General features: G+C 38.6%; 1 protein-coding gene across 1 annotated transcript; it reads left to right on the forward strand.

The window, feature by feature from the left end:
• Positions 1-4,353: 4,353 nt before the first annotated feature.
• LOC308495726 (uncharacterized protein) lies at positions 4,354-44,448 on the forward strand (the record flags this gene model as incomplete). Its single annotated transcript, XM_081080711.1, has 7 exons — positions 4,354-4,527; positions 9,634-9,740; positions 11,053-11,190; positions 13,534-13,604; positions 21,981-22,014; positions 24,513-24,585; positions 43,818-44,448. Coding segments are annotated over 7 exons (765 nt in total), but the record flags the coding sequence as incomplete, so codon positions are not given.
• Positions 44,449-72,089: the final 27,641 nt, after the last annotated feature.

Genomic DNA, 72,089 nt, shown 5'->3' on the forward strand with positions numbered 1-72,089 from the left:
TCTGCTTTCTTAATTCAGGAAATGAAATTTCGTATTTCATTTTGCTCAGAGGACCCAGCAGAAGCCTGGGCCAGCGCCCACCGAGGTCCGAATGGAACTCAGCGCTGCCCACAGGCCACCTCTGAAGCTTGAGGCGCCTGGGCCTTGCACGTGGGCTCCGGGTGCCCTTGACCTTGGCCACGGGGCTCTGTGCGCACGCGCAGCCCTCGGCCTCTGCCCCGTGCACCGTTGCTTGGTGACGGCCGTTCTGGGCGGAGAGATTCCAAACCGCCTTGCTGTCCTGCGGGGATACTGTGGCGACTGGAGTTGGCTGCTCTAGAGGCTACTGTTGGCTGGGCGCGGAGAAAACAGGCGTGAGAAGTGCGGAGGAGGTTCTGAAGCCCGTGGCTTGGCCATGAGGAGGTTCATTGGCTTAGGGATTCTGAAGGTCAGGTCCGGCTTGGGTTTCCGAAGGAGACCCCAGAGCGATGGTGGTGGCTGGCAGCCTGAGACCGGAGGTGGGGTCACCTCGGAGTCCGGGTACTGCATCCGAGACAAAGATCTCCAAAAAATCCACAGAGCTGCCTCCAGGGGCGACGTGGCCGGAGTGCAGAGGCTGCTCTCGCTCCATCCAGAGAGACTGAACGACAGAGACCGGCAGAAGAGGTGAGCGGGCCTGGGGGGCCGCTGGGCACGGGCCGGAGGCGGCGGGGGCCTGGGAGAGGGGCCCACCTGCCGGCTCCCCCGGGAGGAGCGCAGCCTGGGCGGGGCCCTTACCTGGGGGCCAGGGCCCAGGCCCAGGTGGTGAGCACCAGGACAAACTCTCAAGGTCCCGTCACTCATAATTCCCCTTATAAAGCACTTTACTGACAATGTTAAACCAATTTAACTAAATATCAGTAATAGAAATGAAAAGAAGTATATGCAGCATTTTACTTTTGATGTGCACAGTTTTAGACCACATTGTTAAACACTATAGAAAAGTCCGTAATGAGAAAACTAATTCCCATAATAGAGCGACTTGTGGGCTAAAAGTTCTTCAGCTAAAACCCAGTATCCGTTTTACATCAGTGTCCACCCATGTATGTATGGTGTTTATTGAGGGGCCTTAGAAGGGAAGCTTCCAGTGGAAGATGGCTGTGGTCTTGGCTAGGAAGACTCGTTTTCTCACCGTGTGTGCTCTTCCTCTAGTTATCAGTTTTCCATAAGCCAACTAAACTCTCAGGGTTTTAAAAGTTTTGGGTTGCACATGCTCTTTGATTGTAGTGATAAAATTAAGAATCATTCTGTATAGTAGACGAAGATTTGCCCTTCTAGGTGTCAACGGGTGCTGTATTGCCACAATTTCTTTACTAAGAGCTGAAAAGAGAGATAAATGATTGGAATATAGCAGAAAATGCCCAAACACCCTAATATATGCAGGATGTTAGAGCTTCATAGTGATGACATTTAGGGTTAGTAGAAAATATGAATTACTCATGAATGATGGAAAAATACCTGTTAAGTATTTGGAGAAAATTCGTTAGATTTTCATATCACAAAAATAAGATCCAGATGTACTGTAGATTAAAAACTATAAATATACGAAATGAGGAAAGTACCAGAAGAAAACAGAAATTCCTATTTATACATTTTTTTATGTTGGCGAAGACTTCAAAAAAACCAAGAGTTCAGAAGGTTGGTTGAGCAATATAAGAAATCAATAGTCTCTGTATATCAGATAATAATACTAACAAAGCAAAAGAAAAGGTACTTGTAAATTATGTACAGCATACACATATCAGGGAAAAGTGTATCTTTGTTTTATAGAGAAGTGTCTGAAATCAACAGAAAAAAAGCAGTCGAATTTTGAATTTGACCAAGTTCTTTCTGTGTATCTATAAGTGACCAATACTTAGTGTCCTAGGTAAAAAAAAAAAAGGAATTAAAGTTGCAAAAGAAATGAAAACTTCTTTTCCATCCTCAAAGGTTGAGAAGATGAGGAACCATGGTACTTGTACAGCTGCTTCAAATTTAAATTGCTTCTGACTTTTCAAAGAGGCAGTTTGGTGATAAGTACCACATTTAAAAATGTATATTCCCTTTACCCATCAATTTCAAGCACTAAAATATCTTTATGAAATAATTAGATAAATCACATACAATTTGCTTTTCTCAGCACTGCTTACAATATCAATGTCTTGTGAAAAATTCACATCAACGGATTTCGTAAATAAATTGCAGTGCGTCTGTAGGGTGGAATTACCTGAGACCATTGAAGGTGGTATGGATAATACATACATGTTTACATGCAAAGATGTACTTTGGTAGATTGGAAAAGGAGAAAGCATTCCTTTGATTATATAGACACACACAGACTATGATGTTATTTTAGCCAAAAATATGTGCAAACTTGATATCTGAGTGTTTGTACTGTGACATTTTCTTTTTTAAAAAATCTGATCTCTACACTGAACATATACAGGAATTCTAGTAACAGCTTGTTATTAATAAAGTAATCCCAGGTAATATTTCATTATTCCCAGGAATATGCATCTTGTACAGATTAAAACAATTTCTCACTTCTATGTCCAAATTTTTTTTTTAAAGATTGGTATTTTCTGGCAACTTTTAGCCTCTTCAAAAGTAAAGGCAGTCTTTTTATCTGTGCTGGTAGAAGTTCATGTATCTATATTTCTGTACACACTTATTTTTTTATTATATAGAGCTTCACTACCTATAATATTAAATGATTTTTGATTCATCATTTTGGTTCTGTCTTTATGGAAATCAAAAATAGCACATATAAGTGATTATTACTATTGCAGAAGTACTGCATTACTATAAACATTTTGTTTAAAAACATTGAACTCTCCAGCTGTAGTTATCCCTTCTTTCAATGCATTTATTCATCAGATATACACTGAATACCTGTTATGGAGCAGACACAGTCTACTCGGGACTCTCAGAATCTATCTCTCAGGCCCTCTTCATCCTTAAAAACTTTATGTTGCCCAGTAGGAGCGAAATGAAAAATTGTAAATGGAAGTATTAGTACCTAATATCCATTGAAGCTTTTCCTCCCTCGTTTCAAACAAAAGGATTTCTCCAGTTAGGACATTGTGAACAGTGACCAAACTTGCTGTTTAGCTAGTGTACAATAGTATTAAATACGAGTATCGATCACTGGAAATCATCCGATTTTCATGTAATCTATGAATCAAAACAGTCAATGAAAGGAGCCATCCCTAGTCACTTGAATGCTGAGTCTCTTTTGGCTTCAGGTTTCTTGAAAATCAAAACAAGAATTTCTTGGTGATGTTAGTCCTCTTTCCCCATGATGCTCTTAAGAATGAACATTTATTTAGATGCCAACTTATGATGAGAACTGCGGAAGGTCTGGTGTGTTTCCATTATTTCACTTCACGTTAGGGTGGTAGGATGCCCGTTCTTGTAAATACCAGTAAGAAATTATTTAAATGCTCCAACTATACTTTCAAGGCATTCTGAATTATACATTGCCTTCCAGAGTCAGAGGTGTTAAAATATGAGAAAAGAAGCATCTTAGAATCACTGAAATACAGTGTTCTTTCTTAATCCTTAAAACACAGCTGCAAAGTAGGTGGAATGATATCATTTTACTTAATTGAAATGTTGTCTTTTAAAGTAGTAGTGATGGTAATGATTCTGATAATATTACCAAACAGTTATTGAGCTGTGTGTTTTGTGCTAGGAACCTAAGTAAACACTTTGCATAGATTCCCATGTAAGCCCACAACAGTGTCCTGTGATGTTAACTACAGTTTTTATCCCCATTTTGTTGATGAGGAAATGGAGGCACACAAAGGCTAAGGGACAGCTAATAAGTGGTCGAGTTAAATTAGGATCAGACCCGAGTTGAGCTGATTCCCCCAGGGCATGCTCTCTGTAGTCACATAGGCTGCTCTGTCCTTAGTGTGGCGAGTAACAAGAGCTCGTGAATATTGTACTTTGTGCAGAAGAAAACTCCATGTTGGTTCTGAAGGCATTGGAGTGGCGCGTCATGTTTACAATTGCGTGCAGAACTGCATGTTTGAGACAGTGCCCTGTAATGTCCTAAATGTCCTCTCACCCTCATAGGACTGCTCTCCATTTGGCCTGCGCCTTTGGCCATGAGGAAGTGGTGACTCTTCTAGCAGAGAAAAAATGCCAGATGAATTTCGGTGACAACAGAAACAAGACAGCTCTAATAAAGGTATGTGGTAGCCAGCTCTGTCAACAGGAGATGGATTTTATTTAACTATTTAGAATAAAAATGAAATAGTTTCAATCAACTATAACTAATTGTGGAAACTTGTGGAATGCTTACTTTGAATTCCCATAATTTACCGTTTATTTAATGACGTATCCTGACAGGCCGTGGAGTGCCAGGAAGAGGAGTGTGCAACAATCCTACTACAGCATGGAGCGGATCCACATGTGAAGGACTTCCGTGACAACACGGCTCTCCACTACGCGGCCATGGGGCACAACACCGCGATAGCTGAACTGCTGCTGCAACACCAGGCAGACATGGAAGCAACCAATGAGGTATAGATCCACAGACTGTATTTACACAATATTTGTAATACATGTGTTTCAGCCACAAGCATTTTATTTCTAGTCGATATATACAGCATGCTGTACACCTGGCCCTGTCGCCATAGAAACAAGTCCAAAGCCAAGTCAGGAAGGGGAAATGGGGTGGCCACAGAAAGGGCCCAGCTCTGTCCTGTAAGAGTCCTGTTACTGCTTAGGAGTCGGTGCCAGGTTCACTCACACCAAGGACTGAAGACCCCGGGGGAGGGAAGTATGTGGGGGTGGATGCTGCAGGGCAGGGCCTAAGAGATGGGTGTTCCTGGGGGTGGGTGGGAGGAGGAGTGGAGCCTGGGTCCCGCCAGGGAGCTGGGGGTGTGCAGGTAGGGAGGGGAAGCAGCAGGACACTGGCCCTGAGCACCCCAGGCCTCGGGGATTCTGAAGATTAGGGCAGGAAGGCCAGTCACGTTTGGACATCCAGCAAGGGCATCCACCTGCGTTCCTAGCCACTCTGCCAGCCACGGCCCCCCTTGAGGTCTCCACCTCGGAGTGGAGCTCCTGCTCAGCCTTGTGGAGGTGCTGGGCAGGTTTTAGGTGTACAGAGGGAGCAGGTGATGGGGACGCGTTCACCCCTTTTTGTTCCTGGACGTACATCACTGCTCGCCACTGCAACCCCAGCAGGAATGCCCTTGGTTGACAGAGGAAGGGTCAATTTTACATTTTTGGAAGCTCAAGCGTTCCCTGAATGCAAACAGTTGGAACTTAATTTTCTAAAATTTTACTTTACGTGATGATACCTCTAAAGTAGCAGTAGAGGGCACAGCTCTCTTTTATGCACTTACGACAAATTACGTGTGAAAACAAAACTTGTTACAGGCAACACTTCCTTTTTTAAGTGTTTTTTCACATCCGAGTTGTTTTCCAATTAATGCAAAACAATGTAGGAAGGCAAAATTTGCCTTTGAAATCGGCTTTACCTTAAAACTCAAACAAACAAAAAAGCATTTTACAATATCATAGAAATCTTCCCGCTGTTGACAAATTTTTTTTTTATAAACAAACGATTTATATAAAGCTATTTAGTACTCATTGGCTAAAGCCTAAGAGGGAAAAAGGAAAGGGAAAGGAAATAACCATCAGAAATATGCAGGGCAATTTGGAAATTTGGCTATTGAAGGGAAATAACAAGAAGAGGTTTTTCAAAACCTCATGGACACAGACAGCAGTTCAATATTTGCCAGAGGGTAAAGGGGGGAGGGGAGATAGATGAGGAAAAAGGGGTCAAACATATGGTGGTGGAAGGAGAACTGACTCTGGTGGTGAGCACACAATGCGACATACAGATGCTGTATCATAGAAATGACACTTGTAACCAACGTAATTTTACTAACCAGTGTCACCCCAATAAGTTTAATTAATAAAAAGAGGCTTTTTATTTTGGTTTTTCTTCAGTTTATGTGCTTAGTCAAGGTCCTCTTCAGTTTTGGGGGATAATAATCCTTAGTTTTGAGAGAGAGTTAGTGAGTTTTAAACTTCCCTGAGACCACATCTGGGAAGGCTCCGAATCCACCAGATTGCAGTGAACAGGTGGCAATTAAGTGGGAAAGGAGGGAAGGACAGACAATTAAGTGACATGTCATCTGTTCTGGCAGAAAGAGCCACCTAGGGAAGAGTCTAAACTCTGCTGTGAAATGTAGACTGTCCCATGAGAAGTAAGGGGTTTAGCAATAATGAAATCAAGTTGCATTTTAATTGTTAATCCCGTTTCCACTCCTACCCAGGAAATTAAGTGTGGTTTTCATAAGTGACATGTCTCTTCCACTTTTATTTGGCCTAATCGTCAATGTCAGAGGAAATTGGTGACTTAGGCTAGAGAAGAGACCGAAGGGATCGTCTCCCGGACTAGTTCTCGGCTAGAATTCTGCTGGCGAATCACAGTCACCCTAGGAACTTGGAAACCATTTACAAGCTAGGCTCTTCCTGAAGGTTTTGACTATGGAAAGCTAATAAGGCCTGGACATGTGTTGTTTAGAAATATCTCCCTGAGATTCTGATACAACTCTTGGTTAAGAACTACTAGTGCAATGTATCAATTCGCAGATCTCAAATACTTAAGAAATCTCTAGAAGAGGTGGAGTGTGAGAGGTGATTCTCCTTCAGCTCTCTCCTTCCCAACACTCTTCGCCTGACTTTTGAACTGTCTGTACCTCTGGGCTCGAGAAGTGGAAGGAAATATCATTGGCGGTACCTGCTGGCTTAAAGAAGAAAACCTTTTTCCTTTCAGCCATCAGTCATTCACTGGCGCTCAGAGAATCTTTAGAAATTTGCTGATGGGTGGTCTCCTAATGCATAGAATCGGGCCCTTTAAGAATTTTGCATGTTTGTTTGTGCTCAGGTTGTTAGATCAACAAATGCTTACTGCAAGTGGGGTTTTCCTGCAGTAATAGGAAATTGTGAACCTACTTTTTTTGCCTGTTGTTCTGTAAATCTCCAGTTTTCTTTTCTTTGTTTTTAATTAAATTTATTGGGATGACAATGGTTATTGTATTTAAATGGGTTTCAAGTGTACATTTCTATAATGCGTCATCTGTATGTCATAGTATGTGCTCACCATCCAGAGTCAGTTCTCCTGCCTTCACTGTATGTTTGACCCCCCTTACCCTTCTCTACTATCCACCGGGACGTCCCCCCCTTACGTTCTGGTCACCACTGAACTGTTGTCTGTGTCTATCAGTTTTTGTTTCCTTGTCTTGTTCGTCTGTTGCTTTCAGTTTAATATCCCTCATATGAGTGAAGTCGGATGGTCCTCGACTTTTTCTGTCCGATTTGTGTTGCATAGCATAATAATGTCATGGTCCATCCGTGTTGTCCCAAAGGGCAGCATTTTATTTTTTCTATGGCAGAGTAGTATGCCATTGTGTATGCATACCACATCTTTTTTATCCAGTCATCTGTTGAAGGACAGTTTGGTTGTCTCCACTCCTTGGCCACCGTAAATGATGCTGCAATGATCGAAAGTGTGTGATAAATTCTCTCAGTATGTCTGTGAAATTCATAGAGCCGTGGCATAATCACGAGGGTAGGTTTAAACATGAAATCCCATGAAGTTAGTAGCAATACAGATGGGAAGTGTCAATAATTTAGTGTCAGCAGTCCTATAATGTAATTGTCCATTGGATTAACAATCTGAAAAATGAATACAAATAGATTATGGTTTGAATAAGAATGGGAAAAATTCTTGAAGTGGGTGTAATGAGTCTAAATGACAGTTTTATTGCATGTTGGGGCCCAGTTTTTTAATGAAGCATATGATACTAAAAAACAGAAAGATTTTACATACAAATATTCACATTATACACAAATGTTTGGAAACAGCAGATAAAACATCCCAAGTGGGCCACGGACTAATTATGGCTCCTTGATATGTTTAGTTTACCTCCATATGTTGAGTGAACATCGAAAGTTTTGGAGACTCATGAAGAAATAAGGATGTCAAGCTTCTCTTAAAGAATCAAGCCTGGTCCCCTTGAGCCCTGACTACAGTTGGGTGTCCTGTGGCGAGGCTGTGCCTCTTATATGAGACATGTGTTCCCTAGTGTGCTACTGTCCCCACCTGGGTTCTTCACTTACTTGGGTCACCTTCTTTGCCTCCGTAAGCACTGGAGTGTGCGATTCCTGTTTTATAGAATATTTTGATAAACGCTTCAAGATTTTCAAGACAGTCTATATTGATTTATTATACGTATTCTGTATTAATCACCTTAGAATGAGACTGAGTTTTTCAAGCTAGAATTCCTAAGTTGTTTTTCTTTAAAAAAAAACAAAAAACAAAACACTTCCTTTATCATTATACGTCCTATAAATAATCATACCCATTGAAATGTCTTTAAGTCTTATGAGGTCAATGATGGTTATAGTTGTAGATGTTATGCATAGTCCAGGCAGTATTCTATCATCCTCCTCAACGTGGTTCCTTAAAAATGCAAGTGATTTAGTCACTTTCATGATGCTAAAAATCATCCATATAGATCAGTATTAAAACGTTAACTGATAAGCCATGATGTTTTATTTCGGAGTTATATTTTGCCTGAGCTATAAAATAATTTTAAGTAGCAATTAAAATAGAAACAGAATAAAAAACAGATTTTTTCAAAAAGTAGATAGGCATTGGGGTCCCAAGATTATCCTTGTAACTGAGAATAAAATTTCACATTGAGCTTACCAACAGCCAAGATAAAATCCCATCGTCTTATAATGGGAGAAAACCCATGGACCATTTAGTGATAAGCAATCAAAGGTCATTTGAAGCCTAACTCTTTTTAATTTAGAGTCCATTTCCTTAGTGACCCTTTTGGAGCAGGAGAGCCTGAAGTTGACATCTGGGATCCTGAGAACATGGATAGAAGAGAAGCAAGCAAGTTTGTATAAACTGCAGAAAACCTTCACTTCTGTTGGAAAGCTCTCCAAACTGTATCCCTGAAATTCTATGATACTTCAGATGTTAATGTTTGCCACAGAAAAGTATTGTCAAATCGGGATTAAGCGACCTGAAACACTTCTTTAGTAATAGCCATATAAAGCACAGTTTTATATTTCTCAAATACCGGTGATCTTTCTGGAATATTCCTACTGGGGCACAGTAATTAATTTCTGCTAAAGTACATATTCTTTGGAATATAATGTAACAAACTCTACCCCAGAAATAATTATTTAGGTTATCAATTCAATAAAACGACTTAAAGCATTTACGTCTATGTTTTCGAGCTTGGAGATACAGGGATGAAGAATAGCCCCTGCCCTCAGAAAGCTCTGGGTTCAGGTGGGGAACGATAAAATAACTGCAGTATAGTGCGATAGAGATTGTGATGGGAGCAAAGTTCTTGGCACCAGGACCGTCAGTGTTTGAAGGGAGTTCTGGAGAATGAGGTGGAAGTCCATCTGTTAGAGAGGAAGGAGGAGGATATTTTAAAGGGAAGGAGCAGCAGATGACAACACAGAGGGCTACTTTTTATTTACTTTCTCTAGTGTATGTTCAAGTTTAGAGGATCTTTTATGAGTTTTCAAATTCAATTTAGAACTATCTAGCTTTTTAAGCTATAAACTGTTTTCTCTGTTTTACAGTTTGATTTTACACCACTTTTATTTGCTGTGTATAAGGACCGCTGGAAAATGGTGGAATTTTTACTCGAGAGACATGCAAACATACATGCAGTTGATAAGTGGAAAAGGTACATTTGTTTGTTCTTTTTTTTTAACTTAGAACTGTTTTAGAGCGGTAACAGTTACTCAAGTCAGAAAGATTAAATTAAGAAGAAGAGGATTAACCTATAATTACAAAGTGAAAAATATCAGCACATCGTCAGTTAGGTAGAAAAGCAATTATTCTGCCTGGTGAACAGGAAGAACCGTAGCCTATAGGATTCATATTCATTTATGATATCGACTGATGTCATTTGTCATTGCAGTTTTTGGTCACATGGTATTATATTAGCTAAAGGGTTTTCACAGTAACTTTACTAGTTTTGTATAGTATGGACTCTAACTTAGTTTATGATACAATATTGGATTTAGTCTCTCTGACAGTTTTTTTTAACCTCTACTGTGTATTCAGGTTTCCTTAAAAGATGCACGTTAAACGTAAATAGGAGTTGATTTTGTTGTTTGGATGACTGCTTTAAATTGTTTTCTTCAAGGAATACTGATGTTATAGGGTTTGCCCTAAGTGACTGAATTACTACTACCAGATATTCCTCAGTTTTTATCCTTTTTCGTTTCTAGTCTATTTTGATGGTTTTTTTTTATCATTTTTAATTGGTATGGTAGAAGGGAGAAAGACAGCATTAACTGAATAAACTTCTTCTTTAATGAAACAAGTCATGGATGGGTGATTAAAAAAGAGATGGGCTTTCAGTTCACTCAAGACTGGCTTCAATGCTCAGCTTTCCTATGTGTCACGTGTGTGACCATGGGAACATTACTGTCATCACCAAACATGTTTCCCGATGTGGAAACGAGGGAAATAATATCTCCTTCAAGTATGGTCGTGTGTCTTGACCTGGCATGTGATTCAGTGCCCAGCACATGCTTATGAGCACCGTTAACTCAATGATGACAATGTTTACTAGAATTAGTACTAATATTATTGTTTTGAGCCTGCCAAGTAGCTTTAACTTGCCTGACTTCTAGCTGACTTTGGATGTACCATATATAAGACTAAGGAAGAAATGGGAAATTCTTCATTGAAATCTTCACCTACTTCAGATAAGTGACCTCAGCAGAGTTACTTGTCTATTAGAGAACTTTAAATTAGCACCTTCTAGGTAATACCCAAGTGGAGCAAGAGGCTTTTTTTTTGTTGTTGTTTTTATGTCCCTTCATTTTAGACACAATTTGGACATAATTTACAAAGATGAACACTTAAGCATGTAAATGGTCAATTCTATACAGATAAGCAATATATTGAACTTGGTAAAGTCTCTCAATGTTGCTGTTTACGTAATTTAAGTTCCTAAGGGTGAAGTTGTCTCTCCGTTATTTCAGAACAGCCCTCATGCTTGCTGCAAAGAATAAGTCCTCAAATACAGTCCGGCTTCTGCTTCAGGCAGGTGCAGATGTCTTTGCTCAAGATGACATTGGAAGGACTGCTGAAGAATATGCTTTATCTAAGGGTTTGACGGAGTAAGTGTGTACATTGAAATGGTAGTTATCAACAAACTGGGCTTCCAGACACTTTCACTGTTACTTCTTAGGGAACAGGTGAGACGTCCTAACTGGGGTCAGGCAGGGGGGGGATGGCAGTGAGTTAGTAGACATCCTCAGCCAGAAAACAAACAGTCAGACGTGTGAGACGTAGCGAAGGGACAGATTCCTTATCCCAGAACTTTGAAGACCTTTATCTTTAGGGATCCCCACGTTCTCCATTTCATTCCAAGCATAACCCCTGTGTTTCAGGTACCAATAATGTCTCTTCTCTGACTTTTCCAACTAGTTATTTGGGGGTGTAAATTGTACAGTTTAGCAGGAAATTCTCTATTTTCTGGAGGCTATTGGCTATGCTCCCCTCTTGAATTTTTCAAGAAGCCAGAGTGTTCCCTAAGTCCAAGGGGGACCATCCTCTTTCACAAGTTAGATGGAGAGGGAAGGAAGGTCATTCTGGTCATTCATTGGTTTCCATCGATTGTGTTGCTGCACGGTTGCTATAGAAACGGTCCTGTCGTCATGACTCCCTATGCTCCAAGGTTCCCTTGCTGATCCCGAGTCCTCTGTGTCCATGGTTTTCCACACTTGGACTTCAAAGTGGCGATATTTTTAACTTGACATGCAGATGCTCGCTTACATCCTTAGCTCCTATTCCAGAGCACCAGCTCCCTGTCCCGGGAGTCTGGACTTCTAGCTTTAGCCACACACAGCCTTCCCCAACACTGAAAAACTATGCGGGGCCCACATCTTAGCCCAAACCTCATAATGACTTACCCTTTTGAGTGTCTTGTTGTGTCTTCTGCCGGCACATGTTAGTTGGAACTTTCTGAGCTGTCAGAGAGGTGCCAGTAATGCTGCAGGAAAAGATCAGACTTTCCTTTCTCCTGTTACCAGATCTGTACCCCAAGGCCACTTGCTATCCCATGGAGTATCTTTCCTTAGGTCCTGGAGGGTCCCATACGCCTTTCCCAGAGTAGTAGACACTAACTTGCCTGTGATTCCTTAGTTAAGATGAGGCTCAGTGATCTGTTTTCCAAAATAATGAAAATCTGGCCAGTGACTTGACTCTCCCTCAGGTTTCAGAGTATTTAAAGTTTTGCCTGACACGGAAGCCAGTAAACAGAAAGCTCTGGATCTAAAGGAGGTTACTTGGTGTTAGAATAGCTGCACCCCTTCCACGCCTCATGAGTGTGCATGTGTTCTATCTTCCAAGTCAACTGGGGATGCCTAGGAAGGTTAGAAAGATCTGAGAGGTCAGAGTTTCAGGAGGTAGACATGAGACGGAAGTAGTCCAAGCCAGGTCTTGACTTCTGTGACTTTTCTGCCACTGGTGTGATTAGCTACGATAATAGGGGCAGTTATGTTATCTACCTTATTGAGGTAACATATTTCTAAACGCATTTAATTACAAATTACATAATAGCTGAGATGTACTGAATTACAAACCACAAAGAGAGTAGCTGATAACCAAAATTAAAAACATTTTCTGTAAACTGCAACATTTGAATGTTAAATAGAACCTATGAAAAGCACACATTAGGTTTATTTGGAATTCCAAAATAATTTCAAAAACTAAAGCTCAAAAATACTTATTCCATTGCCTTACCATTTTGCTGTATTACCTATTTGATCCTCTGACAACCTATAAAATAAGGCAGTGAGATGCTTGGTTTGTAGAGGAAAGCTCTGAGCCTAACAGCGGTGACTTCCCCGAAAACGGATCTTGTGGGCTATAGAACTAGGATTTCTGAGTTCTCAACTCTCGCCCCTGCTAATTCTAATTAACTGACTGAACTATGCTGCCCTCAGCATGACTGGTTCACCTTGCTCTTTTGTCTTCTTTAATCACATGCTTAAGAAACATTTTGTGCAACTTACTATGGGTTTTTTTAACTTAAATTTACAGGGGTGACATAGGGGTTTAACTTAAATTTATAGGGGTGACATAGGGGTGACAATAGGGGTAAAATTACATAGGTTTCAAATGTACAATTCTTTAATATATTGTCTATATATCACATTGTGTGTTGACCACCCAGAGTCAGTTCTCCTTCTGTCACCATATGTTTGACCCCCTTTACCCTTTTCTACTATCCCCTCTTCCACTTACTCTCTGACAACCACTGAACTGTTGTCTGTGTCTATGAGTTTTTGTTTCTTTATTTGTTTGTCTTTAGAACTTACAAAATTGAAGCGTATGGGATAATTCAAGTTTTTATATTAGCTCAGACATTACCTGAAATACTCTAAGAATTCCATGTTTTGATAAATGTTTTCCTGTCAGTATTAAAACAGTAATATTCTCACCTCTTTTATACATAGCAACGCCCAACTAATTTCTGATTATAAAAAGGAAAGGAGATGTAAAACGTCTTCTGACAGTAACAGTCGAGGTAAGACTCTTAATGGTGAAGTATTCTTTGTGGTCCTACCAGACATACAGTAAGACTAAGAAAGTTTTGCTATTGAAAGAGCTGTTAAAAAAAATGTGTATATTGCATGTATATTTTTTCTTTGTTAGTTAATGTCTTTCTTCATAGTCTAGTATTCAGAATTATTATAAAAGTTAATTGTAGGTAATTTAAAATCTGAGAGAAAAGAAACTCATTTATCTAGTCATGACCCCTACAATCCCATATGATATTTATGTAAATAAGAAAAATGATTTTTAAATTAGTATGTTGTATGTTGCTTCTATAATCACCTTATAAGTTGGTCAATAAGTTGGACTTGTAAAAATAAATATTTGTTTAAATTTTACAGCAAATGGATTACATGTAGTGATTGAATTCTTGTTATTACATTGTGGTTTGTCTCACCATAATGTAACTAAAACTAGGAACTCAACAATACCTTCCTAGTCCCACAAACAAATGGCAAACAATAAGAGCTGCAAAACTTAGCCAGTGTGAAGGAATCGCAGTGAGACTGTTTTTAAAACGTATCTACTGATACAAGTCAGTAAAGCTGTGCCTTGTTGAGAAGCATGGGTTATTTTCCATGTGGATATGCCAACAAGGTCTCACTATTATCACCTTTTTTCCTCATAAGTCAAAACAGAGTGAGACATGTTGACCTCATTAGAAGATGTTTTCTTCTGTTAGTTGGATAGTTGTCATGACAGTGTAATTTCTCTAGAACAATATGCTCTGTAGCCACTAGTCAAAAGATAATCATAATAAATGTTCCCATAGCCTAACTTAGGACTCAAAAGATTATAATAAAAGTACAGAAAAGTTTCACAATGACAAAAACGCTATTCTACTCACTGAATGTGGCACCTTGTGCACTGTGCAATCTGAAATGCCCGAGGACCCCTTTAACTTAGTAGACCTCTATCAAAGCACTTGTGTCGGTGGTTTTGCAAGTTATAGGAAACACAGAGATGAAACGGAATTTGATCTTTAATGTGCCCCTAAGACTTTAGAGCTGTCCCTGGTTTATTTCTATGGTTTCTTAAAACAGAATTTTCAAGGGCGATCTTTTCATTTATTTATTTATTTGCCTCTGCAGCCATTTGCTGTGTAACCATCAGGTGTCTTTTAGGCACTAAGTGTTATTTTGATGTTGTAGAAGACAAGCATTTTAAAACCACAGTCCCTACCTCCAAGGGCGTGTTCTTGTTATTGTCATTTTTATTATTTATTATACTTTACACAGTGCTTACTAGGTGCCAGAGCCCACTGAGAGCTTATAATTATCATTATTGTTTGTTATTCGGTGTGTAGTATCAGATCTGACAATTAAGTTTGAGAACTTGCCACCGTGCGCTTACATTGGCAGCACTGTACAAACAGCTCAGTAAGGTTTCATAACCTTGGTATATCAGTGTCTCAGAGTTGTGTTTGTGTTGATGTGTGGCTGTGTCTTGCTGAGTGGCAGTGTCTTGCTCGTTGTTGTTGCATGTTTTTGTGTGCCATTGCGAGGCTGTCTGAGCTTGAATCAGAGCTATGATCAAACATTAAATTTCTTGTTAAACTTGGCAAGAGTGGAAGTGAAATCAGGAACATGTTAGTCCAGGTTCATGGGGATAATGTCATGCAGAAAACGGCCATGAACAAATGGATTAAACATTTTTCTGAGGGGAAAGATTGTGTCACTGATGAAGAGACGTCATGGTGGCCAGAATTGACCAGAACTGAGGAAAACATTGCAAAAATTCATTGAATTGTGAGTCAAAATCATTGGCTGACTGTGAGAAGCGTAGCAGACCAAGTAAACATCGATACAGAAACAGTTAGGAAAATTTTAACTGAAAATCTTGGCATGAGAAAGGTGTGTGCAAAAATAGATCCAAAGGGGCTCACCGATGAACAAAAGCAAAGGAGAGTCAAAGGTTGCCAAGACCTTTTGGAGAGGCAAGACAATGTTTTGAGCCGTGTTTTCACTGGTGATGAAACCTGGGTATACCAATACGATTCTAAAATAAAGCATCAAAGTGCACAATGGACGTCAGCCAATTCTCCATGACCAAAAAAGTTCTTCCAGTCCAAATCAAGAATCAAAACAATTTTGCTAACCTGTTTTGATATCAGAGAGATTATTCATTATAAATTTGTACCAACTGGACAAACAGTTAAGCATGTTTAGTTTTTGGAAGTTCTGAAAAGACTGCATGAAAATGTTAGAAGAAAACAACCTCAACCTTTGGCCCACTATTCATGGCTGTTGCATCACGACAATGCACCAGCTCACACGGCGCTGTCTGTGAGGGAGTGTTTAGCCAGTAAACAAATAACTGTATTGATATACTCACCCTACTCACCTGATCTGGTCCCCAATGACTTCTTTCTTTACCCGAAGATAAAGGAAATACTGAAAGAAAGACATTTTGATGACATTCGGGACATCAAGAGTAATACAACAACAGCTCTGATGGCCATTCCAGAAAAAGAGTTCCAAAATTGCTTTGAAGGGTGGACTAGGCACTAGCATCGGTGCACAGCTTCCCAAGGGCAGTACTTAGAATGTGACCATAGTGATATTCAGCAATGAGGTATGCAGCACTTTTTCTAGGATGACTTCGTGAACCTAATTGTCAGATCTCGTGGGCCAGACACTTTATGTCCATGATGATGATTTCGGTTGTAAAAACCTGGGTAGGATTTAAGGGAAGTATGCAGTGTGAGTGGGAGTTGGCCAGATAAAGAGGCAGGACCGTGTTGGGCAGGGGAAACAATAATCAAGATTACAGGTTTGGCAGAAGGAACTGCAGACATAGGCTAAGATACACAGTGAACTTCGCAGGATTTACAAGCAGTTCAGTTTTGATGGTATAAAAAGCGTGCTGTGGGAATGGTTGAGAAGGTGGTGAACACCTAGGTAAGGCGAGCTTAAGAAAGTCTTTAGTTCTAGAGAAAGGAGTTGCTCTTATCCTGTAGGCCTTGGGAAATATATCAGTTAGAATAGTTTAGCTGCAGGTAATAGGTGACCTAATTAACAGTGGTTACAACAGGAGGCACCAGGATGGTTTTGGTGGTTCTGTGATGCCATGAGTTGCCTGTTGTTGTCCCTGTTTCAGTTGTGAGGTTGTCAGTGTTTTGTTTAAGTCTCATTTGCTGGCTGGTTAATTAGCAACGGCTCCAAGCATCATATTCTCACAGGACAATATCCAAAGGCTGAAGGACTGCGTTTCTGTGGTATATAGTTGGCATACCACATTATATCAGTTCAGGTGTACAACATAGTGATTTGACACTGATATACCTTGCGAGGTTATCACCACAATATGTCTAGTAAGCATCTATCACCCTTCAAAGTGACTGTAATATTATTGATATTTTCCCTGTGCTGTTAACTACATCCCTGTGGCTTAGATATTTCATCACTGGAAGTTTGTACTTCTCATTCACTTTCTTTTTCGTTCATCTCTTCAACTCCCTTTCATCTGGGAACAATCAAGTTGCTTTTTTGTAGCTATGGGTCTGTTTCTGTTTTGTTTGTTTTGCTTTTCTAGGTTCCACATATAAATGAGATCATAAGGTATTTGTCTTTTTCTGTCTTCTTTCACTTAACATAATACCTCTAGGAACTTCCACATTGTTACAAAGGGCAAGATTTCATCTTTTATGGATGAGTTATTATTATATCAGTTATATTAAGGATGAGTTAATTATTCTAATATCAGTTATAGTATTACTGTATACACACACACACACACACACACACCTCACACACATATCAAATCCTCTTTATGCATTCATCTATCGAAGGACGCCTATGTTGCTTCCATATCCTGGCTATTATATATACTGCTGCAGTGAACATAGAGGTGCAGATGTCTTTTCAAATTACTGTTTTGGTTTTTGTTGGACAAATACCCAGAAGTAGAATTGCAAGATCTCATGGCAGTTCTGTTTCTGATATTTTGAGGAATCTCCATACTGTTTCCCCCAGTGAATATAACAATTTACAAATCCAAAAACAGTGCAGGCTCTGTTTTTCCTTTCCTCCACTTCCTTGCCGACATTTGTTATATGGTGCCATTTTGATGGTAGCCATCTGAGAGTAATGAGGTGGTATTGCTCTGTGGTTTTGATATCTGTTTCCCTGATAAACGGTGATGTTCAGCTATGTGATTCTTTTAAATAGGAAGAAGACTGAGAGGCTGCCAGTATATCCCTTAACATTTCCAGGCTAGGGTACAGCACATGCTGGTTCCCACAGCAGTTAGGGGTAAAGCAATCACTGTGATTAGCTTAGTATAATCATTTTTCTTTGTGGAGCTGGAGAGAGGCCATGTTCTTTGTGTATTGGGACAGTAAATATCCACACAGCATTGTGGTTCTCCAGTGAGAATGAAGATGAAGAAATGGCAAGTGGGCAGGGACTCAGCAATGGTTACTGCAGGGATCATGGGAGAGTTTTGAGCAGACTAGGAACAAGATGAGACAGCATTCGGACACTCTGGTTGTGGTATAAAGCAGGGACCAGCAAGCTTATTCTGTAAAGGGCCTGATTTTAGGCCATGTGGTCTCTGTCATACCTACTCAAATCTGCCATCATGGTGTGAAAGCAGTCGTGGGCCAACTGAATAGGCAAGACTGTGCTACAGTAAAGCTTTATTTACAAAAATTGATGGCAGGTTGGAGTTTGCTGGCCCCTCACATAGAGGATAGATTGAAGAAAAGCACATGAAAATAAGTGGCAGACAAAGGAAGCTTTTACTTCCTTGGACTAGTATCAGTCCATTGTGATATTTTTCACCCATCCATTTTGAAAGAAAAAAAAGTCAGGAAGGTTAATTTATTCAATTTAACATGTTGGTCTTTGCTGGCTAATGTCTTTCTCATTTGTTTTGCTGAAAATAAATCCTATTCATTTAGGAAGCAACAATAAGAGTCGGTGGTGTTTCATTTCTTCCCCCTGTGAAAGCCATCTGCTAAGAGCCCCTGTTTGACTAGGGCAGTGGCTGTGGAAAAATAAAGCAGAGCCTGGAGAGTGTTATGGTTAATACAATTTAGTGATGATTGAATGTAAAAAGTTAGTGGGGAGTGAGAAAACTAAGATGATTCCTAGGTTTCCAGAATGTGCACTAGCATTTCAATGGGACATGAGAAGAGTGACTAGGACATTATCAGATGGAGAGAGAAGAACAGCAGGTCAATAGGGAAGACACGTTTTTTTCCTCTGAATGTTGAGTTTCTTGGTATATCCATGGGTAACTCATCCTACATGGATATAATTTTTTGTTTCCTTTTCACATATTCTGTTAACCACTGCTTTTTCATACTAGAGCTATGTTTTTAGTTTTATAAGCAATAAAGAAGTTTAGAAAGCAAAGGAACTCTATAATCAGTGTACATTATTATACTACAAGTGATAGTTATATGTTTTTCTGTAATTATCCCAGTTACTTGATTGATTCATAACTCTTATAAAAAGGACATAAACCCTACCTAGTTGTAGAAAATTGACAGTGTGATCTCTTCATTTGCTATATAGGAACTGATAGAACATGTTGTCATTAGGATGTTTTATTTTTTATTCTGATTAAAATAGGATGGTTGCTTGTTTTACAGTATTTTCTGACATCATTTCATTTATCCTCTTTATGCCTTTATTCAAATATATCTAGCTCTACAGGAATCTGCAAAAGAAGAATAAAAAAAAAAAACAAATTTAATGATAGGTAATCTGCAAAATCACCTTCTGACCTTAATCATGTAGAAAGCATCAACCCAAAGAATGAAAATTTCATATAATGCCATTTATTAGAGATTCTTAACACCACCCCTAGGTTTGGTTATTCACTAGAGCACTTTACAAGACTCAGCCTATAGCTGTACTAATGCCTGTGATTTATTACAGTGAGAGCAAAATCAGCAAAGAGAAAAGGTGTATGTGACAGTGTCTGACAGGAGGGAACCAGGCGCAAGTTTCTAAGACGCATGTCCTGCGGAGTTAGCAGGATGTGCTTAATTCCCCACTGTTAAATTCTGGCACCACATGTGAAATGCTGTCTAGTGGTACCGGAGTCTCATTAGACTCAGTGCCTTCATGGAGTGCTTTCATGGCACGCCAGTCACATAGGCAGCGTCCCCCTAGCAGGTGCTAACATTCCTGATTCCCAGAAGGAAAGCGAGTGTCCAGCATGAACCACCTTGTTTGCACAAGCATTTCAGGCACGGTGAGCCACACTTAGTTAGGGAATGGTGGGAACCCTCCCCATATGCAGGTTTCCAGATACCAGCCAAGGGCCAGCCATTCAAGCAGGACTTTCAAAGGATAGCAGTCAGGCCTGCTGTATGAAATCTTTTCTGCACAGCAGTTATAGGCATGACTTAATTTTTGGTGTAGCTTAAAATTTTATTTTAATAGCAAGTAATATGGTGACGTGCCTTGGTACTGGTTTTGGTTGTATCATCCATTAAAAATTGCAGTGCTGGTTACTTTTTTGCCTTTTCGTGAGTATTTCAAAGGTATTGTACATACATTACTATGGCAATAACCATGGCAATTACAATCTTTTTGTGTGATTAATGTTTCAATATAGCTTTTGAATAAAATCAGCACAATGATTTTTGATTTACAATGAGAATCAAAGTTGTCCTGTAAGTACAGGGACGATTCCATTTTGATTCACTTGGCATCCCTATTCAGCATGCTAATGCGAGATGTTCAGTCACGTTTATCAGTGATTTTCTTGTGTAAGTATTCCAAAAATCACTTGCTTTGTTTATGGCTTTTCATATGCTTCATTCGGTTGGGTGAATAATCATATTCTGATACTGGATCTTTATATTCATTTTCAAGGTGACTGTATTTTGAAAATAGCATTAATGTGTTCATATCTGGTAATAGCAGGTTCAGTGGAAAACTTTTTTTTTTTTTAATTAGTAAGCCTTCGTTTTTAGAGCAGGTTTAGGTTCAGGGCAAAATTGAGTGGAGAGTAGAGAAAGTTCCCTCAAAACCCATGTCCCCGTCCACACAGAGCCTCCCTCACTGTTGACACCCTGCCCGCGGGTGGTACATTCACGACGACCCATGAACTGCACTGACTCAGCATGACCACTCACAGCACACACTTGACGTTAGAGTTCACTCTTGCTGTGGTCCAATCTGTGGGGTTTGACAAACGTATAATGACAGGTCTCCCCCCTTCCAGTCTCACCCAGACTAGATCCACTATTAGATACCCTCTGTGGCGTTTCCTCAGCCCTCCCTTCTCCCTAACCTCCGGAAGCCACACGTCTTTCTACTGCTTCATAGTTTTGTTTTTTTCTGAATATCATATAGTTGGAATCATACAGTGGCCATCTTTTTGACTGTTTAAAAACTTAAAACTCCAGGGTCATTGAAGGTAGTTATTCAAGATAACCTCTTTGTCTTTTGGGGGGGGGGTGTTTGTTTGTTTGCTGTTATTCATCGGCTTAGGATTTGATGACATATGACTTACAAGGTAAAAAACCATGATTTCTATACACATTTGCCACTATGGGGAGGGATGAGAAAAATGGCATCACACGCTGCTGTACAGCAATAACTCTTTGGACCTTCCTGCTCTATGAGGTGAGCCGGATAGATTCTCCAGCAATGGAGGGAAACAGTCTCAGGGGTTAGACTTGATAAAACTGGAATCGCAAAGTCTTTCATACTTATCCTGCACTGGAGAGAGGGCCAGAAAGAGTCTGTTTCCTGTGTTTTGCCGTGCTGCAAAGCAGACTGCCTTTGACTAAGCTGCTAATGACAGGGTGTTTCATCCTAAACTGAACACCCTTGACTGAAGAGCGGCACAGCGGTACTGTGTCAGAGCAAAACAAGTGGACTCTCTTCTAACTGCTCTTCATGACAGAAGTGCAGAAAAATCATGCTATTTAAATTGGACCGTGTTAGTTTATGATAGTGATTTTACTACTGATACCATTTTCGTTCACTCCGATGGGTTTGGTAAGGATTACAATCATTGTAAGTAGCACTTGACTTGTAGCTATCAAATGATTGCACATCACGTTTATTTTTCTCTCATTAGATATAAATGTATAATACATACAAACATGCATAAGTACATGCATGTACATACATATGTGTACGTATATATGTATGAATATATAAATATGAATATATATACACACATATATATAGGAGAGGAAGTAAAAGTTCTTCATGTATTAATTGCCCACCAGTTGTATCAGTAACATTCACTCTACTATAGTCTTCAGGGGTGTTCCCAAAGAAATATTTTTTCATCACTTCAGTCTGATGCTTTCAAAGTTCTGTGTTTTTCTATTGTGTATTTACAATGTATTTGAATTTTTTTCTTTTAACAGTGGATGAGTGTTCTCAATGCGACCATGCAAGCAGGTAGGATTTTATGGATTTCTAAAATTGCATGTTAACTAAGAGACTGCGGAGAGAAGCCAGTAAGCTTTAATGAGTGTTCTGCTCTGGGCTAGACCCTATACTATGTGCCTAACATTGGTTATCCCAGGTCGTCGGCACAGTAGATTTGCAAAGTAGCTGTGCCGTTCGGCCGTTTTTATTCATTAGAGGAGTATGGTTCCAGGAGGTGGATTAATTTAACCCTGATTCCATAGTTACCAAGTGGCTGACATGTGATGTGACCTTCAGCCTGCTTGGTTTCCCAAGTCCGTTCTCTTGTCCCTCAGCCTATACTGAGAAGTGCCTGGACAGGACTGGATTCAAGATTCAGGTACAAGTCAGGTGGCCTCAGAGAGTCCCGTTTAGTGATGCCTTAATGCTGATTTAGAAGTTTCCTATCAAGCCCAGTTAGCCCAAGCTCTGTCTTAATGTACTTGACAATTGCAGCAGTCACGAGAACCTTGTTTTCACCATCAGTGTTGAGGGCAGATGTCAGTTCGCTGTGGCCACAGAACCACAGGTTGTACATAAGCAAGACCTAATCAGATAAATGTTTTCAGGGATAATGCGATGTACCCTTCTTGGGACGAATCGTTGTTCTGTAAGTGAAGATCATCTATGTATACACTGTTGTGTTAATTCAGCAGAAATTGAGAGGATATTTTTCATTGATTTTTCTACTTACTGACTCCCATTACTGTGTTTCCATTTAAGCTAGTACGCTTCCCTCATTCTAGGAAGTTTTTTCCTTTTTTCTAGTCTTTCTTCCTTCTTCCATGACTTTTCTTGATTTTTTACCTTTTTCTCTGCTTTACTCGGGGTAGTTTTGTTGCTGTTATTTTTTTCCACTTCTGCCAGCTAAGTATTCTCCATTTTTCTAGACAGAACCAAAAATACATAGAATTCCAGGTGTTGAAGGAATGTTATCAATTAATTATTGCAAACACCCCTAGTACTTCATGCTGCCATTAATGTTTTGGTCAAGTGGTTGATCACATGAGGAGTTTGAACTCCAAGAGATTGAAGTGACTTATTTGACTACAGTGAGTGATGAAATGAGATTAGTATAGGTTTCTAAGCCCAGTACACTTCCTTCTTTATCATCCTTTGGGTGAGTGTTTTAATTATGGAAAGGTCTAGTGAATGCAATGGAAGAGGCTAAGAATGGAATTAGCAGGGGAATCCACGTTTCAATAGGAACAACACAGGTTGGGATAGGAATAAGGCTCTTAGAGCAGAGATTAGACATCAGATGAGGGAAAAGAGATCAGAATGGTAGGGTATGACAAGGTAAAGAGAAATTACAGGAAGGAAGGACACAGGATGTTGGTAGTTGTCTAAAAAAGCAGATTAAAATAAGGGTCTCAAGGGCGTCCTGCCTGAACAGGCTGCTGCTGTTTTGCTTGTTGAATTGGAGGAACCAGGAAAATTTAAGGTTTGTGTGAAAACATATTAAACCTTTGAGCCTTTGGAAACACTCTCTTTATAGCAAGTAGGAATGTGGTATCTTCCACCTGCACCCGGAATTACAGAGGGGGTCCCCTTGAGTCCAAAGGCACTGGAGATTGCTGAACTACATAGATCTATGGCCCACGGCAGGTGTCTCGTCACCTCCACCTCTTTGCCCAACGCGCTGATGTCCTTCCCATGGAGATGGAGGGTTGGGCATTACTGTGAAAACAGTAATGGAGTTGGGTAGGTGGTAACATGCCTGTGTTGGGAGTGGATGACTGAGGCTCCATTTAGCTTGTTTTCCAGGAACAGCGAAATAGAGAACTCCTACTGTGGGTCATTTGAGCCCAACCTTGTTTCAGGAGTCTATGCCTTCGTAGGCTGAAGTTTTCAAGTTTGGAGATTGCCAGCAAGCTGTGCGGACAAGTGATCTGGGAGTGGGGAGGCTAACAACGTACATATTTGTTCTTTGACTTTTGTACATGTAAGCTGCAAACATTTCATGCATTTCAGGGACCTCACTGTAGTGTTTTTGAGTGAAAACAAGGAATGGGGTAAGTTTAGTAACTGCTTTCTATGTTAAAGAAGCAAGACTGCCGTTTTTGACCCACACAGATTAATCTTTGAACCAGGGACAGACCGTGGAGAAGGCTCAGTGTATCGTTCTACCTTGATTTAGGTCATTGCTTTTGTCCCAGTTCAGGTTCCTATTGTCAGCTATTAATTGCGTTTTCAATTCAGCCTTCAGGACTTTTGGTGAAAACAAGGTACTCTCAGGTGTTGCCAACATGTTTGCTGTCATTCTTTGTTATGGAAACTTAGAGTGTCTCTTCATTAAATATTGCACGAGTTGGGAGTGGTGGAGGCAGCAATAGATAACTGATAGCTTTTCTAGAACATCGTCTAAATTTTAATCATATCAAGAAACTTCATTTCCTATGCAGATAGCTGAATTTTGCTCCCTTTGTGTTTGTTGTTTTTGTAAAGGAATGCACTCACTTTTTTTGTTGTGTATTTTTACCCTAAAGTCTTTCCTGGAAACCTGGCAGGAATGATTCACGGGCTATATCAGACGATGGACTCTTGGATGTTGGTACCAAGGTAAAAGGCTCCTGTGTGAAATTAACTTTTTTACTCTGAATTTAGTTTTGTGTAGCACTTGTAAAATTTAATAGTGTTCCCCCTACCATTGTTTTATGTTTGTAATGGAAAATGTGTCACTGTGAACCATTTTATAATATATCACCACTTGAGGGTTTTTTTCCTTTAAATTAAAGTTTATTGGGGTGCAATTGTTAATAAAGTGACATGGATTTCAGGTGTACAATTCTGTAATATATTATCTATATCTCACATTGTGTGGTCACCAGCCAGCCAGTTCTCTTTCCATCACCCCATTAGACCCCATTTAGCAATAGTCCTATTTCATCTTTACTTACCACCGAATACTATTCCATTATTTATATGTACCACAACTTCTTTATCCATTCATCTATCGAAGGACGTTTTGGTTGTTTCCGTTGTCTTACCCACCGTAAGTAAAGCTGCAATGAACATTGGAGCACACTTGTCTTTATGATTCAAAGTTTTCAGATTATTTGAGTAGATACCCAGGAGAGAGATTGCTGGGTCATGTGGTAATTCTATTTGTAATTTCTTGAGGAACCTCCACACTGCCTTCCATAGCGGCTGCACCAGCCAGCATTCCCCCCAACAGTGTATGAGGGTTCCTTTTTCTCCACAGCCTCTCCAACACTTGTTACTATTTGTCTTGTTGATGATAGCCATTCTGAATGGGGTGAGGTGATATCTCATTGTGGTTTTTATTTGCATTTCTCTGATGATTAGTAATGTGGAGCATTTTTTCATATGTCTATTTGCCATTTGTAAGTCCTCTTTGGAGAAATGTCTCTTCAGGTCCTCTGCCCATTTTTCAATTGGGTTGTTTGTTTTTTTGTGTGTTGAGTTGCATGAGTTCCTTGTATATTTTGGATATTAGCCCCTTATCGGAGGCACTGTTTGCAAACTTTTTCACCCATTCAGTTGGTTGTCTCTTTATTTTATCGATGGTTTCTTTTGCTGTGCAGAAGCTTTTAAGTTTCATATAGTCCCATTCATTTATTTTAGCATTTACTTCCATTGCCTTTGGAGTCATAAAATTCATAAAATGCTCTTTGAACCCAAGGTCCATAAGTTTAGTAACTATGTTTTCTTCTATGCAGTTTATTATTTCAGGTTTTATGCTTAAGTCTTTGATCCATTTTGAATTAATTTTGGTACACGGTGACAGATTTCAGCCCTGTTTCATTCTTTTGCATGTGGTTTTCCAATTCTACCAGCACCATTTATCGAAGGAGCTGTCTTTTCTCCATTGTATGCTTTTTGCTTCTTTGTCAAAAATTGTCTGTCCATATTTATGTGGGTTTATTTCTGGGATCTCAATTCTATTCCATTGGTCTATGTGTCTGTTTTTCTGCCCATACCATGTTGTTTTGATTATTATTGCCCTTTAGTACAAGCTAAAGTCAGGGAGTGTGATACCTCCAGCATTGTTCTTTTTGCTTAGGATTCCTTTGGCTGTTGATGTCTTTTGTGGTTCGATACAAATCTGATGATTTTTTTGTTCTATTTTTTAAAATGTGCTATTGGGATTTTGATGGAGATTGCATTAAATCTGTATATTGTTTTGGTAATACGGGCATTTTAACTATGTAGATTGTTCCAATCCATGAGCATGGAATGTCTATCCATTTCTTTGTGTCTTCTTCAATTTCTTTTAAAAATGTCTTATAGTTTTCAGCGTATAAATCCTTCACATCCTTGGTTAAGTTTAATCCTAGGTGTTTTATACTTTTTCTTGCAATTGCAAAAGGAATTGTTCTTTTGCTTTCTTTTTCTGAGATTTCATTGTTAGTATATAGGAATACAATGGACTTTTGTACATTGATTTTGTAGCCGGCAACTTTACTGTATTTGTTGATTGTTTTCAATGGCTTTTTGGTGGAGTTTTAGGGTTTTCTATATATAGCATCATGTCATCTGCAAAGAGTGACAATTTAATTTCTTCATTCCCAATTTGGATGCCTTTTACTTATTTGTCTTGCCTGATTGCTCTGGCGAGGACTTCCAACACTATGCTTAAAAGCAGAGGTGATAGGGGACAGCCCTGCGGTGTTCCTGAACGTAGAGAAAAGGGCTTCAGTTTTTCATCATGAATTATGAGATTAGCTGAGGGTTTGTCATATATGCCCTTTATTATGTTCAAGTATTTTACTTCTATACCTATTTTATTAAGTGATCCAATCATAAATGGATGTTGTATCTTGTCAAATGCTTTTTCTGCATCAATTGATATAATCATATGATTTTTGTCCTTTATTTTGTTTATGGGATGAATCACATTGATGGATTTCTGAATGTTGAGCCATCCTTGTGCACCTGGGATGAATCTGCTTGGTCATGATGAATAATCTTTTTAGCATATTGTTGCATTCGATTTGTTAGCATTTTTCTTAGGATTTTTGCATCTGCATTCATCAGAGATAATAGTCTGTAGTTTTCTTTTTTTGTGTTATCCTTACCAGGTTTTGGTATCGGTAATGTTGGCCTCATAAAATGATTTAGGGAGTATTGTCTCTTCTTCAATTTTTTGGAAGAGTTTGAGTAGGACAGGTATTATATCCTCTTTGTAGATTTGGTGGAATTCACTAGTGAAGCCATCTGGTCCTGGACTTTTGCTTCTGGGAAGGTTTTGGATGACTGATTCAATTTCCTTAGTGGTGATCGATCTATTTAGATTTTCCAGTTCTTTATGATTCAGCCTAGGAAGGCTATATGTTTCCAAGGACCTGTCCATTTCTTCTAGGTTATTGAATTTGGTGGCATGTAGTCCCTCATAGTATTCCTGGATGATGCTTTGTGTTTCGGTGGCGTCCGTGATAACTTCCCTTCTCATTTCTGATTTTATTAGTCTTTTTTTATCTTACTGAGTCTACCAAGGATTTGTCAATTGTATTAATCTTTTCAAAGAACCAGCTCTTTGTCACATTAATTTTTTCTATTCTCTTTTTGTTCTCTGTTTCATTTAGTTCTGCTCTGATTTTTATTGTTTTCTTTCTGCTGCTGACATTCAGTTTCATTTGTTCTTCTTTTTCTAGCTCCATAAGATGTAAAGATGAGGTTATCTATTTGGGATTTTTCTTATTTCTTGAGATAGGCCTGTAATGATATAAATTTCCCTCTTAAAACTGCTTTCGCTGCATCCCCAAAATTTTGGTAGGATGTATTTTCATTTTCCTTTGTTTCTATGTATCTTTTTTTTCTTCTGTAAGATAGTTTTTGTTTTTTTATTTTTTTTTTTGAAGCTTTTCATTGTTCCCTTTCCAGTTTACTGTTTTTTTCTGTTTTTCACATTCTTTTATTCGTTTCCGGTGCACAAAACAATGTAATAGCTAGACATGTATCATTTATATCCCTCACACAGTCATAACCCCCTCCCCCCTCCACTGCCTCTCTGACATCTCACACAGCCATTACATTTCCACTGTCTCTATTCCTAATGCTGTACTCCGCTTCTTGTAACTATATGTAATATATATGTAATATATATATTTATATAAGATATATATATATATATAGTATGTATATATAGATATTTTATATAAAATATGTATATGTATTATATGTACATGTAAATTGTACTTGACATTCATTATTCAGCTTCAGGTGTACAGTGCAGTGATCAGCCATCTACATCATCCCTGAGGTGGTCTCCCTAATGAGACAAGTATCCATTGGATACCCTACAAAATCTTTACGAAATTATTGATTACATTCCCCAAATTGACTCTCGTATCCCCGTGGCACTCTTGTGGTTACCAACTGTTCATTCTGATCCCGTGACTTTCCCCCTTATCCCCACCCCCTCATCTAGCAACCCTCAGTTTTTCCTCTGTGTCTTTGAGACTGTTTCTGATTAGTTCATTCATTTATTATTTTCTTTAGATTCCCCATATGAGATCATATGGTATTTGTCTTTCTCTGTCTGACTTATTTCACTTAATATAATGTTCTCTACGTCCATCCATATTGTTGCATGGTAAGATTTCATTCTTCTTCGTGGCTGTGAAATACTCCATTGTATAACTGTAACGGTTTCTTAATCCAATCGTTTACCAATGGGCATTTCGGTTGTTTCCATGTTTTGGCTATTGTGTATAGTGCTGCAATAAAGATAGGGGTGTATAAATTTTTTTGAATTAGAGTTTTGGATTTCTCCTGATAGATACCTAGGAGTGGAATTGCTGGGTCATAGGGTAGTTCCATTCTCAGATTTTTGAGATACCTCCATACTGTTTTCCATAGTGGCTGCACCAATCTGCAATCCCACCAACAGTGCATAAGCGTTCCCTTTTCTCCACATCCAGGCCAGCACTTGTTGTTTGTTGATTTGTTGATGAAAGCCATTTTGACTTGGGTGAGGTTGTATCTCATTGCGGTTTTTATTTGCATTTCTCTAATGATTAGTGAAGTTGAGCATTTTTTCATATGTCTGTTTCCCATCTGTATGTCCTTTTTAAAAAAATTACTCTCCATGTCCTCTGCACATTTTTTAATTGGGTTGTTTGTTATTTTGGAGTTGAGTTGACTGAGATATTTTATAAATATGGGATATTAACCCCTTATCAGATATATCATTGGCAAATATCTTCTCCATTCAGTAGGATCCCTTTTTGTTTTATTTTTTTTTATTTTTTTATAGTTTTATTTTATTTTATTTTATTTTTACATCCCTCACACCGTGAACCCCCCTCCCCCCATCCACCACCACCCCGACCTCACACCGAGCCATCACATTATACACATAAAATTATAGTTGGCATTCATTAATGTCCAGTCTCTGGTGTACAATGCCATGACCAGGCATCCACAGCATCCCTGAGGTGGTCTCCCAAACAGGACACATGTCCATCGGACACCCAACAAAATCCCCAAACACTATTGAATAAGTTCCCCAAAGTAATTCTCAAAAAACCCTGAGGCCATCCTGTGGTCACCAGCCGCCCCCCAATCCCTTCACCCTTCCCCCCATCCCCAACCCCCTCCCCCCTGCCCATCTAACAACTCTCGGTTTTTTGTGTCCCCAAAACTGTTTCTGATTAGTTCATACACATATTCTTTTCTTTAGATTCCGCATATAAGTGAGATCATATGGTACTTGTCTTTCTCTTTCTGACTTATTTCACTTAACATAATGTTCTCTAGATCCATCCATGTTGTTGCAAATGATAAGATTTCTTTTTTCTTTATGGCTGCGTAGTACTCCATTGTATAAATGTACCACAGCTTCTTAATCCAGTCATCGACCGATGGGCATTTCGGTTGTTTCTGTATCTTGGCTATTGTGTAAAGTGCTGCAATAAACATAGGAGTGCATACAGATTTTTGAATTGGAGCTTTGGATTTCTCCGGGTAGATGCCTAGGAGTGGGATTACTGGATCATAGGGTAGTTCTATCTTCAGATTCCTGAGATACCTCCATACTGTTTTCCATAGTGGCTGCACTAATCTGCAATCCCACCAACAGTGCACTAGCGTTCCCTTTTCTCCACATCCCCGCCCGCATTTGTTGTTTGTTGATTTATTGATGATAGCCATTTTGACTGGGGTGAGGTGGTATCTCATTGTGGTTTTTATTTGCATTTCTCTGATGGTTAGTGAGGTTGAGCATTTCTTCATATGTCTTCTTGCCTTCTGTATGTCCTTTTTAGAAAAATGTCTCCTCAAGTCCTCTGCCCATTTTTTAATTGGGTTGTTTGTTTTTTTGGAGTTGAGTTGAGTAAGTTTTTTATAGATTTGTGATATTAATCCCTTATCAGATATATCATTGGCAAATATCTTTTCCCATTCAGTAGGATCCCTTTTTGTTTTATTGATGGTTTCCTTTGCTGTGAAAAAACTTTTTAGTTTGATGTGATCCCACATGATTATTTTTTCTCTTACTTCTCTTGGCTGAGAGGATGTATCAGTAAAAATCTTACTCCAGGTAATGTCTATAAAGTTTCTTCCTATATTTTCTTCTAGAAATTTTATGGTTTCAGATCTTACACTTATGTCTTTAATGCATTTTGAATTTATTCTTGTATATCGTGTAAGGAAGTGGTCCAGCTTCATTCTTTTGCATGTGTCTGTCCAGGTTTCGCCAACACCATTTGTTGAATAGACTGTCTTTACCCCACCATAAATTCTTGCTTCCATTGTCATAGATTGAATGACAATATAGGCATGGATTTATTGCTGGGCTCTCTATTGTGTTCCATTGATCAATGTATCTGTTTTTATACCAGTATCGTGGTGTTTTGATTACTGTAGCCTTGTAGTATAATTTGATGTCAGGTATCGTTATACCTCCCACTTTATTCCTATTTCTCAAGATTGCCGAGGCCAACCAGGATCTTTTATGGTTCCATATAAATTTCAGGATTATACGTTCTATTCTTGTGAAAACCATCCTTGGTAATATGATAGAAATTGCGTTGAATTCGTATGTTGCCTTAGGCAGTATGGACATTTTCACTCTATTAATTCTTCTTATCCATGAGCATATTATGTGCTTCCATCTATTTGTATCCTCTTTAATTTCTTTCTTCAGTGTCTTATAATTTTCTGAGTATAGATGTTTTACTTCTTTCATTAAATTTATTCCCAGGTATTTTATAGTCTTTGAAGCAATTGTAAATGGGATTCTTTTCTTAATTTCTCCTGATACTTTATTATTGGTATATACACATGCAACTGATTTCTGAATATTAATTTTGTATCCTGCTACTTTACTAAATACATTTATCAGTTCTAATGGTTTTTTGGTGGAGTCTTTAGGGTTCTCTCTATATAGTATCATGTCATCTGCATATAATAACTATTTTACTTCCTCCTTACCAATTTGGATGCCTTTTATTTATTTTTCTCGTCTGATTGCTGTGGCTAGAAGTTCCAGCACTATGTTGAATAGAAGTGGAGAAAGTGGGAAACCTTGCCTTGTTCCTGATCTTAAGGGGACTATTTTAGCTTTTCCCCGTTGAGTGTGATGTTAGCTGTGGGTTTATCATATATGGTCTCTATTATGTTGAGATATGGTCTCTCTATTCCCATTTTCTTAAGAGTTTTTATCATAAATGGCTGCTGGATTTTGTCCAATGCTTTTTCTGCATCTAATTGATATGATCATATGATTTTTATTTTTTATTTTGTTAATGTGGTGTATCACGTTAATTGATTTGCGGATGTTGAACCACCCTTGCATACCAGAAATGAATCCCCCTTGATCATAGTGTATGATTTTTTTAATGTATTGCATAATTGTGTTCAGTAATATTTTGTTGAGGGTTTTTGCATCTATGTTCTTTAGAGATACAGGCCTATAGTTTTTTGTTTGTTTGTGTGTTTTTTGTAGTGTCTTTGTCTGATTTGGGGATCAGAGTGATAGTGGCCTCGTAAAAAGGTTTTGGGAGCCTTCCCTCCTTCTGAATTTTTTGGAATAGCTTGAGGAGAATAGGTGATAATTCTTTTTTGAATGTTTTGTAAAATTCACCTGTAAAGCCATCTGGTCCAGCACTTTTGTTTGTTGGGAACTTGTTGATTACTGATTCAACTTCCCTGGTGGTAATCAGTCTATTCAGGTTTTCCGTTTCTTCTTGAGTTAGCCTTGGAAGGATGTATGCTTCTAGAAAATTTTCCATTTCTTCCAGATTGTCTAATTTGTTGGCATATAGATGCTGATAGTAATTTCTTAAATATTTTTGTATTTCTGTGGTGTCTGTTGTCACTTCTCCTCTTTCATTTCTGATTTTATTAATTTGGGTCCTCTCTCTCTCTCTTTTTGATAAGTCTGGCTAAAGGTTTGTTGACTTTGTTTATTTTGTCTAAAAAACAACTCTTGGATTCATTGATGTTTTTTATTGTTTTTCTGGTTTCTATTTCATTTATTTCCGCTCTGACCTTTATTATGTCCCTCTTTGTACTCCCTTTGCGGTTATTTTGCTGTTCTTTGTCCTGATCCCTTAAGTGTGAAAATAAACTGTTGATTAGTGATTTTTTTGTTTCTTTAGGTAGGCCTGCAATGCTGTGAATTTCCCTCCTAGGACTGTTTTCGCTGCATCCCATAGATTTGGTTTGTCATGGTTTGATTTTCATTTGTCTCGAGACATGTTTTGATTTCTTCCTTGATCTCATTGTTGATCCATTCGTTATTTAGTAACATGTTATTCAGGCTCCATGAATTTGTCTGTCTTCCAGTTTTTTTCCTGTAGTTGATTTCTGATTTTATAGCGCTGTGGTCAGAGAAGACAATTGGTATGATTTCAATTTTCTTACATTAATCAAGACTTGTTTTCTGGCCTAACACGTGGTGTACCTTGGAAAATGTCCCGTGTGTGCTTGAGAAGAACGTGTATTCTGCAGCTTTGGGGTGAAATTCTCTGAAAATGTTGATTAAATACAAATGGTCCAATGTGTCATTTAAGGCCATTGTTTCCATATTGATTTTCTGTCTGGAATACCTGTCCCTTGTCAGAGGTGTGTTGAAGTCCCCTACTATGATAATATTACTGTTGAGTTCTGTCACTATGTCAGTAAATATCTGTTTTATATATTTAGGTGCTCCTATGTTGGGTGCATAGATGTTTTTTTTTTTTTTTTTTTTTTTTTTTTTTTTTTTTTTTTTAAAAGATTTTATTGGGAAAGTTGGAACAGGACTTTATTGGGGAACAGTGTGTACTTCCAGGACTATTTTTCCAAGTCAAGTTATTGTCCTTTCAATCTTCGTTGCGGAGGGTGCCGTTCAGCTTCAAATTGTTGTCCTTTCAGTCTTAGTTGTGGAGGGCGCAGCTCAGCTCCAGGTCCTGTTGCCGTTGCTAGTTGCAGGGGCGCAGCCCACTATCCCTATCCGTTGCGGGAGTTGAACTGGCAACCTTGTGGTTGAGAGCCCACTGGCTCATGTGGGAATCGAACCGGCAGACTTCGGAGTTAGGAGCATGGAGCTCCAACTGCCTGAGCCACCGGGCCAGCCCTGCATAGATGTTTACTAGGGTTATGTACTCTTGTCGGACCAGTTCCTTTATTATGTATAGTGCCCATCTTTGTCTTTTAATATATTCTTCAGTTTAAAGTCTATTTTGTCAGATATAAGTATTGCAACTCCAGCTTTTTTCTCATTTCTGTTTGCATGAAATATCTTACTCCAAGCCGTCACTTTCAGCCTGTGTGTGTCTTTTGATCTGAGGTGAGTCTCTTGTATACAGCATATACAAGGGTCTTGCTTTCTTATCCACTCAGCCACCCTATGTCTCTTGATTGGAGCATATAATCCGTTTGCATTTAAAGTGATTATTGATAGGTACATAGTTATTGCCATTTTTAAATTTGTCGTTAGATTGTTTTCATCTTTCTTCTGTTTACAGAAGCCCTTTTAATATTTCCTGCGATGCTGCCTTAGTGGTAATAAATTCCTTTAGCTTATTCTTTTCTGGGAAGCTCTTTATCTCTCCTTCAATTTTAAATGATAGCCTTGCTGGATAAAGCAATCTAGGTTGTAGGCCCTTGTTTTTCATCATTGTGAGTACCTCCTGCCCCTCCCTCCTGGCCTGCAATGTTTCTGTAGAAAAGTCATTTGATAGTCTTACAGGAGTTCCCTTGTATTTAACTTGCTATCTTTCTCTTGCTGCTTTTAGGATTCTGTCTTTGTCTTTAATCTTTACCGTGTTAACTGTAATGTGTCTTGGTGTGGGCCTGTTTGGGTTTATCCTGGTTGGAACTCTCTGCACTTCCTGGAGTTATACGTCGGTTTCCTTCACCAGGTTAGGGAAGTTTTCAGACATTATAACTTCAAATATGTTCTCGATCCCTTGCTTCCTTTCTTCACCTTCTGGTATTCCTGTGATGCGCATGTTGTTGCGCTTGATGTTATCCCAGAGGACTCTTAAGCCATTTTCGTTGTTTTTTACTCTTTTTTCTTTTTGTTGTTCCATGTGGGTGATCTCTGCTGACTTGTCTTCATGTCGCTGATTCGATCCTCTGCTTCATCTAGCCTGCTGTAATTCCTTCAAATGGGTTCTTTATTTCAGTTATTGTATTCCTTAGTTCTAACTGGTTGTTCATTATGATTTCTCCATCCTTCTTTATGTCGTCACTAAACCCCTTCAGTATTCTTATCATCAGTGTTCTGAACTCTGTCTCTGACAGGTTGGTTACCTGTATTTCATTTGGTTCCAATTCTGGAGGTTTCTTCTGTTCTTTTATTTGGGACATGTTTCTTTGTTTCCCCATTCTGGCTGACTCTCTGTGTTTGCTTTGATGTATTAGGTAGGTCCCTTATGGGTCTTTGTTTTTATTGGTTATCTTACGTAGTATGCGTCCTTTATATTTGACTTGCATGACTTCCTTCTTCTCCTCTGCGTGTGCACCAAAGGTGACTCTCGTTTTGTGTATATTGTCCTGTTAAAGTTGATCTTTAATTGCTTTTGGCTGGTCAGTAGGTGGGATTGACTCCTAGGCTGCCTAGTTGTGAATCTTGGCTCTGCCCACAGTGGTAGTTCTGCTGAGTGAGGGTTGACTGCTCACATGAGGCTTGGCCCCTATGGGCTCTTGTGCCTGTAGAGAATTCCTTCTGGGTGTGTCACTTGTAGGTCAAACCCGATAATACTCTAACTTGGTCTGGAGTCGGCCTCAGGGTGTTTTGAATCTTGTGCCTCTTGAGCTGGGCCCTGGTATAGAGCAATTTCAGAACAAAGCAAATCACCCAGCACAACAGCAACACCAACAGCAAAGAAAAAACAAATACACCCATGTAAAAACAACTGATAACCCACACTCAACACCGGCAAAAATATCAAAAATACACAAACAAAAAAAAACAAAAAAAGCAGCGTCAGTCTTTGCTTAAGCCTACCAAGTAATCTCCAGGTTGTCCTCTCCTGTACCAAAGAGTCCTCTGCGTCTTGGGCAGGCAGAGACGCTCACCTGGTGCCCAGAGTGACCCTGGGACGGCAGTTTTAGATGTGTGGTGCCATAAATTCTGGATGTCAGTTTTTACAAAGTCAGTGCATTTTCCTCTCTTGCCTGCACATATGCGCACTGAGAGTAACACAGCCAGCCCTGTGCCCAGGTCTCCTGAGTCTTAGGGTACTTCTTCCCTATGTGTGTGTGGAGGGCAGGAGATTTCTGAGTTGATGAAAGCCCAGAGCTGCGTCTGCCGCCTACTGCTGATCCCTGGGAGTGCCTCCGCAGTTGTAATTGCCCTGCCCTAGGCAGGCCAGAAAAGGTGAGAGCTGGAGATGGAGGAGTCTTCTCTCTCCCAACCCAGTAGCGTCACACTCTTCCCAGCCTCTTCCCTGAGTCAGAGCTGCAAACCGGGTCCTCCCAGATCCTGAGTGCTCTGACTCCTCTGTAAACTGACACTGCTCTTCAGCTCAGGGGCCAGCGTGAGTCTCTGGAAAGGCAGGGGTAGGATTGGGAGAGTGGGCGGAGGGGCCCAGGTGTGTTGATCATGTCCTTTGTCCGACCTAGGGCCCAGCTGGAGGTCTCAGCTGAGGTGACTGCCTCAAATGCTGGATATGCTGCTCTCTTGGCAGGAGAGATCAGCTGTGGGATGCAGGGAAAGAGCCTATGTCTTGGCTCTTGTGGTCTCTGTTCTGTCCTGGGATCCTCTGTGTCTCCACAGCCGCAGATGCGGGCTGAGGTCGCCACTCCGCCCCCTTCTGTCTTCCCCTGCTCGCCCAATTTGCCCAGCTTCAAGTAATCCTCGAACGAGTCTCTTACCTTTTCTGTGTGATGAGCAGAGTCCATTGACCTGGTCAAAGAAGAAATAAGAGGATAGATCAAAAGATACATAGAAGAGTGCTGCCATTCCTATGATGTCACTCTTCGCTGCTGCCATTCCTATGATGTCACTCTTCGCTGCTGCCATTCCTATGATGTCACTCTTCGCTGCTGCCATTCCTATGATGTCACTCTTCTGTGTATCTTTTGATCTATCCTCTTATTTCTTCTTTGACCAGGTCGTTCTTTAAAAGTATGTTGTTTAATCTCTATGTATTAGTGGTTTTTCCTGCTTTCTTTTTGCAGTTGATATCCAATTTCAAAGCCTTGTGATCAGAGAATATGTTTGGTATGATTTCAGTCTTCTTAAATTTGCTGAGGCTAGTTTTATGTCCCAATAGATGATTTATCTTTGAGAATGTTCCATGTACACTCGAAAAGAATGTTTAGTCTGATGTTTTAGGATGAAGTGCTCTATAAATGTCAATTATGTCTAGTTCATCTAATGTGTCATTTAGGGCTGCTATTTATTTATTTATTTTGTTTGAATGATCTATCCATAGCTGTCAATGATGTATTTAAGTCCCCTAGTATAATTGTGTTTTGGTCAATTTCTCCCTTTAGTTCTGTTAGTAGTTTCTTGGTATATCTTGGTGCTCCCTGATTGGGGGCAGAAATATTGATGACTGTTATGTCTTCTTGTTGTATAGTCCCCTTCATCACTATGAAATGTCCATCTTTGTCTCTTGTTACCTTTTTTATCCTGAAGTCTGTTTCATCTGATATCAATCAGCATGGTTACACCTGACTTTCTCTGGATACCATTTGCTTGGAGTGTCAATTTCCATCCTTTCACGTTGAGTCTATGTTTGTCCTTGTAGCTGAGATGTGCCTCTTGGAGGCAGCATATGGTTGGGTTTAGTTTTTTGATCCAATCAGCTACTCTGTGCCTTTCTATTGGTGAGTTCAATCCATTTACATTTGGGGTGATTATTGATATGTGAGGATTTCCTATCATTCTATCTTTTCTTTTCTGGTAAGACTGTGTCTCCATTGTTTCTTTGCCTTTTCGTTGTTGTCTCTTATTTCTATGTGGTGGTATTCTATGATTTTTCCCTCTGTTTCTTCTTTTATTACATTATGTATTTCAGTTCTGGATTTTTTTTGAGTGGTTACCATTAAGTTTATGTAAAAGAAAGTTTGATATTTAGAGTATTCCATTTTCTTCAGCATGCTTACTTTCTCCATTCCCATTTTCCGGTTCAGACCTTTACTCTCCCCACTTTTATGTTTTGGTTGCCACAAATTGTCCCTGTTGATGGTGGTCGAATAGCCTCCTTCAGCATTTCTTGTAGTGTAGGTCGTGTATTAGAAAATTCTCTCAGCTTCTGTATGTCTGGAAAGGTCTTTATTTCTCCTTCATATCTAAAAGATGTTTTTGCTGGATACATTATTCTTGGCTCATCATTTCTCTCTTTCAATAGTTTGAATATTTGGTTCCACTCCCTCCTGCCTCGTAGAGTTTCTGCTAAAGAAATCTGATGACAATCTAATGGGCTTTCCTTTGTAGGTTACCATCTTCTTTTCCCTGGCTGCCTTGAGGATTCTTTCTTTGTCATTGATTTTTGACAGCTTCAATATAATGTGCCTTGGAGAAGGCCTGTTGGGGTTGAGATAATTAGGTGTTCCATTTGTTTGTTGGATTTAAGGATCCAGTTCTTTCCATAAGTTTGGGAAGTTCTTATCGACTACTTGTTTGCATATATTCTCTGTTCCCTTCTCTCTTTCTTCCCCTTCTGGTATGCCCATTATTCTTATATTGCTCTTTCTGATGGAGTCAGAAAGTTCTTGTAGAGTTCTTTCATTTCTTTTAAGTCTCAAGTCTCTTTCTTCTTCCATCCCTGTGATTTCCAGATTTCTAGCTTCGATGTCACCGATTCTTTCCTCCATCTGGTCAACTCTACGACCTAAACTGGCTGTTTCATTTGTCATTTCTTTTGATTTCTTAATCTCCAGAAATTCTATTTGGTTCTTTTTTAAAATTTCAGTCTCTTTTGTAAAATACTCATTTTGTTCTTGATTATGTTTCTGAATTCATTAAACTGCCTGTCTGTGTTTTCTTGCATCTCATTGAGTTTTTTCAGAACTGTAATCTTGAATTCTCTGTCATTTAAGTCACATATTTCCATATCTTTAAGTTTATTTTCTGGAGACTTTTCAATTTCTTTCTGAGCTGTGTTGTTGCCATGGCTATTCATGGCAATTGATGATTTATTATTTCTCTTCCTAGACATCTATAGGAGTGGGTTGTGCAACAGGTTGATAGAAAGAGGTCTTTCTTTTGCTTTCCAGTAGGTTTTGGGATAATGTTTTATTTTCTGTGCGACTGCAGCCGTTTGTTCTGTCTCACACTGTAGTGTTATGTTTTCTGTGCGCTATTCCGGCTTCTCACACAGTGGTGGGATTCCCTGGAAGGCGGGCGTCTCCTCTGTGAACAGTTCGCTGGGGTCACAAGGCCCTGCCTCCGTGGGGAAATGCGGAGAACTTCTGAAGTTCCAAAGCTCTTCCTGCACCAGATTCAGAGCCCCTGCATTTCAGCAGTTCTGTTTATTCCTGCAGGGGTCCACCCAGATAGGTGGGGACAGGGGTGGCACCGGTGGGTTGTGAGAGATGGCCCAGAGCAATGGTGGTGACAACCACCTCAGCGGGTCCTGCTTCCACAGCTCCCTCCTCTTTGCTGGAAGTACTTGGGCTGTGAGTCCTTGACTGCAGACCACAGTTCTCAGAACTGCAAATATTCTGTTCTTTTGATCTGACACTGCTACTGTTCTGCTTCTAGCACTGGGCAGGTGGGGGCGGGTCGAGCTCTGGGAGGGTTGGGAGGGGGCAGCTAGTCTCAGTGTCTGAGTCTTCCATTCTTTACTCTGCAGTGAGGGCTTACCACTGTTTTCATCCTTCTTCCCTCAGTCTTTGCTCTGAGGTCTCTGCCATTAACGTTGGGTTCAGCTGTGTTATATGCTGTCCTCTCAGCCCTGTGGGCCATAAGCGGAGCCCTAGTAGCACGAGTTCTTTCCTCTTCTGTAGCTGTACTAGTTCCGGGACTCAGGGAGCTCGGAGCACTAAGCTAGGTCTGGGTCCTGAGCCTGCATGGCCCCGTCTCCGCACTTCTCCCTTCTCTCCTCCACCGCTCGAGCAATTTGTCCACCTGTAGGCTATTGCAGTAGTACGCCCCTTAGTCTAGCCGGTCTGCTGCGCAGGGAGTCCTTTGTGGAGTGATAGTTGTTCAACTTGTTGTAAATTCCAGGGAAGATTTCAAGAGGCACACCTCACACTGCCATTTTCACGACATCACTCTTTCTTTTTTCCCCTTAACTTTAGGAAGTATTGAACATGGTGACTGAAAAAAAGAAGGGGCTGGGAAATACATAGTGATAGTTAAATTTTATTGGGAGGTTTCCCACAGTGATGGAGCTATGCAATTTGGTTAAGGGTAAGGAATCTTAATGTGACTTTTACATTACATCAGTGGGTCTTTTATAATACTCGTGCCTACGTGAAATCTGTAATGGATTCATTTACTTATTGTAATAGTCATGAAATCTTCCTGATACATTTCAGTTTTTAAAACTATGTAGCATGTAATATATAGTTTTTATTTTATTACACTTTGTATTTTGGTATCACATAGTTGGTAGGCGTGAGTGTTTTCTCTATGTTTTTTTTTCTTTCTTTAAGTTATATTCAGTTGACATTCAATATTATTTTATATTAGTTTCAGGTATTCTGGGTTCATCATTTAGACTAAAATAATAGAAACTTTGAAAATTTAGAACTCAAGTTCTCTATCTCAAAACCCATATTAGAAAGGGATTCCACTATGTCCTCAATCATTACATTATGAATATATTTAACTGTCTTCATCTAATTGAAGAGTACATGTTTTGCTTAAAATAATAACTAATTTTAGAAGCAGAGGTTCTTAAACCATATACTAAAATGTCAAATTTCAGAAGGTTTTTAGTTTCGCTTCTTAAATGTAAAATTTTTCATTTCTGTTATAGTTGACATTCCATGATGTCAGCCTCAAGTATACAGCATAGTGGGTAGGCATTTATATAATGTGTAAACTGGTACCCCGATTAGTGTGGTATCCCTGACACCGTACTTAGTTATTACAATGTTATTTACTGTATTCTCTGTGCTGTGCTTGACATCTTCATGACTATTTTATAACTGCCACTTTGTACTTCTTAATCCTTTTTCCATTTCAAGCATTCCCCCAACAATTCTCGAACCGGGCAACGATCAGTTAGTTCTCTGCATCTATAAGTTTGTTTCTCTTTTCTATGTTCATTTATTTTTTATTTTTTGCATATCACCAATACGTGAAATCAGGTGGTATTTGTCTTTCTCTATCTGACTTTTATCACTTAGAATAATACCCTCTAGGCCCACACATGTCACAAACGATAAGTACTTATTGTTTATTACAGACAAGTAGTATTTTGTTATATATATGTCCCACTTCTTCTTTATCCAAGATGATGGATCCTTTGGTTACTTTCTTATCTGGACTATTGAAAATAATGCGGCAACAACCATAGAAATGCATATTGCTTTTCAAATTAGTGTTTTGTGTTTCTGTGGAGGAAAACCCAGAAGAGGGACTGCTGTGCCACATGGTACTTCTATTTCTAAATTTTTGAGGAACTTCCATATTGTTTTCCATTGTCTGCTTGGATTTGCAGTCTCACCAACAGTGCACAAGGACTCTTTTCTTCACATCCTCAACAACACTTGTTGCTTGTTGATTCATGGATGATGGCCATTCTGACAGTTGTGAGGTGGTAGCTCATTGTGTTTTTAATTTGCATTGCTCTGATGATTAGTGACACGGAGCATGTTTTCGTATGTTTCTTGGCTATCTGTGTGACCTCTTTGGAGAAAAGTCTATTCAGGTACTCTTCTCATTTTGTAATCGCATTGTTTGTCTTTTGGTGTTAAGGTTTATGAGTTCCTTATATGTTTTGGATGTCAACCCTTTATCAAATATATCATTGGCAAATATCTTCTCCATTCACCCGCTCGTGACTTCATGTTGTTGTTGGTTTCCTTTGCTGTGCAGAAATTTTGTAGTTTGATTGTCGTGTATATGGGTCTTGCATTCTTAACCATTCAGCTACCTTATGTCTTTTCTGGAGCATTTAATCTATTTACATTTAAAGTAATTATTTGTAGGTACATAGTTATTGGCATTTTATTATTCACTTTTCTTCTCCTCCTCCTGCTCTTCCTCCTGCTCTTTTTCCGTCTTCTCCTCCTTCTCTTCCTCCTCCTCCTCCTACTTCTCCTCCTCCTTTTTTTTCTAGTCGTGGTTTTACATTTCTTGTAATAGTGGTTTCCTGGGGCTGAACTGCATCACCTCCTTTTTCTCTGGCAAGCTCTTTACCTCTCGTTTGATTCTAAATGAGAGCCTTGCCGGATACAGTGCTCTTGGTTGTAAATTATTGCGTTTCATCACATTTCTATATTTCTTGCCCATTCCTCTGGCCTTCAGATTTACTTTTGAGAGATCACCTGACAGTCTTATGCGAGCTCCCTTGTATATAACTAACTGCTTTTCTCTTGCTGGTTTTAATATTCTCTCTGTGTCTTTACCTTTTGGCGTTTTAATTCTGGTATGTCTTGGTGTGGGCCTGTTTGACTTTATTTTGTTTGGAACTCTCTGTGTTTCCTACACTTGTGTTTCCTTCAACACGTTAGGGAAGATTTCCGTCATTATTTATTCAAATAGGTTTTCAATTCCTTTCTGTCTCTCTCTTCTCCTTTTGATAGACCTACGAGTTCTGTTACACTTTATCTTGTCCCAGAAGTCCCTTAAAGTATTCTCTCTCTCTTTTTTTTTTTACTCATAATCATTTTTCATATCTTTTTCTTCTGTTCTGATTGTGTGTTTTCTGCTATCTTGTCTTCCAAATCACTGATTTGAACGTCTGCCTCAACCAAATCTGGTGCCGATTCCATCTATTAATTACTCTTTTCAGATGTTGTATTTTTCATAGTTGAGTTTTGTTAATGATTTCCATGTCCATTTTTTATGTTTGCTGTCTCGGTTGAAGTGTTACAACATTTATCTATTTTTCCCCAAAGTTCACTGAGCGTCCTTAGAAGTAGTATTTTGAACTCTGTGTCTGGTAGATAGCTTGTGTCCATTAGTTCTTGTGTTTAGTTCTTTCTCTAGAGTTTTTTCCTGGTCTTTCGTTAGAGAAATGTTTCTTTCTGTCTTCTTTTTTCACTGCATCTTTATTGTTGTTTCTCTGTATTCTGTAGATTGCTAATTCTCCTCATCTTGACAGTATTGCCTTACATACCAGGTGTCGCATGGGGCCCAGTGGTACAGTCTCCCCGGTCACCTGAGCCGGGTGCTCCAGAAGCTCGTGTGGGTGGTGTGTGCCCTCCTGTTGTACTTGAGCCTTATTGCTGTTGGCACATCTGGGTGTGGAATTGACCCTCAGGACGACTGGCTGTGACTACAGTAGATGAACCTTTGTGTGTGGGCTGACCCCACAGAGTGAGATCGGCTGTAGCAGGGCTCCGGTGTCTGCTCAGTCCATGGCTTGGGCGTGTCATTATGGAGCTATTTTGGTGATGTTCTGGTGTTGCTGAAACTGATCCCCAGGTGTGTTGGATTTGGGGCCTCTTGGGAGGGGCTGTGGGGCAGGCCCAGGTCAGCTGCTGCTTGTGCCCAACCGGGAGCCACCTAGGGGAAGCTACAAAGTGACCTGCTATGGATAGCTGCGTTTGTGAGTTTGTAGGCACCTGCGAGGCGCTATGTTGTGAAGCAAGACAGGCTGATGGATAGGATCCTAGAAAGAAACGGAAGTCCTCAATATCATAAATTGCAGCCCGAGTGGCTGTTGTAAACTAGAATTGTGATGATGCAACACCTCTGCTTCCTGAGTGACTCCCCATTACGTGAGTGTAGAATTCATCTGCTAGCATGACATGCGCCTTCTTTGATTTGGTTCTGATTCTGCAGTTGTCTCTCCATCCCTTTCTCAGAGTTCCAGGCTAACCCCATTCTTCTTCTGCCCTCACCTACAATATGTTATTTTATACGCAGGCTTTTGCGCCCGCTGCCCTTTCTGGACTCTCCTTCATGGTTTCCCTCAGTACCTCGTATGTCTTTCAAGATGCAGCCCTATTTTTGCAGCATCTGGTACAACTGATTGTTGTTTCTTTTGTGCCCGTACTCTACTTTCTTCATCTGAGGTGTAGAACTGGAGAGTGGTACTTTCCTTTCTGATTGTTTTCACGAATTGTAATATATCGACCCCTACTAGAATATAGGACAAAATCTTTCATTTCTATTTCCAGCTTCCCCTGGGTCTATGCCTATGAGTCGATGGCTACGATAGCGGTTTGTTGTCTTACTGACAGAAGGACTGAGTGAGCGAGTGAACGAGTAAATGAATATGATGTTTGCTGAAGTTGGGTTTTTCTTTTCTTTTTTTTAATAGAAAGAAGCAACCAAGCCGGCAACTGGAAAAAGAGAAAATGGTGTGGATATTATTGAAAGTGCTCCACAAGAGCAAACAAAAACTGATATCTTGACTTGTGTTGATGGAGCATACCAAAATAATACAAGTGATAATTTAGTGACTATCTATGAATTCTTTCTAGCTTAAGTGCTGCTATACACAAATCTAACACGTGTAGATCCAACTGTGATTTTCATTTCTTATAAGCATTTCTTCCTATCTTTTTTGCAAAAGTATCCCCACTACTAACAACTGCTTCTTCTTGCAAATGCTTCGGCCCCCCGAAATTCTTTTCTGCTATTACTTTTATGGAAATATTTTTGAATGTGTATTTAAAATTCGTAGTGATATATGTTCATATTAATGTTCTGTGACTACATTTTATAGTTAAAATATCAGCATTAAGATTCGGAAAAGGAGCTGTGAAATCATGTTGGGATTCTGAGGTACTGTCATTTTTTATCATTATTATTTTAAATATCACCATTCAGTGATGTTAAAACGTAAAAGGTATGCTTTGACTATACTTTCTCACCTCTGCATTTCCCCACCTAAATTATTTTCTTATGGTTTAGCCTATAATTAATAAAATACATATGTGCTTAATATAATGAGACAGCGTAGTACAATTCTGCTAACTTGCAAGGTTCACTTAAGGCGGTCGGTGTAGAATAGTATAAAACAAGAAGGCTTCCAAGTCATAAGGAATCAGTTGGGTTCTGAAGTTAAGTTCACCTAAAAGCTAAAGCATTATTCCAGCTTGAAGTATGTCCAAATGCATGATTCTGTGGTTTTTATGGTTGTGTAAATGTCCTAATGAGATTCAGAAAGAAAGAATTTGGAATTTAGGGTTTTTTATACCTTGGAACTTGAAAAGATAATGCCTGCTATATGCAAGTATTATTGTATTTGTATTCTGCAATAGATCTGCAAGGAACTTTTCCAGGGAAGGAAGAGCATTGTTAATAGTAATACTATGTAGGATCATACTAACAACAATCAGCCGAGTGCTGCTTTAATACACAACAACTGCCCTGTTCAGTTAAAATAGCATGCATTGAGTATCTTGATGGCAACCATGCTTGTAGTAATAGAAGTACAAAGTAATGATGAGCCAATTTGAGATGACAGCTGTGAAAAGAGAGAGGAGGAGTGTGATCTTCTGATATAGGCAACTGCTGCCTACTGGTGTAGACACTGTGTTTGAAGATAAGAACACACTAGAACCCTGGATAGGTCACTTACTAGCTGTGGGATCTGGGGGAAACTTCTTTTTAATCTGTTGGATGTCAGTGACCTCATTCATCATAAAGGTACTTATGCCTACCTTTCAGGGTGTGAAATGAACTAATGTGGTAACAAATGTGAAAACACTTTGCGAAGTGTAAAGGGAGCTATAGAAATGTAAAATCAATGATCACAGTGGGCGGTAGTGACTTACCAAATGGTGGGGACACTTTTTGTAAACCTGAAGGACAATCAAATGGCAGTAGTGTCAAGAATAGAGTGGAAAAGTTAGAAGGGGCATGTGGATTTCTAATCTGGGGGATGCTAAACTTCAGGAGACTGTGATAGGCGATACCCTGTTGATGTGTAGTGTTTCGGTACTTGAGGCTCTGTTGGTGTGAGCTCAGTGTTTTGACCTGAAGTAAATGTCTGTGTGGGATACTGCCACGTGAAGCATGAGAAGGAGCCAGTCATTTGAAGGTCTAGGAGCGAAACCTGCTGGGCAGGGACAGCAATGGATCGTGTGGGTTCATCATTTTATTCTAGTGTCTTGGAATGGTCAGGAAGCAGGAAGAGGGCTAACCAGCATCAAACCATTTTTATATTTGTTGTTTGTGTGGAAAAGAAATAAACTGTGCATGGCAGATGCCCGGTATATTTGAGATGGTTAGTAAATAAATGTTCTTATCTTTTCCTGATTAGAATTTATTAAACTTTTTTGAAAAGTTGCATAACTATATATAATGTTTTTCCTATTGTTTATTTAAATATAATTTAACAAAAAGCTTTTCTTACAACTTTGTCATTCTATTTAATCATTTTTCCTATCAAAATTTTTATCAAATAAGAGTTTGGTTTTTCCAAGCTCTTGTTGACCTAGATGAAGTAGGTTCTAAAATGTTCTGTTTACACTCAACAGGACATACACCAAGGTTTCTTACCATGTCAAGCAAGTATCTTGTTTTAACACTAAAAAAACAAACAAACAAAAAGAATGTATCATTAGAAATATTTCAAGTTATAGGAAATACACTTTTCAAGGTATTAGTTCGGTGCAAGAGTAATTGCGGTTTACAACGTTTAAAAAAAATTGCACAAACTGCACTATCACTTGTACCAAACTAATATTTGCTTAAATACATATTTTTCAAAAAGTCCTTTTCTTGGAGATTATAACATTAATATTGTTATCCTGAATTGTTAACTAGAGATTGCATGAAGTGTCCATTAGTTACTAATCATGTTGTTTCCTAACCCCTTCAGCCGAGCATTGAAGTGGAAGATCCTGTTCCGTACAAACCTATAGGAATGGACGATGTGCAACCCTTTAGACCAGGTACACTTTGTAATACCAATTTAATTTTGGGAAGGAGTACGCAAGGACATGTGACATGCTTGCAGTCTTCTCTTCCTCATTCCTTTTTTTTGTTACAAATTTAATGGAAGGATTTGACATAAATAACGTGATGTCATTGTTAGTATCGGTGTTTGATGAAAAGGTATTCACAGGAATAAGAAAATGAGATTTTAAAACGGTGACTTCACTAAGATAGTTCTCCGTTTGTTCGATACCCTAAATGTCCCAGTTTGGAATCCCTGTACTTAATACGGGTTACCAATGATCACACTGGAAGATTTTTCCAGCGTTTTCAAATGGTCATTTGAATTTTAACATTTACCCAAGTAATCTCCAGTTGCTACCATGACAATTCTTTTTAACTTTACTTCCTCTTAGTGTTGTAACACTGATGGTCTTAAAACCAGATGTTCTGCTGAGCAGACACTGGCTATGTGTGTACGTGCGCCTATGGTGTCTTCGATTATTAAAAATGGGAGAAGTAATTAATGGTAATGAATATTTGGTAGACACAATCTTTGAAAAAAGGCATTCTGAAGCTTTTGTGCCTTGGGATGCTTTTATGCTATTAAAAATTATTGAGAATTCCAAAGAATATTTTTAAGTCGGTAGTCTCCATAGAAAGTTACAATATTAGAAATAAAAACTGAACAATTTAAAATACGAGCACACACAGTCATGCATTGCGTGAGTCATTGGAGCTACGACCCAGTAACCATAGAGCTATGATGTCACCATCAGAGCTGTGATATCACGGCTGTGGAAAACTCTAATGTACACTTAGAAGAGAATGAGAGTGAAAATGGCAAATGACATTCAGTCTTTCTGTGAAAATAGCTTTGACCTTTTCGGGCCCCTCGACTGACAGACCTTGGGACTTCACGGATTCTCACATGACATTGGAAACCACCGTTTTAAATGATGTACGGGCTTCCTGGATGTGAAGTGATAAAAGAGGCTTTAAAGCTTCACTTCTACAATTGTGTTTTTCTTTCACTTGTCTTAAAAAGTTTTAAGCTGAGAATATTGTTTAAAAAACAAAAGGAAAATACTTTTGTTATATATTCATTTTCTGTCTCATGGTACCCTGTACTCTTTGGAGCTCATGGGGACCTCGTTTGATCCCATTTTTCCTTGTAAACAATAAGGTCGCCCAGGACTGTAATTTGTCATGTGAATATCTGTTTATTTAAGGCTTAAAAATGAATTCTGAAGATATTGGGGCATTTAGAAAAGACCATTTTCTTGTAATAAGTAGTTTCTTATTTGGAATTGTACCATTCAATGAAAGTTTTTTAAATCCATGTTTGTCACACATATTTAAAATTAAGATAAGCGGTTAGACATAACTTTTGATAATGACAAAAAATGTCACACACAGCACCATGTTAAGTAATAAGAAGAAAAGCTTTAATTGGAACCACATTATATAACAGAAATTGCTGAGTGACAATAGTTAATTCAACTTAACTTACGTGAATGGCAAGTATAGGACACCTAAAATAAAATGAGCTCTGAAGGAGTAGAGTGTTTGGGAGAAAGGAGGACGTGGGACTGCTTCTCTGAAGAAGGAAGTTTTACAATATGGTCAACTTTGTGTTATTTTTACCTCCTCATAAACGAAAATTTTATTTTCAGATTTTTCCAGCTGGGATTCTACTTCTTTGACTTTCAATCATGGAACTTGTCAAATATCCGGGGATTCGAAATTTGGTGATAAAAGGCCATTTGCCACACACTCAATGAGACCTCTGTCAGCACCCACAGAGTTTGGACAGATGCCCGTAATAGACAAACGAAAGACGCAGGTTGTAGGTGTGTTCCTCTTACATAATTCTTCCCTCCATGAATTGTGTGAATCACAGCTACAAGAAAACAGAGAAAGCAAAGAAGGAAATAAAAAAAAACAGAAAGAGTTCAACCCTAGCCCACCTCTGTGTAGGTTGATCGTAGTTATGAATTTCCTATAGTCATTTTGTAGCAAAATCTGCTTTATGTTTACGCAACTCACAGCCAAATGGAATAAGTTTTAGCAAGACATTGGCATTCTTCCTCAATCAGAGTAACATAAGGAAATAAGAAAGGGAATAAGGAGAAAGGGTGAATCCATTTAGACTAGTATTTCACGTACCCTGGGGAGTATATATGCATACATGCACACATATATAGGTACATATGTATATATGTGTATATATATATATCTGTGTATATGTGTATGTATATAAATATATAAATATAAATATACACACACACACACACACAGATATACAGCAGAGGAAGTAAAAGTTCTTCATGTATTAATTGCCCACCAGTTGTATCAGTAACATTCACTCTACTATAGTCTTCAGGGGTGTTCCCAAACAAATATTTTTACATCACTTGAATCTGACGCTTTCAAAGTTCTGTGTTTTTCTATTGTGTATTTACAATGTATTTGAATTTTTTTTCTTTTAACAGTGGATGAGTGTTCTCAATGCGACCCTGCAAGCAGGTAGGATTTTATGGATTTCTAAAATTGCATGTTAACTAAGAGACTGCGGAGAGAAGCCAGTAAGCTTTAATGAGTGTTCTGCTCTGGGCTAGACCCTATACTATGTGCCTAACATTGGTTATCCCAGGTCGTCGGCACAGTTGATTTGCAAAGTAGCTGTGCTGTTCGGCTGTTTTTATTCATTAGAGGAGTGTGGTTCCAGGAGGTGGATTAATTGACACTTGGTTCCATAGTTACCAAGTGGCTGACCCGTGATGTGACCTTCAGCCTGCTGGGCTTCCCAAGTCCGTTCTCTTGTCCCTCAGCCTGTACTGAGAAGTGCCTGGACAGGTCTGGATTCAAGATTCAGGTGCACGTCAGGTGGCCTCAGAGAGTCCCGTTTAGTGATGCCTTAATGCTGATTTAGAAGTTTCCTATCAAGCCCAGTTAGCCCAAGCTTTTGTCTTAATGTACTTGACAATTGCAGCAGTCACGAGAACCTTGTTTTCACCATCAGTGTTGAGGGCAGATGTCAGTTCGCTGTGGCCACAGAACCACAGGTTGTACATAAGCAAGACCTAATCAGATAAATGTTTTCAGGTATAATGCGATGTACCCTTCTTGGGACGAATTGTTGTTCTGTAAGTGAAGATCATCTATGTATAGACTGTTGTGCTAATTCAGCACAAATTGAGAGGATATTTCTAATTGATTTGTCTACTTACTGACTCCTCAGACTGTGTTTTCCTTCTGGCTAATACCTTTACCTTGTTCTAGGAAGTTTTTTCTCTTTTTCCAGAGTCTTTCTTCCTTCTTCCATGACTTTTCTTGATTTTTTACCTTTTTCTCTGCTTTACTCGGGGTAGTTTTGTTGCTGTTGTTGTGTTATTTTTTTCCACTTCTGCCAGCTAAGTATTCTCCATTTTTCTTGACAGAATCAAAAGTACATAGAATTCCAGGTGTTGAAGGAATGTTATCAATTAATTATTCAAAACACCCCCTAGTACTTCATGCTGCCATTAATGTTTTGGTCAAGTGGTTGATCACATGAGGAGTTTGAACTCCAAGAGATTGAAGTGACTTCTTTGAGTACAGTGAGTGATGAAATGAGATTAGTATAGGTTTCTAAGCCCAGTACACTTCCTTCTTTATCATCCTTTGGGTGAGTGTTTTAATTATGGAAAGCTCTAGTGAATGCAATGGAAGAGGCTAAGAATGGAATTAGCAGGGGGATCTATTTCAAGAGGAACAACACAGGTTGGGATAGGAATAAGGCTCTTAGAGCAGAGATTAGATAGAGATCAGATGAGGGAAAAGAGATCAGAATGGGAGGGTATGACAAGGTAAAGAGAAATTACAGGAAGGAAGGACACAGGATGTTGGTAGTTGTCTAAAAAAGCAGATTAAAATAAGGGGCTCAAGGGCGTCCTGCCTGAACAGGTTGCTGCTGTTTTGTTTGTTGAATTGGAGGAACCAGCAAAATTTAAGGTTTGTATGAAAACATATTAAACCTTTGAGCCTCTGGAAACATTCTCTTTATAGCAAGTAGGAATGTGGTATCATCCACCTGCACCCGAAATTACAGAGGGGGTCCCCTTGAGTCCAAAGGCACTGGAGATTGCTGAACTACATAGATCTATGGCCCACGGCAGGTGTCTTGTCACCTCTACCTCTTTGCCCAACGCGCTGATGTCCTTCCCATGGAGATGGAGGGTTGGGCAGAGGGAGGACTGATTGTGAAACCAGTAATGGAGTTGGATAGGTGGTAACATGCCTGTGTTGGGAGTGGATGACTGAGGCTCCATTTAGCTTGTTTTCCAGGAACAGGGAAATAGAGAACTCCTACTGTGGGTCATTTGAGCCCAACCTTGTTTCAGGAGTCTATGCCTTCGTAGGCTGAAGTTTTCAAGGTTGGAGATTGCCAGGAAGCTTTGCGGACAAGTGATCTGGGAGTGGGGAGGTTAACAACGTACATATTTGTTCTTTGACTTTTGTACATGTAAGTTGCAAACATTTCATGCATTTCAGGGACCTCACTGTAGTGTTTTTGAGTGAAAACAAGGAATGGGGTAAGTTTAGTAACTGCTTTCTATGTTAAAGAAGCAAGACTGCCGTTTTTGACCCACACAGATTAATCTTTGAACCAGGGACAGACCGTGGAGAAGGCTCAGTGTATCGTTCTACCTTGATTTAGGTCATTGCTTTTGTCCCAGTTCAGGTTCCTATTGTCAGCTATTAATTGCGTTTTCAATTCAGCCTTCAGGACTTTTGGTGAAAACAAGGTACTCTCAGGTGTTGCCAACATGTTTGCTGTCATTCTTTGTTATGGAAACTTAGAGTGTCTCTTCATTAAATATTGCACGAGTTGGGAGTGGTGGAGGCAGCAATAGATAACTGATAGCTTTTCTAGAACATCCTCTAAATTTTAATCATATCAAGAAACTTCATTTCATATGCAGATAGCTGAATTGTACTCTTTTTGTTGTTGTTGTTGCTGCCTTTGTAAAGAAATGAACTCACTTGTGTCTGTTGTGTATCTTTCCCCGGAAGTCTTTCCTGGAAACCTGGCAGTGATGATTCATGGTCTACGTCAGACGATGGACTCTTGGATGTTGGTACCAAGGTAAAAGGCTCCTGTGTGAAATTAACTGTTGTGCTCTTAATATAGTTTTGTGTAGCGCCGAGTTGTAAAATTTAGTAGTGCTCCACCTATCATTGTTTTATGTTTGTTATGGAAAATTGGTCAGCGTGAACCATTTTATAACATATGACCATTTGATGCTTCGTTGTTTTGTTGTTGTTCTTTTAACTTTAGTAAGTATCGAAGTTGGGAGCTGAGAAAAGAAGGGTCTGGGAAATGTATAGTGATAGTAAAATTCTATAGGGAGTTTTCCCACAGTGACGGAGATATGCAATTTGGTTAAAGGTAAGGATTCTTAATGTGACTTTTACGTTATACCAGCCTGACTTTTATCATACTCGTCCCGAAATGAAATCTTTAATGGATCAGGTACTCATTGTAACAGTCATGAATTCTTCCTGATACCTTTCAGTTTTAAAACTATATAGCATATGACATATAGTTTTATTTTTTTACGCTTTGTATGTTGGTAGGGTATACTTGTTAGGAGGGAGTGTTTTCTCCATTATTTTTTCACTTACATCCCGTGGACATTCCATATTATTTTATATTAGTTTCCCGTATACCAGGTTCATCATTTAGACTTAAAATAATAGTAGAAGTTTTGAAAGTTTAGAATTCATGTTGTCTATCTCAAAACCCATATTACAAAGGGATTCCACTATGTTCTACATCATTGCATTGTGAATATTTTAAATGTCTTTATCTAATTGAAGAGTATATGTTTGGTATAAAATAATAACCAATTTGAAAAGCAGAGATTCTTTTTTTTTTCAAGTTTAGTGTTTTAATGGCGTGTTTGATTACATGGTTTTTGATATGTGGGCCCCTGCGCCCGTATAAGCAAGAGCGACACAGATTTTCATTTAACTGATATGCTGAAATACTCCATAGTCAAATCAACACTTGTTCTGTACCTATTCTGTAACAAGCATGATCTGATTTAATCCTCAGAATAGCTTTGTCAAGGAAGGGAATCCTCATGTTCAGAGATAAGGAAATGGAGTCCAAGGCAATCTAGGCAGCATGTCTTGCAGTAGCCAGGGAGAAGTTTGAGGGTTTGATGCAAAATCCACTTGGCTCCAAAGCTGATGATGCTCTTAGCTGCTCCCTATAAAAACATGTCCGTGAGATTTTATGCCCATTGACCATGATGCATTGACCAAAGTAAAGAAAGGAGCCGTGTCTGCAAAAGACAGGATCCTTTCTTTACTCTGGTGAAAAGCAGTGATTCTTAAAAACTACATAATAAAATATCAAATTTCAGAAAGTTTTTAGTTTAAATGTAAAATTTTTCATTTCTGTTACAGTTGACATTCAATGATGTCAGCCTCAGGTGTACAGCATAGTGGTTAGGCATTTCTATAATGTGTAAAGTGGTACCCTGATTAGTGTGGTATACCTGACACCATACTTAGTTATTACAGTGTTATTTACTATATCTTTGTGCTGTACTTGACATCTACATGACTATTTTATAACTGCCAATTTGTACTTCTTAACCCTTTAACCTTTTCAGTTTGTTCCCCGATACTCTTCCCTCTGAGCAACGATCAGTTAGTTCTCTGCACCTATGAGTTTGTTTCTTTTTTCTATGTTCATTTATTTTTTTTTACATATCACCAATAGGTGAAATCATGTGGTGTTTGCCTTTCTCTATCTGACTTTTTTCACTTCGAATAATACCCTCTAGGTCCACGCACATTGTCGCAAATGGTAAGATTTTGTTCTTTGTTTACAGCCAAGTAGTATGTTGTTGTGTATATGTACCACTTCTTCTTTATCCACTACGATGGATACTTCAGTTATTTCTTTATCTGGAGTATTGTAAATTATGTAAATAGAACCATACAGATGCATACATGTTTCAAATCAGTGTTTGGGATTTCTGCGGAGAAAAACCCAGAAGTGGGATTGCTATGCCACCTGGTAGTTCTGTTTTCAAATTTTTGAGGAGCTTCCATATTGTTTTCCATTGTGTCTGGTCAGATTTGCAGTCCCACCAACAGTGCACGGGGCTTCCCTTCACATCCTCATCAACATTGGTTGTTTGTTGATTTATTGATGACGGCCATTCTGACAGGTGTGAGGTGGTAGCTCATTGTGCTTTTAATTTGCATCGCTCTGATGATTAGTGGCACTGAGCATGTTTTCGTATGTCTCTTGGCTATCTGTGTGACCTCTTTGGAGAAAAGTCTATTCAAGTACTCTTCTCATTTTGTAATTGCATTGTCTTTTGGTGTTACGTTTTATGAGTTCCTTATGTGTTTTGGATATCTTCTCCCATTCATCTGGTCGTGTTTTCATTTTGTTGATGGTTTCTATTACTGTGCAAAAATTTTTGAGTTTGATGTCATATATATGGCTCTTGTAGTCCTATCCATTCTGCCACCTTATGTCTTGACTGAAACATTTAACCTATTTACATTTAAAGTAATTTTTATACGTATGTAATTATTGCCATTTTATTATTCATATTTCTCCTCCTCCTCCTCCTCCTCCTCCTCCTCCTCCTCCTCCTCTTCCTCTTTCTACTTCTACTTCTTTTTTCAAGTCCTCGTTTCACATTTCTTGATACTGGTTTGTTGGTGCTGATGCCATCATCTTTTTCTCTGGCAAGTCTTTACCTCTCCTTTGATTCGAAATGAGAGCCTGGCCGGATGCAGTAATAGTAATCTTGGTTGTAGATTATTGCTTTTCATCACTTTCAATATTTCTTGCCAATCTCTTCTGACCTGCAAATTTTCTCTTGAGAGATCACCTGACAGTCTTATGAGATCTCCATTGTACGTGACTAACTACTTTTCTCTTGATGGTTTTAATATTCTCTCCATGTCCTAACCCTTTGGAATTTTAATTATGATATGTTTTGGTGTGGACCTGTTTGGGTTCATTTTGTTTGGAACTCTTTGTGTTTCCTACGCTTGTGTGTCTATCTCCTTCTCCAGGTTAGGAAAGGTTTCCATCATTGTGTATTCCAATAGGTTTTCAATTCCTGTCTCTCTCTCTCTTCTCCTTTAGATAGCCTTACGGATGTTGTTACACCTGATATTGTCCCAGACATCCCTTAAAGCACTTTCTGTTTTATTTATTTATTTTTATTTATATTCATTTTTTTTCTGTTCTGATTGGGTGTTTGTGCTACCTTGTCTACCAAATCACTATTGAACCTCTGCTTCACCAAATGTGGTGCTGATTCCATCTATAAATTATTCATTTCAGATATTGTATTTTTCATTTCAGACTTTTTTTAAACGATTTCTATGTCCTTTTTATGTTTGCTGTCTCTCCGTTGAAGTTTTACTTACTTTGTCTATTCTTCCCCTAATTTCATCTAGCATCCCTATAACCAGTATTTTGAACTCTGTATCTGGTATATTGCTTGTCTTTGTTTGGTTTACCTCTTTTTCTAGAGTTTTATCCTGTTCTTTCATTAGAGAAATGTTTCTTTCTCTCTTCTTTTTTCACTGCCTCTCTGTGTTTGTTTTCCTGTATTCTGTAGATCTGCTAATTCTCCTCGTCTTGACAGTATTGCCTTACATACCAGGTGTCGTGTGGGGCCCAGTGGTACAGTCTCCCCGGTCACCTGAGCCGGGTGCTCCAGAAGCTCGTGTGGGTGGTGTGTGCCCTCCTGTTGTACTTGAGCCTTATTGCTGTTGGCACATCTGGGTGTGGAATTGACCCTCAGGACGACTGGCTGTGACTACAGTAGATGAACCCCTGTGTGTGGGCTGACCCCACAGAGTGAGATCGGCTGTAGCAGGGCTCCGGTGTCTGCTCAGTCCATGGCTTGGGCGTGTCATTATGGAGCTATTTTGGTGATGTTCTGGTGTTGCTGAAACTGATCCCCAGGTGTGTTGGATTTGGGGCCTCTTGGGAGGGGCTGTGGGGCAGGCCCAAGTCAGCTGCTGCTTGTGCCCAACCGGGAGCCACCTAGGGGAAGCTACAAAGTGACCTATTGTTGGCAGCTGCCTTTGTGGGTTTGGAGGCACCGGGGAGAGGCTATGCTGTGACACAAGACAGGCTGATGGATAGGATCCTAGAAAGAAACGGAAGTCCTCAATATCATAAATTGCAGCCCGAGTGGCTGTTGTAAACTAGAATTGTGATGATGCAACACCTCTGCTTCCTGAGTGACTCCCCATTACGTGAGGGTAGAATTCATCTGCTAGCATAACATGTGCCTTCTTTGATTTGGTTCTGATTCTGCAGTTGTCTCTCCATCCCTTTCTCAGAGTTCCAGGCTTACCTCATTCCTTTGCTGCCCTCACTTACAATATGTTGTTTCACACCTCCGGCTTTTGCTCCTGCTGCCCTTCTGGAATCCCCTTCATGCCTTCCCTCAGCACCTTGTATAACTTTCAAGATGCAGCCCTATCTTTGCAGTATCTGCTGAGCTTCCCTGATACAACGGATTGTCGTCTCTTTTGTGCCCTTACTATACTTTATTCACTTCAGGTGTCGAAGTGGAGAGCGGTACTTTTCTGTTGTTATTTTTCATGTATTATAATATCTCTACTCCTACTAGAATGTAGGACAAAATGTTTCATTTCTATTTCCAGCTTCCCCTGGGTCTGTGCCTATGACGGCTACAGTAAAGTTTTCTTGTCTTACCTACGGATGGACTGAGTGAGTGAGTCAATGAGTAAATGAATAGGATGTTTTCTGAAGTTGGGTTTTTCTTTTCTTTTTTCTTTCTTTTTTTAATAGAAAGAAGCAACCAAGCCAGCAATTCGAAAAAGAGAAAATCGTGTGGATATTATTGAAAGTGCTCCACAAGACCAAGCAAACAATGGTAATTTGACTTGTGTTGATGGAGCACACCAGAATAATATAAGTGGTAATTTAGTGACTATCTATGAATTCTTTCTAGCTTAAGCTCTGCTATAAAGAAATCTAACATGTGTCGATCCAAATGTGATATTCATTTCTTTTAAGCATTTTTTCCTATCTTTTGGGCAAAAGTATCGCCACTACTAACAACTGCTTCTTCTTGCAAATGCTTCGTTCCCCTGAATTCTTTTCTGCTATTACTTTTATGGAAATAAGCACGACTGAATGTGTACTTAAAATGCATAGTAATATATGTTCACATTAATGTACCTGTGACTACATTTTATAGTTATAAAGTCATCATTAGGATTAGGACAAGATGAAGATGAAGAATCACCTTGGGATTCTGAGGTACTGTCTTACACTATTATTATTATCATTACTATTTTAAATATCACCATTGAGTGATGTTAAAATGAAAAAGGTATGCTTTGACTTTACTTTCTCGCCTCTGCATTTCCTCATACAAATCATTTTTTATGGTTTATCCTATAATGAATAAACTAGCTATGTGCGTAATATAATAAGACAGCGTAGTACAATTCTGCTAACTTGCAAGTGTCACTTAAGAAAGTCAGTGTGGAATAGCATAAAACACTAAGGCTTCCAAGTCATAAGGAATCAGTTTGGGTTGTGAAGTTAAGTTCACCTAAAAGCTAAAGAATTATTCCCGGTCAACCTATGCCCAAATGCATGACTCTGTGGTTTTTGTAGATGTGCAAATGTCCTAATGAGTCAGAAAGAAAGATTTTGGATTGTAGGGTGTTTATTTTTTAATAATTTGGAACTTGAAAAGATAATGCCTGGGACATCAAAGTATTATTATATTTGTAATGTCGAATAGATCTGCAAGAAACCGTTCCAATGAAAAAAGACCATAGTGAATAGTAATAATACGTAGGATTATACTAACAGTAATCAGCTGAGCGCTGTTTTAATACAGGACAACTGTCTTGTTCAGTTAAAATAGCATGCATTGAGTGTCTTGATGGCAACCATACTTGTAGTAATAGAAGTACAAAGTAATGATGAGCTGATGCGAGGTGACAGCTGTGGAAAGAGATAAGAAAGGTGTGATCTTCTGATACAGGCAACTGCAGCCTACTGGTCTAGACACTGTGTTTGAGGAAAGAACAGAATGGAATCCTGGATGGGTAACTCAATAGCTACAGAATCTTGGGAATAGTATAAAACACGTAGGCTTCCAAGTCATAAGGAATCGGTTTGGGTTGTGAAGTTAACTTTACCTAAAAATTAAAGTTATTCCAGTTCGAACTATGCCCAAATGCATGACTTTGTGGTTTTTGTGGATGTGTAAATATCCTAATGAAATTCAGAAAGAATTTGGATAGTAGGGTTTGTTTGTAACTTGGAACTAGGAAACATAATGTCTGGGATATCAAAGTATCATTATATTTGTATTGTCAAATAGGTCCGCAAGGACATTTTCTACAGTAGGAAAAGCCTGGTGAATACTAATAATATGTTGGATTACACTAACAACAATTTGGCTGAGTGCTGCTTTAATATGTAACAACTGTCGTGTTCAGTTAAAATAGCAAGCATTGAGTAACTTGATGGCGACCGTACTCGTAGTACTAGAAGTACAATGTAATGATGAGCCAATGTGAGATGACAGCTATGGAAAGATATAAGAAAGGTGTGATCTTCTGATATAGGCAGCGGCTGCCTACTGGTATAGACACTGTGTTTGACGATAAGAACACACTAGAATCCTGGATCGGTCACTTACTAGCTGTGGGATCTTGGGGAAACTTCTTTTTAACCTGTCGGATGTCAGTGACCTCATTTGTCGTAATGGTACTTATGCCTACCTTTCAGTATGTGGAATGAACTAATGTGGTAACAAATGTGAAAACACTTTGCGAAGTGTAAAGGGAGCTATAGAAATATAAAATCAATGATCACAGTGGGCCGTAGTGACTTACTAAATGGTGAGGACACTTTCTGTAAACCTGAAGGACAATCAAATGGCAGTAGTGTCAAGAATAGAGTGGAAAAGTTAGAAGGGGCATGTGGATTTCTAATCTGGGGGATGCTAAACTTCAGGAGACTGTGATAGGCGATACCCTGTAGATGTGTAGTGTTTCGGTACTTGAGGCTCTGTTGGTGCGAGCTCAGTGTTTCACCTTGAGTAAATTTCTAGTTAGATACCAGCTTTGTGCTGGGCAGTTAGACACTGAATGGGGAAGTTCAGGGGTTCAGCTGTAGCTGTAGGAGCAGAAAAACAAATGAACAGTCCATTGTAAGTCACTATATCTGGGTCATTTAAAGAGAATGGAGAATGCTGGGTTAGAGAATATTGTCATGGGGGGGCACGGTTGTAGTTGGAATAGGAGTGGGAGTGCAGTTTCGGTGGTCAGGAAAGATCTTTCTGAGGGTGACAAAAACGGCCAAGTGAAGCATGAGAAGGAGCCAGTCATGTGAAGATCTAGGAGCAAAACCTGCTGGGCAGAGACAACAATGGATCACATCTGTTCATCATTTCATTCTAATGTCTTGGAATGGCCACCAAGCAGGAAGTGGGGTAACCATCATCAAACTGTTTTCATATTTGTTGTTTTGGGTGGAAAAGAAATAAAATGTGCATAGTAAGTGTCTGGTACATTTCAGATGACTATAATAAATAAATGTTCTTATTTTTCCCTGATTAGAAATTATTATACTTTTTTGAAAAGTTGCATAACTATATATAACATTTTCCCTATCATTTATTGAAACACAATTTAATGAAAAGTTTTTCTTATCTCTTTGCCACTTGGTTCAATCATGTTTTTCTATCAAATTTTTTGTCAAATAAGAGTTCGGTTTTTCCTAGCTCTTGTTGACATAGATGAAGTAGGTTCTAAAATGTTCTGTCTAAACTCAACTGGACATACACCAAGGGTTCTTACCATGTCAAGCAAGTATCTTGTTTTAACACTAAAAAACAAATCTGTCATTAGAAATATTTAACAGTTATATCAAGTACACTTATCAAAGTATTAGGTTGTTGTGAAAGTAATTGAGGTTTAAAAGGTTAAAAAAAATTGCAAATCTGCAATTACGTTTGCACGAACCTAATATATGCTTAAACACATATTTTTCAAAAAATCCTTTTCTTGGAGGTAATAACTTTAACATTTTCATCCTGAATTATTAACTAGAGATGGTGTGAAGTGTCCATTAATTACTAATCATCTTGTTTCCTAACCCCTTCAGCCGAGCTTTGAAGTGGAAGATCCTGTTCCTAACAGAGCTGTAGGAATGGACGATGTGCAACCCTTCAGACCAGGTACACTGTGTAATACCAATTTAATTTTGGGAAGGAGTACGCAAGGACATTTGACATGCTCACAGTCTTCTATTCAGACTTACTTTCCTTTGTTACAAATTTAATTGAAGTATTTCACATAAACAACGTGATGTCATTGTTGGTATCGATGTTTGAGAAAAAAGACATCGACAGGAATAAGAAAACAAGATTTTAAAAGGGTGACTTCACTAAAATGTTTCTCCTCTTGTTTCGATATCCTAAATGTCCCAGTTTGGAACCCCTGTACTTAATAGGGGTTCTCAGAGGTTAATAATCAAACTGGAAGATACTTCCAGCGTTTCAAATGGTCATTTGAATTTTGACGTTTACCCAAGTAAGCCTCAGTTGCTACCATGTCATTTGTGTTTTAACTTTACTTCCTCTTAGTGTTGTGACACTGATGGTCTTAAGCCAACCAGATGTTCTGCTGAGCAGACACTGGCTATGTGTGTACGTGCGCCTATGGTGTCTTCGATTATTAAAAATGGGAGAAGAAATTAATGATAATAAATATTTGGTAGACACAATCTTTGAAAAAAGGCATTCTGAAGCTTTTGTGCCTTGGGATGCTTTTATGCTATTAAAAATTATTGAGAATTCCAAAGAATATTTTTAAGTCGGTAGTCTCCATAGAAAGTTACAATATTAGAAATAAAAACTGAACAATTTAAAATACGAGCACACACAGTCATGCATTGCGTGAGCCATTGGAGCTACGACCCAGTAACCATAGAGCTATGATGTCACCATCAGAGCTGTGATATCACGGCTGTGGAAAACTCTACTGTACACTTAGAAGAGAATGAGAGTGAAAATGGCAAATGACATTCAGTCTTTCTGTGAAAATAGCTTTGACCTTTTCGGGCCCCTCGACTGACAGACCTTGGGACTTCACGGATTCTCACATGACATTGGAAACCACCGTTTTAAATGATGTACGGGCTTCCTGGATGTGAAGTGATAAAAGAGGCTTTAAAGCTTCACTTCTACAGTTGTTGTGGTTTTCTTTCACTTGTCTCATAGATTTAAGCTGAGATTGTGTTTAAAAAGCAAAAGGAAAATGTTTTGTTATGTATTTGTTTTCTGTCTCATGGTACCCTGTACTCTTTGGAGCTCATGGGGACCCAGTTTGATCCCATTTTTCCTTGGAAACAATAAGGTCGCCCAGGACTGTAATTTGTCATATGAATATCTATTTATCTAAGGTTTAAAAACGAATTCTGAAGATATTGGAGCATTTAGAAAATACCATTTTCTTATAATAAATAGTTTCTTATTTGAAGTAGTACGATTCATTAAAAGTTTTTGTAAACCCATGTTTGTCATGCATATTTAAACTTAAGTGGTTACACATAACTTTTGACAGTAACAAAAAAAAGCATACCCTGCACCATCTTAACTATTAAGAAGGAAATATTTAATTGGAAACACATTATGTAATAGAAATTGCTGCGTGACAATAGTTAATTAAACTTACCTATGTAAATGGCAAGTGTAGGACACCTAAAATAAAATGTATTCTGAAGGAATAGTGTGTTTGGGGGAAAAGAGGACGTGTGACTGCTTCTCTGAAAAAGGAAGTTTTACAAGATAGTCAACTTTGTGTTATTTTTACATCCTGATAAATGAAAACTTAATCCCAGAATTCAGATTGGGATTCTACTTCTTTGACCTCCAATCATGAAACTGGTCAAAGATGCAGGGATTGGAAAGTTGGTGATAAAAGGCCATTTGCATCACACTCCATGAGCAAAACTCTGTCAGCATCCACAGAGTTTGGACAGATGACCGTAATAGATAAACTAGAGACTCAGATTGTAGGTGTGTTTCTGTTATGTAATTATAGGCTCCATGACTTGAGTGAATCACAGCTACCAGAAAACAGAGAAAGCAAAGAAGGAAATAAAGAAACAGAAAGTGTTCAACTCTAGCCCACCTCTATGTAGGTTGATCGTAGTTCTGACTTTCCAATAGTCATTTTGTGGCAAAATCTACTTCATGTTTACTCTGTTTATGGAACTTAACAGCCAAACAGAATGACTTTTAGCAAGACATTGGCATTCTTCCTGAACCACAATAACATATGGAAATAAGAAAGAGAATGAGGTGAAAGCGTGATTTCCTTTAGACTAGTATTTAGCATACTCTGGGGAGTGGGCAGCAGAATTATACTTAGAACATTAGGACCAGATGGGAAAACTTCATAAAGATCTAAAGGTTGCCTAGTGAAACAAAACATAGTTTCTTAGCTTTAGTTTTATATTCTGAATTCAAAAGTATCAGTTAAAACTGTATGTATTGTAAATGAAAAAGCACCTTCCGAAACCAACAATCAAATATTTCTTGGATTTTCTATGGCTTTATATATTTTAGAATTGACTTTCCCAGCAGTGATGGGAATCTCAGCTGTGTCCGCAGTCTGTCTCCTCTTCTCTGTCTTCTTCCTTAAACCCCAGTGCTGAATCCTCAAAGGTGAAAAGAAATTTTCAGAATAGTAGAGGAAAACATTTCAGATATAAGGAAGGGTGTACACTGATAAATGCATCAGAAGTAAGTCATTCTGGAAACAATGAATGACATTGCAGTTGAATCTTAGGGTGTTGTTCAAAAGGTATATTACGAGGTAGAGAACAGAGTATATAGTGCAACTCGATGTGTTTGTACTGCATTTCTAAATTGTAGGGTTTTTTTCTGATTGTTTTTCTATCGATGTTCATTGAATGAATTTGTGGATGAATTTTTGACATGTTTGTATGCCTTTCACTTTGTGACATCTCATATTTCCCAAATGGTTTGTTAGCTAATTAGAAGTGTTAGCTAATTAGAAGTATTTCTTAAGTAAAGTAAATATTCAGGAAAAGATGACGCTTAATTTGAAGTCTCAGTTGATAAGATGTTATTTTCTGTATTTATAAAGATTATAGCTTTTATCTAATTGTTCTAAGTAGTTCGTTTTAACTAATACATAGATTTGTCAGCAGGACAACACCTAGGAATGACATCAGAGGAAGGACAAGCGAGGCTTGATGGAAATGAAAAGAACTACACACATGTATGTGAAATTTAATTTTAAATTTCTAGTATAATATGGTTTTCTGTGCTTTAATAATATAATAGAGTCCAATTGAAATTACCTTCCATGCTAGCCTTTTAGAGTCAAAAGGTCATAACTGAATGATATTTATAACATTTGAACTAGTTACAAAACTTAAAATGTTGTTAGAATCTATAGATATTCATAGCTCAACTTTATCTTTGGATTGAGGCAAAAATAATAATAATAAAGTCCTGAATGTTGTTTGCTCCTTTAATTTTTATAACTCCCTTAAATAAAAAAGAAAGTAACATCAAATACTGAATCACATGATGAGACAGTTGAAATTATGAACCATGTAAAAATGATGGCCACTGATTCAGGCTCACGTGAAAGGAGTCATGATTTTCAGGGGTTCAAAATGTGCAGTTCCGTATGGCTGGTCACTAAGGCCAAGGTTAGAGATGGATTCTTCCTTGTGACCTCTGTGTAATGGACTCTGCGTCTACATTCAGGGAGAGAATGGGGTCATGCACTCAACTCAACTGCTTTTTAAGAGAATCACATCTTCTCAGGATGGGACCTTTGGTTGTTAGGACACAAACAGTAACTTTCTAATATCTTTCCTTTCAGTGTAGGAAATCAGTAAATATGATTTAATTTTTTGTCTGCTCTTACTAGTGGGTATTGAATAAGTTAGAATTCGATGCAACAGATAATTATATCAATGTATAACACAATGTGTAACACTCATAGTGTATAATGTGAATTAATATTTAGGAATTTACTTCTCTTACTGATTGATGTTAATGATGTGGGCTTCTAATTAAAGTTTGCCTATTCTCCAGTTATTAATCTTTAAAAGATATTCTTAAATTCACTGTAGGGGCTCACTATTTAAGACATGGTGGGGTGAACTATTTTAAATGAGAAAGCCTCTGTGACATTAAAAATCATCTACTGTTTCATTTTTTGGGTGGATTTAACATATAACCAATTGTTTAGTTCAAACAGTGACAAAATTAGTTTTGCGGATTCATGTTTTTCTTCTAATTTAGACTAAGGCAAGTTATTTTTCACTTTCTAATTAAAGTCCGATAATTTGGGAGTAAGTAAACGTAGATTAAGATTTTTAACAGTTAAATTTTAGTTATATTCTAATTTTTCTTTGTTCATATTCGATTCTCTAGGTTGTACAAGAGGAAAACAACACTCAGAGGCCACTTTCCCGAGAACAGGACAACAAAATATTACATGACACAGTTCTGACCAATTGCCTTCAACAACAAAAGGAGACAGAAATAAATCTTAAGAAAATGAATTCTGAGGTATTTTGTTTAGTCATTTTCAAATATGTGTGTATGTACATATTTTAAAAACCAATGTTGTACATATGGGAATTGTAGAGGATTTTAAAAGTGTGTGTGTGTGTGTGTGTGTGTGTGTGTGTGTGTGTGTGTGTGTGTGTATTTTAGGGAGAGTGACATTTTTGGTCCATTGCAATAAATTATATTCTTGATTGAAATCCTTTTATGTCCAACAGTCAAGTAGTGACGTTCCCAATGTGTCATCTAAAGGGGAGGTTTTCAATACTTTTTACAGGGATCGATGAGCTTTCTACAATCTCAAAACTATTGTTACTAATAACAGAAGTTTCAATTTGAGGCAGTGATTTCATCCCCTTGCTGTATTAGTAGAGAGGTCAGTTTTCACTTCCGCTGATTGTAAGGAGTAGAAGTATAGCCAGTGCAGAGACCATCTTTTAGATCTCATTCTCCTACTTTTGAGAAAAGGAACAATTTGTTCCAAGTAGAGTCCTATTTCAGTGCTAGGAACTTTTGAAGAAAATTGTATGCCATGATGCATACTTAGTGATAATTTATTGGTGAGTGTTTTATTCAAAGAAGTCAGTGTGTTTTCCCCTATTTCTCATTTATTTCTCCTTTAAACATTATGAAAAGGAAACAACACTTAAGCAGCAGCAAATATTTTCTAACAATAATTTTCTATTTTCTAAGAAGAGCTCTATAATTTTTAGCCTATTTACCCTGAGTTTTTTTTGAAATCTAAGGCTTCTTTTGAATTTATATATTTACACTAGAAGAGCAGCAAGCACCCTATTGTAGAGTCCAAAGTCCTGGGAAAAAATCCTGAACTTGCTCATCTTTGTAATCATTCTATTTGAAATTGTGATAACGAAGAGTTCATTGATGTATAAAGAAGTGCTTAGCGTAATGCCTAGATTTATCAGTGATTAGTAGATTTCATCTTACAACTGACTCTGAAAATATTAGAAAAGTAGAATATCTTTTGAGTATTCTTGGGAAAAAAAATTCTAGGAAATGTAATCAGTCCAAATGTATGCAGAGTGAATACTCTTACTGTGGGATAGGTGTATATTCACACGGTGACCTCTATTTTAAAATGTAGTCAGACTTCTTAATCTTCTATTTGATGCCTTCTGGGTTTGCTGCCTTTCCAGTTCTGAGACTCTTAAAATTCTCTGATGATTTTAAAATTCTCTTTTTCACTTTCATGGATTCAGCATCTTATATTATTATTTTTTTAACTTTGGGGAATTTATGCTCGTATAAAGTTGGAGGTTTGGATTCAGCATTGTATTTTTACAGTGGGATATCCACGTACTGCAACCTTTTCATTATATAAACACTTAGGTTCTTCTTTAATTTCAGAGGATATCATGATATGTCATTTCATTGAGTGCTAGCTACAAGTCTCCTTTGTTTTACTTAGGATTCTGAGAGTTACGAAAAAGCAAAAGACATGTTGCATGAAAATCACGTGTTGCAGGATGAAATCGCCATACTAAGACTACAAAGGGACACACTCATAACTCAGAAGCAGGAAATGGAAAAAAAATACTTTGAGGACACTGCAAATGTAAAAGAAAAGAAGGACCATCTTCAAAAGACAATAAAACAGAATGACGAAACGCTAACAGAAACAGTATTTGAATATAACAGACAGCTTAATGTCCCAACAGCTGAGAATACAATGCTGAACTCTCAACTGGAGAATGAAAGACAAAGCAAAGAAAGATTGAAAACAGAAGCGGAATCCGACCATCATCATGAGTTTAGTAAGCAATTAAGACCCCTACAAAATTCTTTCCAGGAATTAAGAGATAAATGCTTGCATTTCGTGGACAACATCGGGTTTGCTATGTGTAACCTAAAAGAAAACAGTGAGATTCATTCTCAGCAACTTCCTAAAGCTGGAAGTAAATCCAATAGCTTAGACACTGAGCTCCCTCACGCAAGATATGATGTCAGAGAAAGGACATTGGTTTCTGAACCTGTACTGAAAGACCTAAACCAAACTCAGTGTCAAGAGGAGGAAATTGAACACATGAATCAAAGGGAACCAGAAAAATTGAACCCGTATACTGGAAAGCTGGAATCCCTAAAGGAGGAAAGATCTGACCTACAGAGTGGAAACATGCTTCTTCGAAGGCAACTGGATGATGCATTCCACAAAAGTGACAATAATGAAAAGTCAGGAATGAATATTGAAGAGCAGCTTCAGGGGCTTAGAACAGTGCGTCAAGCTGAATGTGAAAAACAAGATCCAGTGGTGAAAGAGAGCCCTAAGGAGTTAGTCAGCAAATTGAATCACTTGAAAGGAAGAATGTGCCAGTATGAAAACGATAAATCAGAAAGAGAGGTAAGTATCCAGAAAGATAGTTTTCACATTTCCTGAAAGAAAATTCAATGTTCAAATATTTGATGATGGCTAAATGTTGAATCTAGCAGAATATTAAAAATATATAGATTACAAATGTATTTGCTCTAACAGCTTAAAAGCGTCCATTGTATCCAGCAAACAAAACTTAGACCTGTGAGGAGCTTTACTTTGAGTAAAGGCATTGTGTTGACTATGAAATTTTAAGGTATAAATTGTTATTAGATACATATTGATATGAATGATTTAGTCTTATACTGCTACAATAATAATTTTCATCTTTCTGTTACCACACTGTAATACCATTATGAAGCAGATAAATGGAAATGCTCCTATGCAAACAGAGTTTTTAGAGATAAAGGTTCAATTAAGTGGATTACCTAGAGAGTTAATTCTAGATTTCCCACATGAACTGAAGTGTAGATGCTGTCCCTTTCCCTCAGTAGTTTCTTCCACATTTTAGTTGGTATAATTTTGTTTTTATTCATGTCAATTTGATATAAATTGGAACTATTTCAGTCTCAAATAATGTATTCTTAGGACCTGTGACCTCTTTAAAGGCAGCTAATTTTTCATTAAATCATAATTTGGGACAAATGTGAGGAGTTTTATCAAAACTCTACTTGATTTAATCTTCCCACTGCTATCTATAATTGTCCTTGAATATTTTTACAAATTCATTTTTCTCATCGCAAGGCCCATTTACTATCATTTGGACATAAGTTTGTCCATTTCAAAGAGAATTTAGCAGTCTCTGATTTATTAATTTGGCACTGGGTCTCCATTTTCAGACGAGTGAGGGGAGGCAGGATTCATGTGTAGCAGGGAGAGAGGTCCAGGCCATGAAGACCACTGGAATGAGTTCGCTTTTCTTCTAAGATACAGGAATCTGTTGGAAGGTTGTGAGCAGTGGACTGCATATGTGAGGACCTGTGAAGTCAATTTAAGCCTGTGATAAAAAAAGGGGAAAACATTCCACAATGTATACTTGACGACCGCTAGTCCCACCGACATACCAATTTCCCCTTGAGATGTCAGTAGATTGTTAAGCTCTGCGGCTTCATCAGGGGAAGTGGAGAGTGGGGCTGAATCTGTTGTTCAAGTAACCTACGTAATAGTGAGTGGGCAGCAGGATAACACCTTCTGTGTCTTACCCAGATTCAGTAGACAGAATTGTGTCCAAAAGAAGAAAAGAAGGTGAACTGATGCATGGGGTGATCTTTTTCGAGTTACATATTATATTAATATGTTAGAGTTAGCAAATTTTAACATAATTTAATAGGTGTGTTTATGAGATCACTAACAGAATCATCTTCCTAGGTGCTTGGGAGACGATTTCAACAAGAGCTACCTGACTCCACAAAAAAACTGTCTATGTCAGAGGCTTCACTGGAGGATAGATCACGTTACCGTATGAATTCAGAAGCTGAGACACAGGATTTCAAGACATTAGAGCAAATCAGACATCAGGTATGTGTGAAATGTAACCTGTCAACAGTTCATCTATAGTTGATTAATATAAAGTGTTTTAAGATCCTGATTTTCAAGGGCAGCTTTCTTTTGTGTTTTCGGTGTAATTAATTTATTATAATTTTATTGTCTTTATAATGCACTTCTTAAACTCTGGCTTCTATCCTGCTATTTGCAACGTATGTTTTTTCTTATATCTATACCCTTGGTAACGTTGAGAAATAGGCAGCATTCCTCATAGAAATCGAGAGACTTTCTTCCTACTAAACAATATTTTGTAGTGATATCTCCATTACCAGGATGAAGCAGCCATTTAAAATCAGAAGATAATGCTTACTAGAACGATTCAGAAATTTGTCTTATTTCTTATCATCACTTTTGTAAATGGTTACAGCATTGGTATATATTTCATGGACTTCAAACTAACTTGTACAGAAAGTTCATTATACAAACCAGTTGAAGTAGGCATTTCCTTCATTTTGTTTTCATTTTTGAAATATTGTAAAAGTGTAGAAATATGTTGATCATTATAGTATGCACACCCACAATAGAGAATTAAGAAAATAATCCAGATTCACTATATTTGTGTTTTTTTAATCTTCATTGGGATGCAATCCCCATATCATATTTCACCATTTAAAATATACAATTCAATATCTCTTGTTACATTCAGAGAGATGTGGAACTATCACCACAATTATAGAACATTTCCATTACCCCCAAAAGAAACCCCACATCCCTTAGCTGTCACCCTATCTTCCTGTCTCTCCCAGCCTCAGGCAACCACCAATCTACTTTCTGTCTCTGTAGATTTGCCTACTTTGGATATTTCATGTAAATGGAATCACACGATGTGAGGTCCCTTGTGACTCGCTTCTTTCACGTAACATCACGTTTCCAGGGTTCCACCGTGTTGTAGCACACATCAGTTGTGAGCTATTTCTTCCTATTGCCCAATGTTGCTTCACCTTGTGGACAAAATACTTACCCATTCATCAGCTGATGGAACTTTGTGTTGTTTCCACTTTTTGGCTGTTAATAATTCTGCTATGAACATGAGTTTACAAGTTATGGTGGGAGCCAGTGTTTTGATTTCCCTGCCCCCCGGATTTCTGGCTCCCAATCTGGCCTCTCCATGAAGCTTTCTCTCACTGTTTGAACTCTCATTGAACTCGTGTTCCTCAGCACTTGTCAGATAGTCTGTGCAGAGCAATCAAGCCCTAAATTTGACATAGTTTCAATTTTTCATGAGAGAGAATTCTGTCTTTCTAAGTATAACTTTGTCTAAGGGGAAATAGTATTTGATATGATGGCACCTATCCTTGCATAAATTGAAAATGTTTTCTTCAACAGTTGTTAGGATAAAATTAAATATTTTATACCAAACCAATACTTCCCCTTGGAGACATTGATATAATTAAACTTTTATTCTGAAAGTATTTCTCACAATTATATATAAAACTGAAAGCACGAATCTAATAGAAAATTGTTCAGTGAAATGCTCATGTTCCCCCTCTCCATAAAAATAAAAAACTAAAATAAAAGGGAGCCAGCCCTTCCTGTCTACAGCCAGCCAGGGTGTACAGGTGGATAGCACATTCTAACTACAGCTCTGAGGACGGCTTTTCTGATCTGCCAGAGCGTGCTGCTTCCATCTGCTCCTCTGAGTTCTGACACATCCCCACAGAACCAGTTGCTGGGAAGGAATATATTTGGAAAGTTGGCTTTAGCACTAGAGTCCGTTATTTCCATATCAGTGGCTTTACCCTGCCTCTCACGGTCATATAAATTGTATGCTCAATCCAGGAGGTGGTATTTGCATTGTAGTCCATACTCATTATGGACTACACTGAGTGTACATAGGAACGTATACATTATTACAAGCAGAGAAAATGTACTATTGGCTCTTGGAATTGGTAAAAGGATTTTAGTACTGGGGTTATATTCTGGGCTTAATGCTCCCCATTTGCTGACATTGCCGATAGTTTGATGAATGATTTCAGTGTAACTGGTGTACTCTTACACTGGTTCCACTTCCATTGGCATCCCATCTGTGTAAAATATCAAATTTTATTAGAACCTAAAATACAGCAACAATAATGCTAACTGCAAACCCTTTGATTTTACTGTGTGCCATGTCCTTTTCTATTACATATGTTCCCTAATTTAATCTTCCCAATATCTCAGTGAGGTAGATGCCACTATTGTCTCATTTTATACATGAAGAAACTGAGACCCCCAAAATTTAAGTATTTTGCTGTCGGTGCCTGCTGACGAGACAACAGTCCCTGAAGTGGGGAGTGAGGATTGAGAGAAAAGAAGAGAGACAAAGATGGGATCGGGAGGGCAGGCAATTCTAAGTAGACTGATGCAGTTCTAAGTAGAATGCCTCAGTTCTAAGTAGAATGCCTCAGCCCAAGTTTATTTTTGCAGCTTATATACTCTGGGCATCAAAAAGTAACAGAACTGTCTGCAATCTAGTAGTTACAATGTTTGCATGAACAAGGGCTTGTTTTTTGGCCAGCTCCACACTTCCTGACCTTGTCTAGTTCTGTGTTCTCAACGTAGCAAGTTTTGCCTTGCTGGGAGCACAAACCACTCAAGGAAGTCAAAGGTTCAACATTTCACAAAACAACACCTGCTAGCACTTCAGCACGGTTTCCCACATTTTGCTCAAGGTTACCCAGCTAATAACTGATGGACTTGGGATAAAAACCCAGGCATTTTGGCTCTTATTTAGTTACTGCCCCTCAAACTATTCCATGACTATCTGACTGCCCCCAAGAGTAGCCTGTTAACTTTCATAATCACTGGACTAGCCTGGTAATTCACGTATGTGAATATTTAAAATTAGAGTTGATGGGATGCTTGGAATACAGTATGTTTGATTTCTTGGGTCATTTGTACCACAAGGTATGATAATTAAGTGTGAGAACTCATTCAAGCAAAAGTGCTCCATACCTCGTTGCTGAATATCACTGCGGTCACAACGGTCCCTTTGGGAAACTCTGCACCAATGCCACCGCCTAGTTCACAGTTCAAAGCACATTGGAACTCTTTTTCTAGAATGGCCATCATTGCTGTCATCATATTACCCTTGATGTCCTGAATGTCATCAAATAGTCTTCCTTTCCATATTTTCTTTATCTTTGGATAATGACATATTTAGTCACTGGGGACCAGATCAGGTGAGTAGGGAGGGTGTTGCAATACAGTTATTTGTTTACAGGCTAAAAACTCCCTCAGACACAGTGCCCTGTGAGCTGGTGCATTGTCGTGATGCAAGAGCAATGAGTCGTTGGCTAAAAGTTCAGGTCATCTTAACTTTTTCACACAATCTTTTAAGCAATTCCAAAGAGTAAACTTGGTTAACTGTGTGTCCAGTTGGTAGAAATTCATAATGAACAGTCCCTCACATATATATAAAAAAAGGGGAGCAACATCATTGCAACAAGTTTGCGAACTTAATTGTCAGATGTCATAGATCATCAGTAAACATAACTTTTTCTTTATTTTAGCTGCAAGAAGCAGGAGCTCGACATCCAGAGGATGCACGATGCACTGAGAAGATGCAAGATCACGTGCAAAAGTATAAGTTAAAGCAGCACAGAAAATAACTTGAGTATTTATAAAGCAGATGTGTAGTGTAGTATGACTATTAGATCAGTTATAACAATAAACACATGAGTGTGAAGCTGGGTCAAAATGTCAGCTTTGAGCTACCTTGAAAAGAATAATTTGTGTACATTATCTCTAATTTTGCATATTATGCAAAATTCACAACTAGAAAAATAGCACAATTGCCAAATCATGCGCTTTTCAAATTGTAAGATTTTATGTAGTTGCACCTTAGATATTTGTTCAGTGATTATGTGGTATGCTTTAAAGTCAAGGTGTGAGAATAATTATGTCAAAATATTCACTTTAGGCTTAAAGCTGAAAATACTGACCTAAGACTGACAAATAAAAAGCTAGTGGGCATAATCGAACAGCTTCTCAGGCACCTGTCAGGTACAAGTTTGGTAAGTGAATCTCTTCATTTCTGTCATACTGCAAAGGAATTTCTATGTCTGTCATAGTAGCATATAAGGATATTTTAGACAATAAGAACAGTCTCATTAATAAAAGTACTGTATTCATGTTGATACTACTTGCTGGGAGTAACGTAATTCCTCTCCACAGAGAAAGAAATCTCAGTTCA

This window comes from Rhinolophus hipposideros, assembly GCF_964194185.1.
Source record: "Rhinolophus hipposideros genome assembly, contig: HAP1_SCAFFOLD_110, whole genome shotgun sequence".
Classification (NCBI taxonomy): Eukaryota; Metazoa; Chordata; class Mammalia; order Chiroptera; family Rhinolophidae; genus Rhinolophus; species Rhinolophus hipposideros.